The sequence below is a fragment of the Physcomitrium patens genome, chromosome 24 (genome assembly GCF_059467195.1).
Source record: "Physcomitrium patens ecotype Gransden chromosome 24, ASM5946719v1, whole genome shotgun sequence".
In the NCBI taxonomy this organism is placed as follows: domain Eukaryota; kingdom Viridiplantae; phylum Streptophyta; class Bryopsida; order Funariales; family Funariaceae; genus Physcomitrium; species Physcomitrium patens.
Window position 1 is genome coordinate 4365353 of NC_143433.1, and position 72089 is coordinate 4437441.

The 72089-nt window shown below is 32.9% G+C and overlaps 6 protein-coding genes and 1 non-coding gene across 15 annotated transcripts in view; 3 read left to right on the top strand and 4 right to left on the bottom strand.

Moving 5' to 3' along the window:
- Positions 1-2148: 2148 nt before the first annotated feature.
- On the top strand, positions 2149-5161 carry LOC112276347 (uncharacterized). 2 transcript variants are annotated; one of them, XM_024507587.2, is made up of 7 exons: positions 2149-2379; positions 2713-2966; positions 3237-3413; positions 3572-3904; positions 4169-4291; positions 4486-4681; positions 4852-5161. In XM_024507587.2, exons 1-7 carry the CDS (start codon positions 2289-2291, stop codon positions 5076-5078), a joined length of 1401 nt encoding a protein of 466 aa, XP_024363355.1. In that variant the 5' UTR covers positions 2149-2288; the 3' UTR covers positions 5079-5161. The 2 variants fall into 2 exon arrangements, with proteins under 2 accessions (XP_024363355.1, XP_024363356.1); XM_024507588.3 differs by having other exon boundaries at positions 4486-4963.
- A 2342-nt stretch (positions 5162-7503) lies between these two features.
- On the bottom strand, positions 7504-13212 carry LOC112276346 (mannosyl-oligosaccharide 1,2-alpha-mannosidase MNS1). 2 transcript variants are annotated; one of them, XR_016500708.1, is made up of 14 exons: positions 12188-13113; positions 11876-11923; positions 11335-11556; positions 11034-11146; positions 10808-10873; positions 10360-10531; positions 10133-10222; positions 9892-10016; positions 9654-9719; positions 9401-9515; positions 9097-9195; positions 8820-8897; positions 8444-8678; positions 7504-8163 (listed from the first exon to the last, which is right to left on the bottom strand). XR_016500708.1 is itself a non-coding variant. In XM_024507586.3 (14 exons), the coding sequence occupies exons 1-14, from the start codon at positions 12341-12343 to the stop codon at positions 7912-7914; spliced, it is 1773 nt and encodes a 590-aa protein (XP_024363354.1). In that variant the 5' UTR covers positions 12344-13212; the 3' UTR covers positions 7504-7911. The 2 variants fall into 2 exon arrangements, 1 of the variants encoding a protein (XP_024363354.1); XM_024507586.3 differs by having other exon boundaries at positions 8444-8614; positions 12188-13212.
- A 253-nt stretch (positions 13213-13465) lies between these two features.
- On the top strand, positions 13466-16043 carry LOC112276348 (uncharacterized). The gene is made up of 9 exons (XM_024507589.3): positions 13466-14058; positions 14178-14315; positions 14457-14587; positions 14758-14835; positions 14988-15032; positions 15149-15193; positions 15298-15349; positions 15460-15556; positions 15655-16043. The coding sequence occupies exons 1-9, from the start codon at positions 13860-13862 to the stop codon at positions 15821-15823; spliced, it is 954 nt and encodes a 317-aa protein (XP_024363357.1). The 5' UTR covers positions 13466-13859; the 3' UTR covers positions 15824-16043.
- Positions 15927-20804, bottom strand: LOC112276345 (ubiquitin C-terminal hydrolase 22). 2 transcript variants are annotated; one of them, XM_024507585.3, is made up of 13 exons: positions 20340-20804; positions 20037-20129; positions 19764-19832; positions 18873-19329; positions 18564-18707; positions 18300-18423; positions 17910-18074; positions 17642-17775; positions 17405-17506; positions 17239-17293; positions 16934-17111; positions 16375-16694; positions 15927-16260 (listed from the first exon to the last, which is right to left on the bottom strand). In XM_024507585.3, the coding sequence occupies exons 1-13, from the start codon at positions 20413-20415 to the stop codon at positions 16177-16179; spliced, it is 2001 nt and encodes a 666-aa protein (XP_024363353.1). In that variant the 5' UTR covers positions 20416-20804; the 3' UTR covers positions 15927-16176. The 2 variants fall into 2 exon arrangements, with proteins under 2 accessions (XP_024363353.1, XP_024363352.1); XM_024507584.3 differs by having other exon boundaries at positions 20037-20138; positions 20340-20799.
- Positions 20805-23079: 2275 nt separating this feature from the next.
- On the bottom strand, positions 23080-23153 carry TRNAR-UCG (transfer RNA arginine (anticodon UCG)). The gene has a single exon. It is a non-coding gene; the product is annotated as a tRNA-Arg (tRNA).
- A 3219-nt stretch (positions 23154-26372) lies between these two features.
- LOC112276990 (cytochrome c oxidase subunit 6b-1) lies at positions 26373-28648 on the bottom strand. Its single transcript, XM_024508878.3, has 7 exons — positions 28504-28648; positions 28269-28325; positions 27708-27740; positions 27439-27486; positions 27168-27259; positions 26965-27046; positions 26373-26794 (listed from the first exon to the last, which is right to left on the bottom strand). Exons 1-7 carry the CDS (start codon positions 28576-28578, stop codon positions 26741-26743), a joined length of 441 nt encoding a protein of 146 aa, XP_024364646.1. The 5' UTR covers positions 28579-28648; the 3' UTR covers positions 26373-26740.
- A 41966-nt stretch (positions 28649-70614) lies between these two features.
- LOC112276336 (protein NDL2) overlaps positions 70615-72089 on the top strand; it is a 4311-nt gene continuing 2836 nt past the window's right edge. Inside the window, exons 1-2 of one of the 6 annotated variants that reach the window (XM_090247018.1) lie at positions 70615-70736; positions 71869-72089. The exon at positions 71869-72089 is cut by the window's right edge and continues 76 nt beyond it. The gene's annotated coding sequence lies outside the window, so the exon portion shown is untranslated. The other 5 variants (XM_090247017.1, XM_090247015.1, XM_090247014.1 and 2 more) reach the window with 5 other exon arrangements.

Here is a 72089-nt window from a genome sequence, read left to right on the forward strand (position 1 = left end):
CTATGTAGTCTAATATCTCTTATTTAATAATCACACTCATTTTAATCACCTTTGTAAATATATCTCTTGCAAAACCTTTACTTTTCTTGTCTAATTGAAGAATTGTTTTAAAATCATAACCTTGCAAGTCTTACACCCTTGGAATGCACTTGAAATCCATTTTCTATCTCCACATTCCAATTTCTAAAATAAAATATTATTTATTGTAGGTTTTTTTTTTTTGTTTTTTTGTTTTTTTGTTTTTTTTTTCGTAGTAGTAGTAGTAGTAGTAGATGATTTGATTTCAAATTTGGTCTTCTCTCAAGTATTAATCTAAATGTGTTTATAATACATTTCGTAAGAACTTATTCTTAACTGTTTTTTAAAGTTAATTGCATTTTTTTTTTTAATTTATATTTTGATCCATTCATAGCCCTACAAAAAAGGATAGAAATATTTTTAAAATGAAAGAAAATAAAACATCAAATTTGTAACAATGTTCAATCAAATAGCTATGAATTTCTAAAAGTATATACTAATCTTTTACTTAAGTTCTTTCTATGCATTTTGGTCTTTATCCATATTTTCACCTAACAATTGTATTACATAGCACTATTATACAATCCATGAAAAATAAACCATTGATGTCAATAAATAGTACATGAAGTAATTTGTTTTAAAAATAAAATCTATAACAATACATTGTTATATTTAACAGATATATTATTTATTTTTACTATGGGATTTACATACTAGTAGAAATAAAGACAACAAATTTATTTTAACTAATTCAGTATTTAGATTAATTTTTTTTTAAAAATAAATTGAGATATATTTGAGTATTCTTACTAAATACCATAGTTATAAATTTGATATTATTTAAACTTGTGTTTAGTGGCAATTTGTTTTAGACTAGAAGAATTTATTCTTCTGTCAGATTTAAGAAATATATCATATTTCATAAGAAAAGTGTTAATTAACAACAAAAATAATGATGTCTTTTTAATTATAAAATTGATTCATTTATTATTATTATTATTATTATTATTTTATTGTTTATAACTTTTTGACTATTCTTGTGTATATGAAACATATTAAGCAAATACTTAATTCTCAAAGTCAATAATATGTTTTAGAAGAACATCCTTCAAAGATTTTAGTAAATTTTAATTTTTTTTAAATTATCAAATCATATTGAGTACAAAAATTTATAATTTAAAAAAATTAAAATTTAATGTTGCATAATTTTAATGAGTAATAACATGTTGAGTACAAACATTTATAATTTTTTAAAATGTAATAATAAGAATAAAAATCTTCACTCAACTTTATACTTAAATTCATTAGTCCTTCCCTCCATAGTCACGACTGCCACGTCACTACAAGCTCGTAATAACCCGTGTCAGTGCACAGAGTCACGGCTTCCCATTACCCCTAATTTGAAAGGCACTGGATGCACGGTAGAAGCCCTGACCATGCGACCCTAATTCCGCTCGCCGTTAAGCACAAGACTAGCCCCCGCGTCAAAGTTCTAACGCGACGTTCAACTGATTTTGACCACGTTCTCAACCGATGAGAACGCATCCCAGCGGCCCTCCACGCGTCCAGTCGTTGACAACACTTCAAATCGCACGAGGCTCGGCAATGGCGGCGATCGTGACGTCACACATATATCATCCATCATCCACATATGACAGAGCGAGTTTCATTCATCAATTTGGACGACGCCAGGTACCGCGCGCTGTTCCGTAGCCCTCCTCGTTTCCACTGTCGTTGCCAAAACCCTCACGCCCCGTTTTTGCAGCTGCACCTTTTTGTACATCAGTTTGTTGTTGAACTAATTGATCACCTCGCGGGGTGATAATTCCATGGTGGTCAGTGCGAAAGAGTGCAGTGCATTGTGAAGTGGCTTCTTATTATTTGTTTTTTCATTTTTAATTTTAATTTTTTTATCTTCTGAATAATTTGGAAACGTTCATCATCGGAGAGCTGTGTAGTGTTTGAGGTCAATCGAGCTTGGTTCGAAGGTTTGGAGATAGAAGGGAGAAGCTGATTGGGTCCAGTTGGTTTTGAGAAGACTGTGTCGAGCTGGGGTGTGCATTGTTGTTGTTGTTGTTGTTGTTGACGTTGGCGGTGACTGTTTGGTTTTGAAGAACAGACGAAGAAGGGGGTTCTGGAGAAAGAACTGTGCATTTTAGTTTCAGTTGCAGGTTTGAGAATTGGGTTAGGGGTTTTGGGTTGCATGAAAAGGAGAGGGAGGAGGTGAAGAGGCTTTTGATTGGGATTGATGCTGGGGCGAGACCTCGTGCATGAGCCCATTGAATTTGATGCTGTCCTTTGGATCTCTGCGGGGAGGGGCAAGCCCCGTATCAGTCAGCTTGCCCCATGCCAATGGTTCAGGTGATTTCATTTACCTTACTCTGTCCCAGTGTAGCTAAGTGGCCATGAGACAGATCATTGGTCATGAACATGGATCACTCCTGGGCAGTTTCTTATCGAATGGTAGCGCATGAAATTGTACAGAACCCATGTAGGTGATCCCCATGTATTTTTCATGCATCCACAATGTGTAGAGTAAACCCTTTCTATGGATTTGTTTTCATGTGTTTTATATTTCTAGTATGTGTAGCCCATGCAATAATTCCAGCCGCACTGTCCGAAAAAGGATGATTGTTATAGATTAAGTTGGTCCATCACAATCACAATCTGAAGTAGAAGTTGTGCATTGAACAGGTGAAGGTAAGAAATCACCCTTGCCCCCGGTGCTTCTAGAATGCGGTTACTATGATGTGGAGCAGGTGCATTATCTCACTCAAGCTCTGCTAGTCACTCTGGCCAAAGCATGTGTGGAAAAGACTGCTGGAGATCCTTTCAGCCAGCGGGCAGGTGTGTTGCCGGATATCAAGAAAGAGATGCTCGAGTACCTGCACCAGCAGAGTGAGGCTTATGCTTGTGGAAGTGGGATCTCGAGCCACGGCATGGGTCAGGTAAGATGCGAGTTTGATTGGCTGCTCTTCCATTGAAGATTCATAAGAAAATGAAGTGCTCACTGCAGATATCTTGATTTTCCTTTTCTTTTGACTTCCTTTCTGAATATACATTTTCAAAACTCTGAAGGATTCGAGGGCCTCAAGATGCTCCCGACTCTCTTCTAAGCGTGACATTACTGGGACCAGTGAAGAGAGTGTGAGAATTTCAGCAACCCGTGTTACGTGTCATTCAGAAATTAGTCTAACACATATTTACACATGCTTCAGGTCCTTCCGCCATCTAAAGTAGTGGACGATATTTTTGAGAGCTTCATCAAATCCAAGAAGAATCTCTTCTCTAGAGTCTCGAGTAAAATTATTGACAGCATTAAGAAGGAGGATAAGGTTGACGATTTTGTTAAGGAGTTAGACCGCACTGGGGTGTGGGTGGTCGGACGCAGAGAGGTTTCAACCCTCTCCAACACTATTTACTAGTTACCCTCTGAAAACGCATGATTGCTCTTCATTCGTAGGTTTTTTAATCTTGTTAGCTTCCTCAATGTTCGTCATCCTGTGACGTCTAATTGCTCATGCTTATGCTTATCAAAAGTTGGCATTGTTAGGCTCGTGCCAAGGCTTTACTGAAACGAGTTGACCGGAGCAAGACCTATCACTGTGAAATGAAGTTCGATACTGACAAAGAACTTGAAGATCATCGATCTACTTGCAATCTAAGGCCCTATAATTGTAAAAACAACGGATGTGGTGCTTTTTATTCAGCACATCATGCAGCTGCTCATGACACTTCCTGCCCTCACAAGCTCCTTTCATGTAAACTTGAATGCGGTTCCCTAATACCCCGTGGGGAGATGGAAGCGCATGTTGTTACTGTGTGTCCAATGAAGATAGTGAAGTGTCCTTATCATGCTGTTGGATGTTTGCACGCAATGGCGCAGGTTCAAACTCTGCTTCATTCTATTCCTACAGTTTTACAAATGTTGCATAAGAAATTTGTGCTGGATCAAATGTGTCAAGACTTGCGATTTTTCTCCTTGAGGATCTATATTTCTTGCCCTTGTTTTCTTTAACAATATAGTTAAATATTGTTGTAGAGATGTTGAAAGTTCTCGAAACGTTGAGTATCATTCTCAATGTTACTTGATGTGCACACAGTTGGGGAGCAAGTTGTAAATTCTTTTCTAAGCCTGTTGTGGATGCAGAAATTGTTGGAACAGCACTGTACAGAGCACATGGGACAGCATCTGTTGGAGACACTTCAATATGTACAGAACCATGAAGTTGCAATAGGTAGTCATGTTCATCGTATTGTTCTTTTGGAAAAGGTACACATCCTTTGCTTCAATCTGAGGCTTTACAACGTGCTGCACATCACATTATTGTCCCTTCTCTCTGACCAAATCTCACATACCGATCTCTCCAATCTTTGGTAAATGCTTGTATCTGTTTGAAATTTGTCATCTCTCACCTATCTGTGCTGTAAGAATATGATGACGAGTTTCGATCTTTTAAATTGCAGGCTCTTCAATTGACGCAAAGGTCTGAGGCAGTAGATATAGGGACGGTGCTCCTCACAGTGAAGGAGCATGAGAATAGAGTGAAGCAGCTGGAAGCAGAAGTTAAGAAGCTCCAGGCAGACCTCAAGGCTACAGATGCGTCAGCTGAGGTGTTGCAGCTGCGACGGGAGCTTCGGAACCTGCAAAAGCAGGTCGAAGGTAGCACATTACAAAGTTCTGCATACCCTCCACAGTAATTCAATAGACTCATTTTTGCAAGTCTTGCCTCTACATTACTAGGTTGATTTCGTGAGCTCGTGAAGCGGAACTTCAAATTTTATGCATTTAGACAGAGGCACACCTCATTGACTCAATTATTTCATTGACAAGTTGCTTTATTCTCTGTTGGACCTGGGCATCAGTTTATCAGAAAGGAACTCTATACGATGTACCATTTATATTAGTGAGATCAGGTGGTTTGATTTCTGTGCCTAGCACACATCATGGTGGCAGAACTGATGTGTTTCTACAAGAAAACATATGCAAAGTGGGCCCAAAGCTCAAACTATTATGTTTCAGTTTCAGTACTAATGAAAAGTCTTTAGAAAAGAGATGAAGTCTTTAACTTTTGAAATTGAGAAAACAAATCTAATCTGGAAAAAATAAAAGAAAAGAAAAGAAAGAAAGAAAGAACGAAAACCCAAAAGTTGCCACATGAGATTCTAAAATTTGATGAACTGCACTGTAGAAGGAATTTCAACAAATCTATTTGTTAAGAATGATTAAAAGAAAAGAAGAAAAAAAAGAAAAAAAAAAGGGGGGATTTTAATGTCTGTCCAACATTTGAAAAAGATCTCCATGTTGAAGTGAAATACTTTATGAGATGAGGGTGCGAGAATTTCAAGGCTGTGCAAATTACAATTATTTGATGATCTACGTTAAGCAACTCTAATTGGGTGTCACCTTTTTCATCTTCGTATAAATGCAGATATCTTAAAACCAATCTAAATTTAATCAATTATTATCAGTCTCTTTTTTCTAAGTTTTTAATAGTTTATCATTAGTCTTTCATGCGAAATGTAGAATTGTATAGAAGAATCACAAATGATCATGTGTACTTCTATTTTAATTTTAAGAAAAATTATAGCCCTAAAAGATTACACAATTTTAAACCAAATCATAGATACTACATATGAAATATTAACCAAATACAATATTTTTTTGTTATATTGAGGTAGAGGTTTATTGATAGAAAAATCATATAGTCTTTCATGTAATATTTGCAAAAAGCATTGTAAATAAAATCTTACCAACAATAAATTCAATCAACAACAAATTTGCATGAGGTCAAATATAACATGGACAATGGTATCAACAGAAGTAATATTTGAATTTTGATATTTCTTTATTGAGTGGGTTTTTGTTGATAACATTTGATCTTAACTTTTATCAAAACATTCATTCATTACTATTCTTTCAAATGCTGAAACGAAAAAATATTGAAAGAATAACTGTAAAACATTTCATAAAATAATGTGTGAACAATCAAAAGCAACAACGTATGGTCTTCACAACATTGCTACAAAACATGATGAAATATTGAAATATTGAATGCTGTGGAAGTGATGTACTAAACATAATAATAATAATAATCATGAGAATAAAAATTAAATCTAATCAAGATATAGGAACACATAAGTTCCAAATAGCAGATTGACTAAGAATCCTTAATTTTCTGTAATTTTTAAAAAAATTGTTCTTAAAAAAAAATTAAGTCAAATATAATAACACTGCTCAAATTAGTTTAGGAAAGCCTTTATGACAAACGATACTTTCGAGGAAGCTCACATGGTTCATGTTGCTTGTAAGGAAAACCTTGTGGATACAAGGTGCTTCTAAGGTGTTTTCATATATGTTCATATTTTATTTACATCAAATTGTATAGCCCATAATAACTTACAAAATGCTTAAAATATAACATGCAGATTTCTTTAGAAACCTCAACATGCGTGTGTGTGTGTGTATACATATATATACTGATAATTAGTTATTTACAATATAGACTTAGAAGCACATGAGTAACATATTGGATATTTAATGAGTTAAATTTAATTGTTGTAATCTATGAAAAGGTACTCAGAAAGGTTATGTAAATTATTAAGTATAAGCAAGGATTATAAAAAGTAATTAAGCATGAAAATATATTCAAGTTCACTAGACAGAGCATTATTTTTATCAATATTATGCTGCAATATATACATATTTCAAACTCATGTACAAATTATAAAACATAATATCATATTGCTATCAATATTATTAGCACTTGAATGTCTTTGATTTTATTATGAATTGGCTGCATGAAAGGGTGAATTAATTGGATTAATTAGGTTGTAAATATAAAAATTTCATCAGAATCAGTGATTATATTTCATGATTTAACTGATATTATTTCAAATTTTTGATCCTTTGAAAATTGGTTGAGAGGCATCAATAACAGAGAATTAGTTGAAAGAGAACCCTTTAAAGAATAAATGCGATCCGATTCTCTTCTAGTAGAATAGACCCCATTCACACTCCTTATTGACTCTTCATATTTGTCTAAAACAAGATCCAAAAGCAGTCAAAAAATGGCTCCCAATATAAATCTTCTAGAAAATTTACTTGCTCATCTTGTAACAAAATAACAGTTATCTTTGACTGTTTCACAGATGTCACGCTCACCTTTCGTAGCATTTCCCAAATTTTGATGCTCTGGTCCTTTTTTGTGACACTTCTTATCGAAAATGCTGTAAGGAAGAGTACACTCTACATATACACCAGCCAGTCACTAGTAGAGCTTCTCTACAGATGCAGTTATTGTAGCTCAAGTTCAATATCAATGCTAAGACAATCGGGAACACGATCTAAACAAATTCAACGAGAATGCCTCAATCAAACAATATTTTAACGAACTGTCAGTCTTTGGAATTTGGAACTGCACATTTCAGACGTTAATCTGTGTGTAGAGCATCCAGTGGTGATTTTAACGCAGTTCAGGAATATGGGGTGGAGCCACAAAATGTGCTTTGGTTAAGAAATGATCTATTGAATATGAGAGTTGAGTTTGACTTACTGAGTGAAGATCTTGCAGTCTAAAGATCCTACACCATGTCAAAATCGTGTTTAAGCAATCCTTGTAGGTTCTAGTACAAGTAGGTTCTAGGTTAGTTCTAACTAGAAATGCCCATTTGACAACCATAGAAATGGTCGTCACATCCCGCTACAAGACCTTGAAGCAACAGCTGGTAGCAATGGCAAACAATTGAAGGTGTCGCTCCAGTGGAAATAAAACTGCAACGGAGACACTGTTCAAGCTTAGGACAGCATAAGACATAACAATGAACCATGGCAGGTAATATTAGAGCTATGCCTAGTCTTGAGTCTAAGGTGTTGGTTATTTGTTAGTATGCTCATTTCCCTTTCCATCCTGGTCGTCGCTCGAGGGGTAAAAGAGCATTTGTTATCTTCGTCTTCTCGAGGTCGTCTTCCAAAGCAATGGGTTCGTTCATTCGGGTTTTGATGCGCACTGGGTGAGCTTCAGTGTTGAACACCCATTCGTCGAGTGGAACCACCGTGGAGGGAGAAAACAGGAGGTAAAGATACTTGAGCGTCTCTGCCAGAAAAAAACTCTGCATCATGTCGTCCTTTTCGCCTGTGTGGACCTGCACACGCACAAGTACAGATGAATGAAAACTTCAAAATCGAGATAACTCAAAACAAATCAATGCCAAAGCATCTTTTTGTCATGTTAAAAGACAATAATTCAGGACTGCCACACAGCTCTGTAAAATATCAAAGTTGATGCAAGGTAAGTGTGAAGTTTGGTGCTCTCACAAATGAGGAATGCATGGCCAGGTTCTAGACTATCATTATCTTGTTCATTTGTTTGCTATGTGCTGTTGCACCCAAAAATAGACAGCAGGGATATGAAGAGCTACTTACATTTCTTAAACCAACGTAGCCCGTAGATGTCCGCGATTGAGCTTCAAAGGCTTGGAATATGTTCCATCCCCAATCCCGGTACTTTTTATTACCAGTCTTGCGCCATAAATACATGAGGGACTCGATAGTTTCGGGTCTCAGAATGTTCCAAGAAACCCCAACTTCCATCCCCTATTCCCTCCCACATATCCATGTTAGTCTCTCTGCCATCACGTGTCCACGAAGCTGACGTCTTCTAAGAAGAACAAAACCGAAGAGCACATCACACTATTGTAAGAAAAACATACTGAAGGTGACAATAAATGAGACTGCACAACCTAATGAAACTCGTGACACTTTGAAAGAGCTAAGAAACACATCGAGGAAACAGGCTCACCCCATTGTTAAAGTTGTAACTTTCCCCAGCCAGCTTCGAATGTGTTGACATATACATGTTGTAACATGTATTAGCGAGCTGCAAAATAAAGCTAAAAGCCGTGAGAATAGGCCCTCAAGTGACCATACAAACATGAATATACAATATTGTCAGCTTAAACACGTTCAGGGATGACTTGAATACATGCATACATACATACATACATACAGACAGACAGACAGACAGACAGACAATTTTGATAAAATCGCCACAATGCCGACAAGATGTTGAGATTCACCTCTTCGGCAAGGTCCAAGTACTCCTTGGCTTTTTGAGGAGATGCACCGTCTGTGCCAAGTACCAGCATCCCTGGGGTGAAACACGCCAATTCGTCCATCTGCAGAACTCACATTCATCAAAGAAGCCATAAGTTAAAAAAACACTTTCACAGATTGAGAAAATACTCAGGTTTAACGATTGATACCTGTACTAAAAAAATAAAAAATGATGCGTGTTACAAGACAGGAACACTACCACAGAATAGATGAACGCCTACATTATTCAAGTCAAAGCATTCACTTTATCCAAACACAATAGACTACCTTGTGTATCAACTGATTGCCACTTCGTTCCGCAAGATATGTGTAAATAGGAGGATTTGAGGTTTTCTGAACCAGGCTCTTCATCATACCATCTATGGATTGGTCCCACATCTCCCTGCACAAGAAAAAATGATATTTTAGCACATGCTGCAGAAAAGAATTCACATCACTTAATATCTTATGTTCATTAATTTTAACACTTTTCATGTTATTAGAAAATATCAAAAAATAGTTCGAAGAGCATGCTACGTACCTGTAGTGCTTTACAACCTCCGTTTTATTTCCCAAAATCCAAACTTTCAAGAGATACTCGTAAAAGCTGGCACATCAAGCACAGCTGAACAACGTCAACACTTTGCCATCGACTTTGAGTTTAATTGCCTCCGAAACCAATAGGTAACTACTCTTGATTCTTATAAAGTGTCAGCATCAAATATTGATCCAATTCCAAACCCGGGTTTAAGTATACATGATGATGTAGATGCCGGTACCTGTCCCCCATGGCTCCAAACGTTACTTTGCCATATGAAGGTTGGCCGGAATCAGGATTGACATAATAGGATAAAAGACCGTCATTTGGGAACACCTTTCTCAGCTGCTTAATAACCTTCTCAGCCTGTAAACAGGATGTATGCAATGATGGTTTTACAATCAAGTCTTCACAAGGAGAGAACATGCCTACATTAAGAACTGTACATACGGTTAAGGCAACACAGTGCAAGAACTAAAAACCTTTTCTTTGTAATGTGGTACGCCAGTCCGTTGTGTCAATGCAATGAGCTCCACCTGCTCAGTCCCTAAATCGGCCAATATGCTTTGACCCTGAACAGAAGGTTGTTCATTTTATGAGACTCCTCACCAAATCAAACAACCACGAGGTACAGTGCTGAAATCACATCATAATTAGGAGATTTGGGTGTCATTAAGGAACTGGGTCAAGAAAGGTAGTTAGATCATACCCCGCTCCAACTCGGGTTACTGGCATGTCCGGTTGCCAAGTTGATAATGTTGTAAGGGATGCCTGAAGGGCTCTCCCATGCAGGCATCAACCGGTCTGCTATTTCTTGTGCTTTCCTTAGGAACATTGGTTCGCCAGATAAGTCGTACGCACTCAGCAACCCTCCCAAAACTCTGAGGAATACAGTACACATGATAAGTAGAATTGAATCAATATCTACAAAACAGAAAACACTCGCTCAAGTAGCTTGAGTACGTGTTTAGTAACCATTACTAATCCCACAGCCAAGAGCAACTCTTAGTTGAGTTCCATCATATCAATGAACAGCAATCTCAGTACCCAACAGCATTGGCACGAATTAATTTCAAAACTGGCCATATTTGTAATCTGGACGCAACAGTTTGCTGTAAGCTACCCAAATCAACCATCTCGCAAGTTCTCGTGAGTACCTGATGGTGGTCTCAAAAACACTAGTTTCCACGTGTTTGTTGAAATCTAGGTTTTCTGCAACCCAGCTAAAACATGATTCAACCAAATGATCAAATTTAGTGATAGAGCTAGGCAAAATTTGAGTACGGTTCTAGATCTAAAGTATTTAATATGTATAAATGACATCTTGATTGATTATCAAACAAAAGAAAACACGTTCCCCACGTACTGGTCTCGACGACTTACTCTCTAGCTTTTATGAATTGTTTCTGCAAGCCCATGATAAAGAGCGTATCTAAGGAATCTACAATGGTTGCTCCAAGTCCTGCAAACTGGTTCACTCCAGTCTTGGATTGTGGCTACACACATTCAATAATCAAACGAAATCAAGCTATCAGAAAGAAAAACAACAGTCAGATGTCCTATCGTTCTGATTGGTCAATACCCTAAATTACTTGAAAAGGAAGCTACATCCTAAACTGGAACATTCTAACACAACTTTCAGAGAATAGCAGATCAGTCATGAGTATGTGTCAGGAGTATAGACCTTGAGCTCATCAAAGCCCCATGCATATTTCTCATAACATGTCCATGCGTGTAGCATAGCATCCTTAATTTTATTACGCCTTTCAGCCGCAACTGGATCTTCATCAACACCAGCCAATCCCTCCTCACTGCTAATGGTGTCACTCATCTCCTGTTCCTGTGATATTAGCTCCTGGGGTAGAACTTCACCCTTCTCCTCCAGCATTTTTGTAAGATCCTTAAGCTGTAATACAGTTAAAACTAATGTTCAGTCGAGAGGGATGTGTCACGAGCATAACTTATTCATGCAGTAGACAATTCCAGACAAAGGTTCCGATGAAGCTCGTGATCTTGATCGGATCCAGAAGGAGTCAAAGATTAGGAAGAAAGCTCAATTGCAATGAGCCACTTTGGCACACTAAGTCAACTCAGCAATCTTGGAAGAAACCTTTTAGAATATTCTGATTTTCAACAGTACAATTATTTTGAAAGAAACAGCTCTTCAAATGCTCTGAAATCCGAGATATGAAATAATAAAATGGTCAAACGGTTTGACTCCGCACCGAATGCTGTAGTTTGTCATTCTCTCGAGCTAGCTTTCCAACAGTCTCCTGCATTAGTCACATTTACACAGGAATTAGATTGATGCATTCAACACACTTGTCTAGCTATTAGCAGCCTCAGGGATACACAATGCAACTTAATACATTCGAAACATTCAAACCCCTGAAGAAAAAAGATTCGTCATATTTTAGATAGCTTCCGAAGGATTCACATGCCTTCGAAATGGAGTACTCTAGACTCTGGAAATCTGTTAGGGCTACACACAATGGTGGTAGGAAACGATTAAGCCGAAGGTTTTCAGATTAGCGTACCTCGTGATGCAGGACAAGATTATGGCGATCCCATAGGAAGAACGTGGTGCACACGAAGAAGGCAAACAGGATCAGAAGCCGCCTCGGTCGCCGTAGGTAATAAGTTGGGTTCAAATACCGAGGCCACACCGAAGATCTTCGACTCTGAATTGCCATTTTCTACGGCTACACCGTCTGATTACGAAAAATAAGGTTACCAAGCATTCATAAAGATGCCGCAATCTTCATCTTAAATGATCTTTGAAGGCTGGAAGGGGTTGCAGTGAAGTCTTCAAGTGTACCCAAATTTTTCTAGAGAGTTTATAATAGAAGGATGCCAAGAGCCGTGAGCCAATCGCATGGGTAGGGCTCTTTTGACCTAATGCACAAACGAGAATATCAAACCGATGAGATCGAGATTGAATGTGCACGACTTCAATATGCTTCCGCAACACGTTACTACGAGCACCTGCTGCACCGATCAACAAGTCGTTTTTATGGCTTCCCCTTCTAAAAACTGTGGAGAACTCCGCGTGCGTCAAGCTAAGAGGTTTAACCCTCACAAACAAATATCAAAGAGATGAATATTCTTTGAAAGAAAAACAATAGAAATAGACAGATTCCTATCACAAACCCAACTCAGCTGAGAGCAGAGTCCAAATCCGCAAATCAGAGCTTTGATCATTCAAAAATAAAATAAAACAAAATAGATTGATCCCCTGAAGCTCTACCCTTATAATACTGGTGGGTCTGATCTGCATAAGCGAATCTAGAGCAGCACTTGATTGTTAACCCTACTTTAGCGCCACCTGACTAATGAACCAACACTCCCACCATTAAGAGAAACGAAAATACCGCCGGCTTGACCGACAGGCACTCGTGCGTGCAACCACATTCCTGCGATCACAAAAAATGACGCTGAAACGCTAATAGGACAGTTTTTGCCAATGGCCCAAAATGAAAACTTAATAATACAGGTCTCCGGGCTACCAACAGTGTGCTGAGAAGCAAAACCCAGCTCCAAAATCCCCCACAGAAAAATTCACAAACCTCAACCATTCTTCAACTCTCCAGGTTTTGGTCAACACAAGGAAAAGTCTGGCCATTGAGATAATTTACGTCTGATAGGCCCCGATGTTGGTTAAGTGAGTGTCTAATAAGGATTAAAACGTTTTTACTCCAGTATCAGACTTTATCGTAGCCCTGGATTCTAAATCGAGCTAAACTGATTTCGAGGAGTGTTGGAATTAACAAATTCTTAAGTATGGTACGTCACTGATGCATCATGAGGTGGGATGTTCAGAAGACTGCAGAATTTCGATTCATCATGGTAATTCATGAACGACGCAGTCTGGATAGTAATTCCGTGCTCAACTTACAGACGTTCGACGATTGATCGTTCTTCGGTTCCCACACTGGTCAGATCAGTCAGGTGGAAACTTCGGATCTCGGAAGACATATCGATATTTGTGATTATAGATATAGATAAATATATATTTATATTTTGAGAACGTTGTCAGCAAAAGGTCACCAGATTTGGAATCAGTTCATGATCTCGTTTAGAAAGCCGTAGTTGGAATGTGATGCTGATGATAAGAACCATTAGCCTCATTGAGATTTGGGGTGCAGTGTTTAGGGTTCGTAATACAGGGTTTGTGTGAATTCTGTGCAATATAATAGCCATTCTGTTCCCATGCATTCTGCTTGGAGCATTGCAACACTGGTGCCGAGCCATGGAGTATTTCAGCGACAGACAGAACGTCGTGGCATCACAGCCTTGGAGAAATCTTCGGCATCCCTCGTAGCTTGTGTTGAGAACCAGGCACAGAAGTCACGGCAGTGGTGTAGGGCACAGTGCATGAGCATGGGGTCTAACGTGGTTCCAAGCATTGGTCAGCGACTCGGCTCCTCCCTTACCCTACTGTCGCTCAGGCTCGTTTGATTGTAAAATTGTGGAGGATTAAAGAAATGGGTCATATGCTGATCGTGCCGAGAGCTGGAATCTGTGCAGGAGTGGAGGGGTTCGGCAACACCGTTCAAGAAGGTGCGGTAGAAGGGACACGAGAGCTGCGAAATGAAGCGGACTTTGCAAGTATCGCCAATACCGACGGGGAGATTTCAATCTGCGGGTTCGGATCGCTACTTTCAGGTCTGTGGAAGTCGGCCTTGATGTGGCGCTCCATCCCGGTGCCAATTACCATGTGACTAATCTCAACTTGCCATATGCGTGCCAGGGTCTGATGAATGATTGTGTCCATCTCACGGATTGGGTTTGTATTGTGGGAGGAAGAAAAAAGTGCACTCTACACGTTTCCCAACCTCCGGAACTTCAGAGTAGGTGTGCTGCACGGTTTTCGTCGGGTGTTTGCTCATGTCGCTCCAGTGTTTCTCGATCGAGGGATTGCCAACATTGAGACGAAGGTCAATCATAAGATCCCGTTACTCACAATTTCTAGTATCACAATTGCCTGAAATTTGCTCGGAATGTCTCCATATCATTCAAAGGTACCGTAAATTTTCCCAATTTTCAAACAAGACTATGTTAACATTCTGTTTTTGCAGTCTAAATTTGACGACGTGATGCTCTGCAGGAATTGTCGAGTCTAAGTGTTGAACCATGCGTGGGAGAGTCTATCGTAGTTACTGTCTTCGAAATATCAGTCTCTGAGGTAAGTTAGTCTTGGTTACTAGACTATCAGCATTCTAATTTTATGATGTTTAGAATCTCAACTTCGATAAGCGAATGGTGCAACTAGACTTCGATATCATACATGTTCCAAGGATGAAATAGTTTGTTCACCTTTTCGATGGCTATTTGCAGGTCCCTGCATTTATTGAAAGAGAACATGAGTTTCGGTTTCTTGCGGTGGGTAATGTTTTTCACAAATGTTTTCTATGCATTCAGCACAAGTCTGTAATGTTTCAAATTGAGCTCAAGGTTAAGGATTTAAGAATATGTTTAGCATCGACCTGATGTTGCAGGTTACCGTTGAGGATAAAGAAGGACAGCCCTTCTCTCAGCAAGCTGTGAGTGCTCACTCCAAATTTTCTGCACTACAATTGAGCGCAATCGTTGTGAACATTTTTAAGATGATGGTATTTTGATTTGGAACTGGACTGTATTGAATCAGGTCATCTGTGCAAGATACAGTGATGAAGAGTACCGTCGCATTCGATGTCAAGGTATGAAGTTTGATATTGAGTTCATCACATTCAAAGTTCTGATTATTTCGTGAGTGTCGTGCCTTTTACAGTAATTTATCATTCGCCGGCATGAATGATACTGTACCCAGGAAGTAGCGAGGAATATTACAGACGTTATGGACGACATAAGATTGAGCAAATATGGCGAGATGACATATTCCCTTGTCGTGTCTACCTTCGCCACTGGTATGCCTTCACTCCATGAGGGATTGATTGCTTCAACTTCACGACTTAGACCTTTTATTACACGCTTGTTAACTGGCGTGCATTCATTTGTTATGTAGTGTTCTAGCGGCTAAGAATCTGGGCGAGGACGCATACGAGAGCTTCTTGGATCATACGTACGTGGCTGATAGGCGCACAACAATTAGAACATACTTCAAACACGGTTTAGGGGTTGGCATAATGAACGAGAAGCCACCTGAAGCATTGCGTGAGAGATATGGCGGATAGTTCACTCTTTAACAATCGTAGTTGTGTCGAACAGTACATCATATCGGTGACAGAGTTGATGTAGTGCGTGTGACAACTGTCTTTCGGGAATAATAGTTAGCGATTTGTCATTTGTAACAATTCTATATCACTTTGTTTATTTCGTACAACTTGAAGTGTATCGTCCGTGCGTACACGGTACATCGAAGACATTTAATCTCATGAAAATGTTTTTACTCTCCGTTGGCTAATCTACCTGTAAACGCTTGCTTTACCTCCCTTTCTGTACAAAAAGAATGTATGTAGATAGTACATACTCTATAATGTTACAGCTACATCAGGCTCACAGAGTAGCCACATGACAAAACGCATCACTAGGAAATCGATGAGACAGGCTCATGCACATAAAAAAACATGTACGCCTCCCTCACGTTGGCCAGAACTGAGTCTTCTGATACCTATCGATGAGCAAACTCACAAGTCAGTAAACCTCCAGAAGTTCGTCGGCTTCCTCTATGCAGACAACAAAGAACTGAGCTAACGTATATACGAAGGTGGTTAGATGAACTTACGTCAGTGACAAATGAATCATCGCATCTGAGCCATCTGTCACCTTCGGGATCATAGGTATCAGCAAAGAAATGACCACCTGAAGCGGTGAACCCCAAATGGTTCACAACCCCATATAACCGGTAGTTGGTACCTACATCTGCATTTGTTCTCAACGGAGCATGCAACTCTTGGGATTCACAGTCGATATTTCCTTGACTGACAATACCGAGCCCATTCTGTGTAGAACAGGGGGATGCCACCGATTCTTTTCTTTCAAAGTTCTGGACATCGTCACTAACGGGACTCCAGAACTTCTGTTTGTCTGGAGCACACCATGGTCCTGTAGGTGGGGAGAAGAAAAACTTAAAAATACGAATATTTTCAACCGAGGTAAAACGGTAACTCCCAAGTCCACTAAGGGGTACATGTTCCCCACACAAACAGTGCCAAGCGGCAGTATTTGGGGGACATTAATTTCCTCGTACTTGTGTCGCGAAAATGGGAAGAATGGAGAAGGCACATTTTGTGGACAGAAGGAAATGCAAGCATGAATAACACGGGAGAAGAATGAGGTCGTACCAACATCAAGCCGAGGGGTGAACTTCACAGGGGCTGTAACTTTAGTGCATGGAACGTCACAGTCCATGTGTAAACGCTTCAATTGGAGCACCAACACATGAGGTAGTTTCAGGAATTGAGCCTTGGCCTTTGTAACCTCTACACCACAGTCTTCACACTTACGAGACATAGTGATCTCCTGCAATTAAATCATGTAGACATTAGACACATAAAGGAGTCGAATGAGTTAAAAACAGTAGAACAGCTTGTGATAGAGAAATGTCAATAGTTGAAGAGCTGACCTTGAGAGGACAAAGGAAACACACCTGAAAATATAGATTCAACAATGATTCCAGACTGCAATTCTTAGATGCATGGGTTCTGCAGACATTATCACACTGACACGAATTAATTCCTCAAATTTTCAAAACAAACGAAAAGGAGTGAAAACTTGAAGTTGGCACACAAATGCGCAAGAGGATGCAAGATTACCTCTCATCTTCTGGCAATGCCAGGCAGAAGTCTCGGTAAGTTTCCTCCAAGGATGATACTTTCCCACATCCAGTGCACGTCAAACTATTCCTTACTGAACAGCTGCAAAACCACAGGATCAACCGAGTAGGCGCATGATGCTTAGGAAATGAGCAAAATCGCAGACATACCACTGGAAGGAAAGCTTTACAAAAAGTCTAATTAAACCTCACGAAAGTTGCGGATACGAGAACTCACCTGAAGTTCTGTGTTGTTGGACACACGGTATCCAGCTTGGGCTGATTGGCATCTATTGGGAACTGTCTCTTGAGTTCAGAAGAAACTTCCTCTTGAACACGATCAATCAGGCTACAAAAGAATTCGTGCGCATCCTGGAGAACGACACAATCGAAAAAGATAAGTCAACAACCCAAGGTATCGTAATATAAGGCATTGACGGACATAATTTAAAAGCAATATCGCCGCTAGACATGCCAAAGCTGAGTTCCGTATAGAAAAGCAGAACCTGCTGAATGCAACCCCAGAAACTGGATTGGTGCTTCGCAAATGCATGCTTGACAACAGAGGGATTCACATATTCGTATCTTCCAGCTTGCTTCAAGTCTCGGAAGACTTTAAGCAAGGCAGCATGTACACTTTCGGCATCTTGGTAGGAGAAAGGTTCGGAGCCCTACAAAACATGCAGGAGTAGGTTACAACGATTAGGAGGAGCACAGGAGATAGAGCACTGGGTCCAAAGTAACATGAGCAAATTCTTAGCTATCGATGTGCCTAAACATCGGGCAAATGATAAGCTACAACGGCTTACAGCTAGAATCTACTGCCCATGAACAGTAGTCGGCAAGGATGAAAGATTGATTTAGACACGTTTGTTGATCAGACGAACAACACTTGCCTCTGAATGATTCTGCTTCACATGCAGACCAAAAAAACGCTCCATGCCATCCACAAAACTAGATGTGTTGTAAAGACATTGAATGATAACATTCATGTAGCAGGTGTTCCCAAGGTTCATCAGTCTGAAATACCAATAATAGAGGCAACGATCAGTGCGAACTGGAATGAAATTTTCGAGATACTTACAAATTCGAGGTGAAAAAAAAAAAAAAAAAAAAAAAAAACGGCAGATAACAATTCGAGGGTTAGAAGGGAGAGTCACCCGTGCATCCTCCTAGGGCTAGTCGGAATGAAAGAGAAAATTTGGTTTTCAAACCCAAGAACTTGAGTTTCCGAGTCCCCGAGCAGTGCGTAAGAGGTCACCACATCCATATTATTGGTAGTGGCAGAGGAGCCGTAAAGATCACTGCAACGTGCGATAAGCACATTGAGTGATACTTATGGAGATGAAGTGTTAAATAAAATGACAAAAACACTCTGCTCAAAGAAGAGATGTACGACTGTTCAACACCAGTTGCATAACAGGAAAGAGATCACAACGACTGGTATTAAAAACAGCTGCTAGGTTCACCTTTCCTCTCGTGCTTTCGGGGGTGACAGAAGTTGCCTTCTGACAGGTTGCAAGATGTCCATTACCGCAACTTGCTCACCGGTGGGCATCAATGCCTGCGATTCAGAATTATCCTTATCTCCCACTGAGAGACTCTTGGGTGCAAACGCTGGTGGGGGTAGGGGAGGCGGCGATGCCTCCTTGGTCACTTGCCGTCTACCAAACGACCTCAGAGAAGGTGTCGGCGGTGTTGTTCCAGTCTTTGACCTTTTCCTATACACATGTGTCCCCCCTTTAGATGTGGGTTTGGCTGGACTGGCAGTGGTCCAGTCGTTGTCTACTCCATCATGTTTAGAGGCATCGAGAACAGACAAAGGAGCTCTCGACTCATCCTCATCCAATTGTCTCTTTCGGATATCAAAGATAGAACGTTTGCCTCCTTCCAGTTCAGGCGTAACCACGGCAGGACGAGAAATTTCTGAAAACAAGATATACAAACATGATGTACAAGCACCGCTGGTGTAAAAAGGCAGAGGAAAAGCAGATGCAGTGCTAGTTCGGTGGAAGGAAAAACATTACAACGTGATAAATAACTACAAAACACCTGTAATGCAAGAAAACCATACATCAGGGACATAGAGAAATAAAAATGGCCCACAATAAACAACTGATACACAGCGATTTAGACTGTAATCGCAACTAGATCATCACACATACCATCAACTAGAATAATATCCGTCACCAGTGCCTACATTGAATGTGTTTTAGGATGCTGACATAACAAAAATATAGTTAACAAGACGATTCAGCAACTCACGACATCATTCAAGGGAAGGTTGAGGAAACTACTTGGGCAGTCCAAAACAGATGTGCGCATCGGACTTAATAAAATAGGGTAACAAGAATGCACACCTAGAGTTATTTTTTGCTGGGTCGGCTGCTTTTTCTGAAGTGCTGAGAGAACCATCTGTCCACCTCGCCCTGAAATTCAAGCGAAGAATGTAAATTATTAACACAAAATGTTGCATAGAAGCACCATTGCCTTAAGAAAATGTTAGGAAGAAAAGAACAAACACGTCTAGCTGCACACATAAAACGAGCAAGGAAAACGCTCTCAAAACCCACGATTCAGAAATACTCGAATCTAAATGCACTCATACAAAAAAACTGAGTTCTAACTCGTACCAGCCGTGTTCTTCGAATTATTAGGGTCGTCTTGAGAGGATTTTTCGAGGCTGATTTGCAGCCTTTTCGAAGTCCGCCGCTTCGCGGGAGATACTGAGAAGACTAAACAAAACCCATGTAAAAACCCCACGCCCAAATGACACAATTTCCTGGGCCATCGTCGCCTGCTTAACTCATTTCCTCCCACAACCCAGAAAACACGTAACAACACTATCCACTGAAATGACACTCTCGTCACCTTCAAACAGGCCTAAAAGCAACAAACCAAAACAAGGAACCCACAAAACACAACAAAGCACTTACCAATCGTGTTGGGATCCTGGTTCTGTCTCCCATCAGCGACCGTCCGCCGCTGTTGCATATTCACCACTAGACTCATTTTCTCTGGAACCCCTTCACACCAACAACCCCTTCAAAACTCGCAAAGGCAGTCTGTAGTGCCCCTCTGTGCTGCTTCCAGGCTCTAAAATCTCTCGAAACCTGTCACCATTCCCAAAATTACCAGGCCATCTCACCCTCAACCTCCTCTTCATCCACACCCCAAGCCCAAACAAATTCTCCTCCTCGCCTCTCCCCCACTGGCTTCACAGCGCTCTCTACGGCGGCCCACGAACTCGAGCGATACAGAGCTTCCCGGTGCCTCCGCAAACGCAAACCCGAGCACATTTGAAAAAAAAATAAAAATAAAAATGCACCCACAATCGAGAGGCGCTGCTCGCAACGATCACATGACAAGCGGAGTGAGCTTGCTCGATCGAAATGGAGCAGTCAGCTGCCACTACCGAAGCATTTCCGCCTCCGGAAGTCATAGTCGTCGCCGGTCCCGCCATATCCTCTTCCCGCGCTCCACGGCAGCCGGTCGCACCCATTATATACCCGGGTCTATACCCGGTATCGTCGTGGCCGGTTCCTGGGCCGATGTGGACAACGGCCTTCTGGGGACCTGCCATAGGCGGTCGCCCGTGCGGCGCAGGGTCCAAGGAATCCTGCGTGCCGGTGGTTGGTTTGAAAGCACCCTCTCGCCACGGTGGCCGGGTGAGGGCTCGCTAGAATGTTCCCCAAGAGGATCGCGTTCACACCGGACACGAGGATGACTTGGTGGGAGGGGAGCGAATTGAGGGTTAGTAAGTCCTTCGGAGCTCAATAAGTTTATAAGTAAATTCACATTCATGTTCTTTCAATACAACAGAAATGGGGACTTTTATTTTGGATAATAGAATAAAATAACTGAACTAAAACTTTTGTATTTTTGTAAAATTTGAATTAATATATGAACAATTATTGTACTTCTTTGCACTTAAATTTCATATTAGTGGGTTTTCATTAGGTCTAATTAGTGTTCTAAAATTCTAAATTTTATAAAATAAAAAATAATCAAAAAAATATAGAGCTAGCTTTTCAATGAGGTCTATTTGTAAACTTTGAAACGACCAATAATATATGCACAAATATGTGTTTTTAATATGTATCTCCTTTTCCATGAGATAAATCTAAATCCTACTTTAATAATGTATTATCTTGTGAGATTGGATAATTGCACGATCACTCGCTTGTAGTTTGGACACACAATGTTTTTTGTATAATAGGTTATCAAGAAGATGTAAAAGAATGGGTGCAGTTTAAATTTTTGGCGGTGGTTTTTACTCAATAAAAAATAAATACCATTAATTATTTATGATGACCTATATATTAATTTGCCATTGGTATTTTCTAATATTGTGAAGGTCTTTGTGCAGAAAAGTACTGTATTCCTCATTTGGTACTGTAAATTACATTTTTCTACAAAGGCCACTTTTTCGTTGATTTTCAGTTGTCAATCTCAAAATTAACGAAAATAGTATCATTGAAATGGTTTTAAGTTAAACTTGCAACCAATAATGTTTTCTATCTTTATTTTTATGTTTTTTCCTTGTTAATTTATTTCACATGGGAATGGTTAGCCAAGTAGAAAAACATCTCAAAATTAATCATCACATGGTTTGGATATCTTGAATAAGTAATAAACCACACCCCAATGTATTACTTATTCAAGATTTCCAAATGCACTTAATGAATTAATTTTTTTTTGACAAAAATAAAATTTTATTATTTTCTGTAAATTGACTTGAAATTTCTTAAACATATTGGTTTGTTAAATCCATGGATTGTAATTTTTCTGGCTTATTTTGTAATTGATACTTCTGCCTTCTCAGGTCTTACATCATCTAATTCTTCGATATTAGTGTTATGTCTCGACTCATACAGCTATAATTTGATATTTTCTAGACTACAAATTTTTTTTCTTGACCCTATTTATGTTTAACTTGCACAGAAATACTTTGAAGGAACTTGAAAATATATTTCCACCATTTATTATGTCAAGATCCTTTGGAGATTAACATTGAACATCAACCTTTGCATGCAGCACTCACGTAGCATTTCCTTTCAATCAACTCATGATTTCCTTTTATTCAACAAATGTCTTAATTTTCTATTTTGAAGCATTTCAAAATATTTTGGTAAAAAATAAAAGTGTACTGTTACAGTTTTCAAATGACTCATGTTAAGACCAATTGATTGCAAAATCAATTCTACTTTGATGTGCCTTCATATTAAGACATGTAGTTTTATATGACTTTCTAAAAAGTCACATCAATATTTTCAAAAAGCCATAATATTTTAAATTTATGTTATTAATCCCAAAAAATTAACTAATTTAAAAGAACTCTTTTGGTCCCAATAAATCTAAAATGATTCTCAACATGGCATGTACATTCTCAAACAAGACAGGGATTTACTTTTCGAACTCGATTATCAATCTCGGTTAGGGCTGTATTTGATGGCAAGAATCATAAGTAGGATTTAGAGTATCTTGGCAAGTTATTTCCAAAATAAAAATAACACAACATTCCCCAGTTCAAAGCATGACACTAAGTACAGTATTTCATGCATACAAGAATGAGACACAACATTCCACTGCCAGTGAGGGACATAACTGTCGGTAGCCTTTAGATGCTGATGTATCGCAGACACTCGAACAGCAACTCGTGTGCAAGATTAGATCCGACCACGATGGGATTCGAACCCACGACCTTCAGATCCGAAGTCTGACGCGCTAATCCACTGCGCTACGCGGCCAACTGTACAACACACACGTGGATAATTAACCAAGCTACAAATTTACGTAAATTCTCAAGGTGAACATTAGTTCTCGAATGCTTGTGACACAGACGAATTCATCATGCTCCAGACGGGTGGTAACAAATGTATCTGACGCTCGAAAACTTGGAAAGTGGCAATAGGGAATCGAAGAAGTTGCCGTTTTTCACCTGAATATTACCTGATCTTGAGGCTAGTTATGCTGATTTCCTGTTTTGACTTGAAGAAAAAAGAAACGGCGGAAGAGGCTTACCTGAAACGCAATACGTCTGCAGAATATGAAATGAAAAGAATACCGTTACATGTAAGACATGAAGGACAATTCACTCATAATGGAGATAAATGTCGAGAACTGTAGAAGCGGAATCAGGAAATGGCAAAAACACGCCATTTTAAGACTGAACCCATCACGACAGGATCTTCCACCGTCTCAAGGTTATGAATAACCTGCACAATGAAGATCCTTATTGGAGTCAAAAGATGGTTGTATCTTCAACGAAGTACTTCAATTCCGTGCTTGTATCCCTCGATTACGACTGATGCTCAAAAACCTGATAAACTGTCATTAGGTCAATCAGCTGCACTTTTAATTTAGTACTTGTCAGGTAGGCTTCTGAAAAGCATATCCTTGGGTAGAGGCTCTTACAAGGAACAATCGTCTTGCCTCGTATATGTGAATAACCAATATCAAACTTCAACCGTAATTATAAAATGCAATCCACCTGAATATTCCTAAAATTATGTGACGAACTAAATGGACACCTGAACTTCGTGGAAGTTCTCTCAGAAAAATACGCCTAAATCATGTAGATACCCATCTTTATCAGTTTCTTAAGACAAACAGCTCATCTCCTCAAGTAATGTACAAGCTTACCCCGAGATGTTCTACACTGTCAATCAAACAAAACTGAAATGTTGACAGTTTCCATGATCACACCAACCCATTGCAAAACTGCACCACAACAGCAACCGTAGCTTATACTAAAAACATCCACCATGAAGGTCGACTTCTCCACCTTCACCAGTCAGTTGGTTTTCAGATACTGCTACGAATACTAATGGGGAAGGCAAAGACATCGTGACACATGTATTGAACTAGTGTTAAATACTGCTAGCACTAGAGGAACATATAATGTACAAGCTTCTGAAGCTTACTAGATTACGATCATCTGCAAAACTTCAATTCCATCCTCAATTATACTTCAGGTGGTGGAGCGCATCCGATATTTAAAATTTTAGGATTAATATAACATTCTGTAGAGCAATGAAGATTCAAGATCTGTCAAATGCTTGCCCTCGTTATAAATCCCCAATCTGACCCAAGCAATCCTCTTCAACCTAACCGTGAGACAAAACATTATGTCACCAATCAACTCTATTAATCAAAATTGCATCAATTCAAAGCATTTACCTGACCAAAAACAGATGTTATACAGGCGCCCGTCTGCACCAACGGACCTTTCTTGTTCAAAGCCAACCCTTCGCCAATGGAATGTAAACTACCCAGTATCTGCTCGACATACATACAGAAATAATTGTAGGGAGCTTGTTTTTCGACTTAATAATCAACCAAAAAATCACTCATTTTTCATCATCAAAGAAGCCATCTAGGTAGTTGGTTACGGGTTCTTGTATCAACGTGAAAGACCATTCAGCAACAAGGCCCTCATTACAAAAACACTGGACATGAAACAAAACATTCACATGGTTCATTCATCGTCACATCAAAATATGATGTCTAATTGTCACCTGCCCTTCACCCTCAATTATAACTCCGGAACATCGATACCGTCAGGTTATCCTCATTCCACAAGTATCACTAATAACACCACTCTTTCTCGCATCGCTCAATTCTAACCCGACTTAGCTACAACTCATTATTAAAAACAGAGATTGGAAAAGATCACCGTGTACAACTCTGAACAACCAGAGCATGGCAAGTGCACTAGCACAGAACTAAATCATCAACGAACATGATCTACTCATTATGCCACATTTCCCACGACTTCGTGATCCAAACTCTCCATACCTGGATCCCAATAGCTCAACAAGAGTTCATCTTTACTATTGTGGGCTCCGGTTAGAGGAATTATAACCACATGGGCCCTCCGCCATTGACTCCTAGCATCGCTCCTCAACCATTCAGCTTCACCTTAGCCAAATAGAATCCGTTTTCCTGTAATCCAAGTCTTAAGGCAACTAAGAAAAAATTGGCCTCACTTTGTTCTGAAACCCGCAGGACTTGTAAGCAACGTGTAATAGCAACGCATACAGTTCCAAATCCCGATATCCATTTTCCAATCTAAACTGGCGATGAAATGATGACAAATGCTGGCGTGTCGAAGCAGGTTCTTGCAATGCCCAAGCACCCGCTCTGGCCAGGCATGGTAAAATCCCTAATCCCTTGAACCCATTAATGAACCCATCCCACTCTAGTAATGAAACGCTGTTAATAGAAATTTCAGGGTGCAGATACGGTAGCCGCCCATCTTAAGTGTCAGTAACAGTTCTTATGAATAGTTAAACGACTGTTCCTAAGAAGCTGAAGCCCCTAAGATTATTGTCCATGTCAACGGAGAACCAGATTCTTCAAAACCTTTTCTAAAATCCTCTGTTCACACCCGCATCCCATCGCATCTCTCGTAGCATGATTGAAGCTAAACACTGATCACCAAGGCCGTCTTTGTTACAATTTCAACCCCTACTTGATAAATCCCATCGGACACAATCATGAACCATCAAGACTACAATAATTGCTAGCACCGCTCAAACAAGCTGCCCTTTTCTTTTATCCCTCCTACACGTTCATCCCTCTTCGCCACGGAAATGAATACTCGTGGAACCCAGCGAGTACAAGATAGAAGAGAGAGGATATGAGACACAACACTAAAGTATCCAAGATCTGCCGATATGGAAGGGGAGGAATGTGAAATGAGGAGTTCAAGAGGGTATTCAGAGGAAACCAAGACGAAAGTCCATGAAAGATCTGATTTCCATAGAAGCGGTAGAGACTGATCATAATTCATCGCGGTAGTGTACAATCCACAGTTTGCCGTCGAAAAAATTACTGGTTGCTCATCCTTCATGAAAACCGACGACTGTAAAATTGTTGGGAAAACTTGTTCCAAGCTAATTGCAAAGCTAATGTCAAAGACCAAAGTGAAGCCAATAAACAAGAAGACGACGTCCATGTCCATGTTCAAGTAAGCATTGGAAACACCAAGTATTCCAACGATTATTATTCCTCCACTGCTCCAGCAGATGCGAGACTCTACAAATGTAGTTAATAAGTAAGAGCAATGGCTTTCGCTGCAGGAGACAGTTGATGCTTCTCCACATGTCTCAGCTAGTTACAAAATAGTCTTTGCAAGGCTAAAACTAAAAAAAAAAACACGACGCTCATAGCGCTTGTATACCTAAATCGACCAGGTCAAGACTACTTCATTCATCTTTGAAGTGCTGTGGGCTCACACAGTTGACAAGGGGCAGATGCCATGAGCTAGCACACTTACACAACCCTCATCAACTTAACCCACAGAAGATTGTGATTGCGGTCTACTCCCCCCTTAATAACGACCAGCGTAGGTACCGTTCTCCCTCTCTTCGTTCCACTTGTCAATCTGCAGTATATCTCAGATTAAAACTTGTTTTACCTGACAGAGTTCGAACACAGCATACCGACTTGGTATGTCACTCTACCTAAAAACGCAAGAATTTTGACCGAAATAATGGAACACGGGTCAATAATCTAGTGAATAGCTAGGTGGTGTTGACAGAATAGTGTACATACCCATTCACCAGGGCACAATGAGCGATAGTATCTGGCATACTTTTGGCACTCTTTCGCATCTTCACCCTTCTCAGCAGCACACCTGCAAAAATAAATTTCAAACAGTTAGCTTACACTGAGTGATTCTCTTAAGAGTTGAACAACCACTAAGTTGATAAAAACAAATTCATAACTCAAGAAATGCTACAATACGCATGACTCACTTATGGAACTCGTTGTATCGAGTAAAGCAATGTTTAGCTTGATTCGTCGTAGGGAATCGGAAATCCATCGGGGCTGTCTTTATGTCGTCCACCTAAGAACAATACCACATTGTTTCTGACTAAATTTAATAGGAACGCATGAAATTTCTAGTTCATGTTAATTTTGGTCGAAAAGAGAACTAGAAATGAAGGTGAGAATTCCTTAAAGTAAGCATTTCACATCTAGTTATGTAATGCTTGAAGAAAAGGCATCAAGAATAATGGCACTTACGGTGATCTTGGGCTTCTCTTCCTCCTCAGCAGCCTCTTCCGTTTCCTCCTGTAAACGCAAAACAAGGCGTCTCACCAACCCGACGTTGTTGAGAATCTCAACTAGTGTTCAAAAATATCTATCATGCAACTATGGAGGGTCCAACGCACGTATACTCGCTTAGACAATAATGGACTGACGAGGGTAATACAGGGCAGTCAACGACTCCATAAATCACTTTAAAATTCAAGAAAGACGAGATATTGTCAAGAAGTGCAAAAGAATTTTACAGTTGCAGCTTCTGCTTCCTCTTCGCCTTTTTCCTGCAAATATCAACAAACGCTAGTAATCAGAATCAATACATGTATTGAATTCTTCTCAACTTTCTGGCATTCAATGACTCCTGAACAGAGAAGATCTAGTGGATTTCAAAATCATAGAACAAAATCTGCAAGAAGTTCTTCGAGACTTGAACTCGAAATAACAATTTTGCAGACGACTTTCACCATGATCTGTCAAATATAATACATAATACTTGTAACAAAAATATGGCATTTTGAGGAATGGTCTTAAGAGCTACCCAAATCTACACTCCACAAACAACCTACCACGTCAAAGCAGCCAACAACCCTCATGCACGACGAACGGGGTTCACACATTCCCGACAATATCAAGAGTTTAAGCCCAGAAAACGTTCCAATCCCTCTCTGAATGTGGTCCACCACTGATCATTCACAGAAGCTAAACCTAAACCAAAACCAAACGACCTGCTAAGAAGACTACTCACAAGAAGATTTAAAAAAAGGCAAACAAAAAAATGAAAACCCAAAAAATGACATAACAAAACTTACATTCGAAGAAGTCTCCGTCTCCGTCTCTTCTTCCTTCTCAACCTGCTCCTCTTCGACCTGTTACCCCAATCAACGCCACGTAAAAATCCAACAAACAGCAAATAAAAATGAAACACAAACTCAACGAAAAGAACTAAAACCCGAGAATGAAGAAAATCCGGTCCAGTAACCCTAAATCCCGGAACCCGCACCGGGGACAACAAATACCCTGGAATGACAGATCAGGGAGTCCCACCTGGTGCTCCTTCACCTGGTCGGGCGTCTCCTCGTAGACCTGGACGGACTCCATCACGGCGACGTTGTTGCCCATGGTGAGCTCCTCGCAGTCTCGGGGTGTGTCTTCGCTGGGGCTGCGCACTGTGGGGTCCGAGAGAGCTTGAGAGACAAAGGCAATGACGGAAGGGCGAGGGGGGGGTTCAAAGCCAGCGAGCGAGCGGGCGAGGCTCTGTGATCCACGAGGCTCTGTGATCCACGAGGCTCCCGCGATCTCAAAGAGCCGCACAAGTGCTGGTGCTTCGGTACCGAGCCACCTTGCCTCGGCTATGGAAGGTGCTATTCCTGAACCCTAGCTCGGTCCACCGTGGCCTGTTGTGGAGAGCAGTTTCCTTGACTGTTATGGGGTCCACTAATGTGTCCTTTCCCACCGCGCTGCCTTCTTTTCCGTTAAAAACGTTGATAAAAGATTATGTATCTGCATGCATGTATGTATGTAAATATATATATATATATGAACACACTAGCTGAACCCATGCAGTTGTCACATTCTCCTTTGCATTTCTATTGTTCACTTTGCTCAACAACCACATACCTTTGCACAAATGACCAACAAAAAATTCTCAATTAGACGGGTATTGGATAAACTGTTGCATCAGGATTCATACAAGAAAATAATAATAATAATAATTTCAAAAAAAATAAAATAATAAATGACCAGTTGTCTTTTGTTGAGTGCTATGCCTACACCAGACATAAAATAAAAATCAAGACAATGGTATCATCCAATTCAAGTAGCACAATGCTTGTATTTTGATGCTTTTCTTTTGACAAATCCTTAAGCTCATAATTCTTAAGAACCAAAGCTATTATTCAATGCTATTAGGCTATATTGCCCCATGGTCTATGGAAAATAAACATCACAATCAACCAAAGTTTGGGACTAATCTTTCACGCTCATTACCAAATCGGTCTCATCTATCCTTTCAAATTTAGTATATAATTTGTACATCAGATATTCAGCTCATAAAAAAATTATATAAAGCAATTCAAAATTTGAACAAAGCAGTTCAAAATTTAAGTGGTTTTTCCTTACTACAACTTTTCTACTTAGCTTGAGTTAAGAATATATATATATATATATATATATATATATATAAGACACACATAGTAGATTTAGGTTTAGCTTGGATTAAAATCACAAGAAGTATGAATGTTCTATATCTCCTTTTCAAGCTTAATGCTACACATGTAAGAGATGCATCAATCTAAATAAGATTATAAGTAGGGAATCACCATTGAAGAAACCTTTTGAAAGGTTTCCTCTTGAAAACAACATATTCAAATCCTATAGAGGACAATGCTTTTATTTTTTATCATATTTTTGCCTAAGTAGATATCTGAAGTATTATCATGCCAATTCTTTTTTTACATTATGTATTATAAGAGACTTGAAAAATTTGCTAAATACAGCCATGCTTCTTTAGTTGCGACCAAATTTGATTGTTGTGACTTGTAAATATGAACTCTCAATGGTGATTACTTCAAGGTGTTCTCAAATAAGTTCCAAACTTGCTCCCAACAATAAACAAAGACAACTACTATGCATGCACCTCAACACGTGTAATATTTAAGTGTTGAAATAAAATCATGGAGTTGTTTCCATTTTATAAACATCCAAAAATCAATAAAAGAACACATTAAGATAGAGATCAATTGTTATTTTACTTGCAATCACAACCACTCAAGCAGTGTCGTATGGTACGATTTGCTATCTGAAAATATATTAGGTATCTAACTATAGAGAGTGTAGCTTAAACCTTTATATGAATCTTGTCTTAGCTTCCAAAAACTCCTTTATTTGCATAAAACTCAAAATATAACAAAATCCCTTCAAAACATATTTTTCCCGCAAAGTATTTTCTTGTCTCGAACTTTAGAAATTCACAACTCTTGATTTAACTATTCAATTTGTCTCAAATTTATAAGATAGATAGAATTCACCTTTAAATTTTATCAAAAAAACAACCAACTACAAATTCACTTCCGATCTTCTGATATCTAAGAAATCCTAGCAAATGCTCTAAACCTTAATTTACAAGTACCTGAGCACTATTTTCCTAATATCTCAAGAATCCAATACTCAAATATTATAAAACTTATGTATAAAGTTTATTAACATAAAATTACACATTCTCTGAAATTTTGAGCCAAAACCTTGTCAAATTGCTCAAGATATAGCTCAAGACATAACCACTAGTAAATCGAGTCACTTACTACCCTTAGATTGCATGCACTGACTTCAAAATTCAATAACTCCTTCACTTCAACTTGGAATCTAGCAAGCAGTATGTAAAAAGTGTAGCCAGAAAAGTGCTCTTTTCAATCACGGTCGCCGATCCTCAATTGCTGTCAGTATGTTGTCGTGTTGTAATATGACTATATGGTGAAAATATAAATGAAAAAGATATTATTAATATTTAGTCATTTTGGATGTTAGAAACAATGTCCAATTCTAGTGCCAATATTGAGGGTCAATTAATATCATCCAACCAGTGTAATCAAACCAAGTACCTTCTATACCAATGGGACGACCAGGATCATTTTTCAATCCTACATGGAACAAGCCTAGTAGGTATATATCGGTGGAGACACCCAATATGCATGATGGAGGTATAGGAAGACCACTTCGTCATTTCCGTTGCAAATAGGTTGGTCATTATGCTAGTGAAAGCTAGTGATGATTACGCACTAGTGTAAAGGAATTGCAAGCAGTCAAGGCATACTTATCAACAATGTAATGCTCCATCCAATTTCAATAAACGGGATCAATAAGTCCAAAGCAAAAGAAAAATTGAAGAGATAAATCAAGGTCTTCAAGATTCTCCGGTAAATCAGGTGGAATGAGTCCGAACTGTTCTTACCAGGAGTCGACAAAAGGAGAAAGGACCAATTCAATATTTGGGTGAATTTGATGTGAAGGGCCAATTTGATGTAATTACAAGGACATCCAATCCAGGTCTTGATATGGGCCTCTTACCTAGTATGAGACCTGACTTGGTTGGGCAACCCAATGAGGTCTCGAATATAGAGGCTTCAGTTCCATTTCAAGCTATTCCATTCTTTATGCCGTTTTGGGAGAAATATCCTTTCCGTAGAAAGATCCTCTTAGTAACAGGAATTCCGACAAAGCATCATTGATTGTTCCAATTTGGAGTCCAAGGCAGGAGAAAAAGAGACCACACGGAGTTAAAAGGGAGGAGAGGATAAGAAAAGGGGCATTTGGAGATCGGTTTTTTGGGGTCGGAGAGCTAGCTTCAAGCTCCTTTGAAAGGTGTAGAATTGGGTTTCATAGGATTTGAGAGAACTTTGACAATCATTGCTAAAAGTTAGTGTTTGTATTGGTGAATTGGATTTTTTGCAATAAAGTAACGGTTGGTACTCTTAACTGTTTTATGAAATTGGAAAAACTTCTATAGTTGAAATTTAGAGGTATCTAGAAGGTTGAATATGCCGAGTGCATGCAAAATTTTGTTTTAATCTGACGGAACAGATAGAGGATATTTGACCATTAGTGTAAAGAGGTATCAAAAGTTAGTAGATTGGGGTTGTTTAGGGTTTTTATAATATCTAGAGATCTATTGGCTGGAATAAGGTGACTTTTGGCATAGTAAGTTGAAGACTTCTAGGCGATGGTGAAGATACATTAATGTAGATTAGCGGCATTTTCTTGCAACTTGTAAGTTAGATTGGATTGAAACTTCTTGAACATTTAAAAGGCTTGCAAAGACACTAGTGGTAGAAATTTATAACAATTGGATGGTCAGATTGAGAATTATAGCTTGCTGAAGCTTGCTGTCTAGAGTTAGGGTTAAAAATAAAATAAAATAAAATAATAATAATAATAATAATATTAATAATAATAAAATAAAATAAAATAAAAAAATAAAAAATAAAAAATAAATACTAACAAATAACAAAAAAATTTGTGCTTATAATATCTTGAAGTTATTAAAAATAGTGTTTCTAAGCACTTTATATTGGAATTAAGTTTTTACATTGAAATCCGAAATAGTTTGTATTTACATGGTTGAAATCCACTAGCCTACTTGGATACTTACAAAACATTATTTTATCTTCTACAGCTACACGTCCAGTGCATTCTCAAGCAAGGTAGCACATAATACTACAATGCATGCGTCATGCCAAAAAGAATGACAGTAGCTCCCAAATCAATACTTTAACTTCGAGCGCCTACATCTCCTTCATATAAACTCCAAACCATACAAAACTTGTACCAAAACCATAGCCAAAAACCTAAACTTGTTGATTCTAGCCTTCAAAGCTCGAATGGCCACGAGAAACTTATCCTAATCCCTAATATGACCTCAGGCAACCTCCTCAAAGCCCATTGGTCATGATTTTTGACCAATAAGATTGGAGATTTTCATCATTCATCTCTATTCATCTATGTTGGTGTCCTAATTACTCCCTTTACTACCAAAACCCTTCTTCAATCCTTTTTCTTATAAGATTTATATAATTTATACTCTAAACACCAAATAAAAGAACCAAAATAAGTTTTCAAAGGTCAATACAAATATTTAGAAGTTACTATCAACCAAAACCAATCTTAAAAGCCACTATCAAAAGGAAATTAAAGTTATACAAATTCTATAGTAATCTTTTTAAACAACCTCTTTTCAAGGTAATAATCAAATTATATTCTACAACCAACTAAAATCTACTAACATGGCTCTCACCATATTACTTAATAAATTATATATTAAGTACATAATTACATTATTTTCATATGGTAGCCGAACCACAACACAACATCTATCTCCTCTAAACTTGTGCATCCTCCAGTATGCACCAAGAAGAAACATAGTTGTGATCGACGCCATATCACCTGTCCAATATGGTCTTTTTTTGATCCATGTCTTCCACTTCTTCATTTGTAAAGAAATATATGTCTTTTCTAATACCTTCATGAATTCCTTGTTGCCTTATTCAATGTAGCATATCAATTTTGTCCTTGTATTTTGAGCTTATTTCTTCCAAAAATCTTTCAAACATGTCTCTATATATATACTTACTATTATAACATCTTTATCAAGCATATCTACTCTTTTTAAGTCTTTTTTAGATTTTTACATACCTCTTTGCTTCCATTTTTGTAAGTTATTAAGTTGTGTATGTACAACAAATCTATTCCTAGATAATTTTACAACACATGTATGAAAGATATTATTTTTTCCATGCAAGAATACTTACTTTGTTGTACTACTATATTTCTGCTCTATAGTGGTACCATGCAAAAATCTTTAAATTCCTCAGTAATCCTCAGTAATGAACCACTTTGTAGATAATCTTGATTGCGCTTATGATTAGCAGATACTGTTAGAAATTGCACTGTCCTTTTTCCATCTTGACTTCTAATACGAGCACATGCTGATCCATCATCCAAAACCTTGGTTTCCATCTTTACAACTATAATATATAGTTGACCAAGAATCATTGGATATGAAGTAGTGTCTTGAAAAAAAAAAAATTATTTTGTGGTCACATCTTCAACTTTTATCTTCACATTGAAGTAAGCACCATAAAGATCTCCTTGTGTATTATTTGTTGCCCGAATCACCCATCCATGGTTAATATCAATGGGCCACCTTCCATGTTTATAGACTTCTTTTGACATAATATTAATTTCAAATCTATAGTTAATGAGAGCAATTACTGGTTCTACCAAGTCTTCCATTTTTATTAAAGTCTCTATGGTCGCTCTTGCCCAATGTCCCTTGGTATAGTATCCAGGGCCCTTGTCATCATCCTTATATTCATCCAAATCAAATTGCCCCTTTTTATTGATACAACATTTTGCCAATTCATGTTCCTCTTCTTCAATCAAGATTGTATGCAAAGTATTAGATACAACAGATTTTCCTGTCAACTGCCTCTTTCGCTTAATGGTGTCGATGATGACTTCATGAAACTCTCTCTTTGCAATGCCTAAAATTTCTCGTAGGATAAATTCAATTTTGGCATTCAATATTCTTTCTTCCAAGACTCCTTTCAAATCTGTTGCTGCCTCAATATCTGATTGTAGCTTATAAGTAACATGCTTACTCTTTCCTTTGTCTTTATCTACTTCCATCCTTTCTTCCCATTTTTCTTTTGGCAATGGTGCTTTTCCAGGGTGCAATGTCAATGGCTCAGCCTTGGATGGTCTATTAGCCTGTGGTATAGGTATTTTTTTATTTTGTATTGTTTGTGCATGCCTTTGGGATTTCTTCTTATTGGTTGGCTCTTCAAAATTTTCTTCTATTTCATTTCTTCCCTTTTTTACTTCCATTAGAGCTTCATGTTTGGACTTTGCCAAATAAGTATGTTCAGACATAGTATCTACAGGATCATTCCATCATATGACATTTCTGAATTATTGTGGATGTATTAAGTAATTTCTATCTTGTTATTTTTTTTATTCATACTAATAATAATAAGATTCCATAAATCCTTTGTATTTATATGCTTGTCAAAACCATCCTCCTTCTCCGTTATAACCTCAATGCCATAAGTAATAGCCTCTCTTGATGCCATAGCTTGTTGAGATAAATGCTTTTCTAAAACCTTCTTCATCCCTCCTTTTCTAAAATTGGTTTTGAAAAACTCACCTATATCTCGCAATGCAATTTTTCCATCTTTCCATAAAATTACTCCCTATCGCAGAATATCAGCAAAATCTCCACTTTTCCTTCAAGGATGCTCCATACTATCACACCAAATACATCTTTGTATATATCCTAGCTTTGATATAGATTTGCTCTCAGGTAATTCCTCTTTCTCTTCTAGCTTTGGCAGTTTGATTTGTAAGTCTTTCATTCCTTTTACCAACTCATCAATTGCATCTTTCTGCAATGCAACTATAGACATAGGAATTGTAATAGTATTTAATCGTATAGCAGGTTCTGACAATTGCCTATGAGGTATTGTAGTTAGTAGAGGTCTAGTTTCTTGCCTTACTACCACCTTACCCCTTTGGTACTCTCTTTTAGCAAGTATGCCCACTACTTCAGACACTTTCTTCTAATCAGTAGTAAGTCCATTGTCCTCTATATTATCCTCCAATAATAATTTCAACTCTTTTTGTAAATCATTGCCAACTGATTGAAGAAATAATTCCACCTAATCATTTTCAAGTGTAAGCTTTTCCACTCGAGACAATTGAAGAAACTGTCTTTCAAATTTTTGGAATAACTCTATTGTAACCAACCTCTTGTTGGATTTATTGACCCATTCCATAAACGATTTTCTTATTACTCTTTTTGCATCTTCCAAAGAATACTCTTCTTTTAGCTGAAGGATAAAATCCTCCCATTTCTCTCCATGAGTTTTAATAATTCCCTTTATATGCTCTCAAAGCTCTAATACAACTACAAGCTCAAACGTTAAGATTATATATTTCTCGAGCACTTTATTGAGCTCCATCTCTTCAAAATAATACTTAAGATACTTAGAAATATTTCTTCCATCAAATTGATCCAATAAACCAACAATAGATTACAAGGCCTTAGAAGCCATTGCTTCTTTGCGTTCCACTGCTTGCTGTTGTTGCATAAAAAGTGCAAATGCTTAAAACATTTGAGTTGTAACAAGATCAAGTTGTAATGGATATTTCCTAGTATAATTCCTACTACCACTTACTTTCTCCCCTTCTATAATAAAAAGCCAAAAGTATTTCTACAAAACTCTCTATTTCAAAAAATTTCACGTCGGGTTCACCAAGTTTGTCATATGGTACGATTTGCTATCTAGGAATACATTGGGTATCTAGCTGTAGAGAGTGTAGCTTAAACCTTTATATGAATCTTGTCTTAGCTTCCAAAAACTCCTTTATTTGCATAAAACTCAAAATATAACAAAATCCCTTCAAAACATATTTTTCCCGCAAAGGGTTTTCTTGTCTCAAACTTTAGAAATTCATAACTCTTGATCTAGCTATTCAATTTGTCTCAAATTTGTAAGATAGATATAATTCACCCTTAAATTTTATTAAAAAAAATAACCAACTACAAATTTACTCCTGATCTTTTCATATCTAAGAAACCCTAGCAAATACTCTAAACCCTAATTTACAAGTATTTGAGTACTATTTTCCTAATATCTCAAGAATCCAATACTCAAATATCATAAAACTTATGTATAAAGTTTATTAACATAAAATTACACATTCCCTGAAATTTTGAACCAAAACCTTGTCAAATTGCTCAAGATATAGCTTAAGACATAACCATTAGTAAATCGAGTCACTTACTACCCTTAGATTATATGTGCTGACTTCAAAATTCAATAACTCCTTCACTTCAACTTGGAATTTAGCAAGCAGTATATAAAAAGTATAGCTGCAAAAGTGCTCTTTCCAGTCGCGGTCACCGATCCTCAATTGCTATCCGTACGCGTGCGTTATGCCAAAAAGAGTGACAGTAGCTCCTAAATCAATACTTTAACTTTGAGTACCTACATCTCCTTCATATAAACTCCAAACCATACAAAACTTATACCAAAACCATAGCCAAAAATCCAAAATTGCTGATCTTAGCCTTCAAAGCTCGAATGGCCATGAGAAACTAACCCTAATCCCTAATATGGCCTCAGTCAGCCTCCTCAAAGTCCATTGGTCATGATTTTTGACCAATAAGAATGGAGATTTTCATCATTCATCTCTATTCATCTATGTTGGTGTCTTAATTACTCCTTTTGCTACCAAAACCCTTCTTCAATCCTTTTTCTTATAAGATTTATATAATTTATACTCTAAACACCAAATAAAAGAACCAAAATAAGTTTTCAAAGATCAACACAAATATTTAGAAGTTACTATCAACCAAAACCAATCTTAAAAGCCACTATCAAAAGGAAATTAAAGTTATACAAATTCTATAGTAATCTTTTTAAACAACCTCTTTTCAAGGTAATAATCAAATTATATTCTACAACCAACTAAAATCTATTAACATGGCTCTCACCATATTACTTAATAAATTATATATTAAGTAAATAATTACATTATTTTCATATGGTAGCCGAACCACAATATGATAGTGGCAACCACCCACAATTTGTAAGAAGATGGGAGTAATTAGAAGGTGAAAAGAGTCTCAAAGCACGATGGGTGAAAGACAAAAGAAGGCCAAAATATAATTTTTTTTTTTTTTTTTTTTTTTTTTTTTTGTGCAATATAAGATGCTTAATTTTATCAATTCAATTCTATAAAATAATTCTTCTTGAATCTAATTGCTTGAAGCCTTATCATCCACTTTGAACTTGAAGCTTTATTGCTCATGAAGATCTAGAAAATAATTCATACAAAAATAATAGTCTTTTTATTAAGATTTTTTTTTATCTATTTTATACTAATCTTAATGAACATAATATTTATATAAAATATACATATGGATTTATGTATATATGTGTATATATATATATATATATATATATATATATTGAAAGTCTTTGTTTTGCTTTAAGAGTAATGTGTTTGTTAAAATAAGTCATTAAAGTGCAATTAAGATGATATACATAAGTTTTAGCATTCAAAAATTTAATGATAAATAATATTTATAACATATTTATAAATATCTATCATTCAATAATAAATTTAGGTTTTATAAGATTTAGATTGTAATAAAAAATATATAATTTTCCATAAGAAAATATTAATTTTAGCAAATATAATTTCAAGATGTGAATTGTCTATTTTTGAGATTTATTGATTGTTACGATAAATAAAAAATTAATAGAAATTATCTTTTTGATAGTTAATTTTTTTTGAATTCAAAGGTTTTAAATTGGTTTATTAATTTAAAACATTATTTTTCAAATTTTAATTATAACTATTAGAAGAATCATGTATGGCACAAAAACTTTAGAATATAGCATAATCTATTACCTCAAGTAAATTATATAATTTATAACATATAATAATATTATAAGAATTTTAAGTTTTACTTTTAGATAATGAAGTAGAAATTTATTAATAGAATTATTTTAAAAATTAATTAAATAAGTTAGAAATAATTTTTTATTAATAAAGATGTATATCAAAATGCAAGGGTATGTAATTATTATCAAAAAATCTTTGCAATTAAACTTAATAGTTACAATTACTACTATTGCAAAGTATCACAATGTTAATTAATAGATTTATATCATATTGCCATTATGATAGCTTTTTAAAAGAAATTTTCTTATTCATATTAATATTTTATCTAGATATCAAAGTTATTCAAATAAGTAATAAAAATTATTTTTTCTTATTTTAAGTTGGCCAAACCATGCTTTTATTTTTATGATAATATATAAAAGCTATAAAATATTAAAGATTCTTTTATACTGAAAATATTTTTTTATAAAATATATTAATATTAGATATTAATTTCAATTATTTTTATGAAGTAATTAATATTTTTATAATCTATCCTTATTTTTTTTTAATAATTTGATTAATCTGACCATAATTGTCACAATGATACCTACAATTGGAGCAACAATTTATTTGATATTTGATACAAAAACCTTAAAATAAATTGAAAAGTTTTTTTTCATTATCCTTTAATAATTTAATAAGTGATTTAAAATATTCTATAACATGATTGAAGAAGCTATAATTTCTAATTTTAATGGATTTTAAAAATAAAATTATAAATTAATTGATCTTTATAAATCATTGAAATATCTCACTTTTAGTTTTAGTACAAGAGAATGTACTTATAATGCAAAAAACTATATTTTAAAGTAATTTAGTGTAGTATTCTATGATTAATAGAAAAATTAGTGTTAGAAATAGGGTTGTGACTCTTTGTGAAAATTTTTCAGCTACACTTTTTACATACTGCTTGCTAGATTCCAAGTTGAAGTGAAGGAGTTATTGGATTTTGAAGTCAGTGCATGCAATCTAAGGGTAGAAAGTAACTCGATTTACTAGTGGTTATGTCTTGAACTATATCTTGAGCAATTTGACAAGGTTTTGGCTCAAAATTTTAGAGAATGTCTAATTTTATGTCAATTCACATCTTGAAATTATATTTTCTAGAATTAATATTGATGTACAATTATATTTGGATTATATCACTTTATGTCAATTACATGAATTTCAAAGAAAGAGAATCCTCAATATACTCTTCTATCACTGAAGAGAACTAGAAAGTCACTCAAAAAGTGATGTAATATTAACTAGAATGGCTATTACCAAAAATAAAAAGACTAAAAAGTTTTGAAACAAGACTAAAATTAGAAAGGCATTGACAAGAGTGAAGAAGGCTTCATTCTTGCCTCCATATATACTATCTAACTAAGAGCTACGTGGCGATGTCATATAGGACCTCGAACATGTATTCACTTTGCTAGCCACATGTCTTATCTTGTAAGACAAGTTATCTATGTATGCACCATGTAGTTGGCTTGTTCCACAAGCTATTATATGAAAATAACTTGTTCCACAAGCTACCAATATATGGTTAGCTTTTTGGCCAATTTTTTAACCTACAAACACATCTAAAGTCAAAACCACGTTTATGAAACTTCTATGAAGCATTTCTAGAAGACTTTATGAAATTATTCTATATTTACCTACTTCTACTTAATCATATAAATAACTATTGAAATAAATATATATGTCTGTTGTCGTGTTGTAACATGACTATATGGTGAAAATATAAATGAAAAAGATATTATTAATATTTAGTCATCTTGGATGTTAGAAATAATGTCCAATTCTAGTGCCAATATTCAGGGTCAATTAATATCACCCCACTGGTGTGATCGAACCAAGTACCCTCCGTACCAATGAGACGACCAATATCATTTTTCAATCCTATATGGAACAAGCCTAGTAGGTATATACCGATGGAGACACCTAATATGCATGATGGAGGTACACGAAGACCACTTCATTATTTCCGTTGCAAACAGGTTGGTCATTATGCCACTGAATGTTCCAATCTCAAAGCCAGTGATGATTACGCACTAGTGTGAAGGAATTGCAAGCAATCGAGGCATACTTATCAGTAATAAAATGCTCCATCCAATTTCAATAAACGGGATCAATAGGTCTAAAGCCAAGGAAAAATTGAGGAGATAAATCAAGATCTTCAAGATTCTCCGATAAATCAGGTGGAATGAGTCCGAGCTGTTCTTACCAGGAGTCGACAAAAGGGAAAAGGACCAATTCAATATTCGGATGAGTTTGATGTGAAGGGCCAATTTGATGCAATTGTGGGGACATCCAATCTAGGTCTTGGTATGGGCCTCTTACCTAGTATGAGACCTGACTTGGTTGGGCAACCCAATGAGGTCTCGAATACGGAGGCTTCAGTTCCATTTTAAGCTGTTCCGTTCTTTATGCCGTTTTGGGAGAAATGTCCTTTCTGTGGAAAGATCCTCTTAGAAACAGGAATTCCGACAAAGCGCTATTGACTGTTCCAATTCGGAGTCCAAGGCGGGAGAAAAAGAGACCACACGGAGTTAAAAAGGAGGAGAGGATAAGAAAAGGGACATTTGGAGATCGGTTTTTTGGGATCAGAGAGCTAGCTTCAAGCTCCTTTGAAAGGTATAGAATTGGATTTCATAGGGTTTGGGAGAAATTTGACAATCGTTGCTGAAAGTCAGTGTTTATATTGGTGAATTGGATTTTTTTGCAATAAAGTAATGGCTGGTCCTGTTGACTATTTTATGAAATTGGAAAAACTTTTGTAGTTGAAATTTAGAGGTGTCTAGAAGATTGAGTATGTTGAGTGCATGCAAAATTTTGTGTTAATGTGACGGAATAGATAGAGGATATTTGACCATTAGTATAAAGAGGTATCGAAAGTTAGTAGATTGGGGTTGTTCAGGATTTGTATAATATCTGGAGATCTATCGGCTAGAATAAGGTGACTTTTGGCATGGTAAGTTGAGGACTTCTAGGCGGCGGTGAAGATACATCAATGTAGATTAATGGCATTTTCTTGGAACTTGTAAGTTAGATTGGATTGAAACTTCTTGAGCATTTAGAAGGCTCGTAAAGACATTAGTGGTAGAAATTTACAGCAATCGGACGGTCAGATTGAGAATTACAACTTGCTGAAGCTTGCTGTCTAGAGTTAGGATTAAAAATAAAATAAAATAAAATAAAAAATAATAAAAAATAAAAAATAAAAAATAACAAATAACAAAAGACTTTGTTCTTATAATATCTTGAAGTTATTAAAAATAGTATTTCTAAGCACTTTGTATTGGGATTAAGCTTTTACATTGAAATCCAAAATAATTTGTGTTTAGATGGTTGAAATCTACTAGCCTACCTGGATATTTACAAAACATTGTTTTATCTTCCACAGCCAGACGCCCGGTGCATTCTCAAGCAAGATAGCACGTAATACGACACAATGACATTATCCCTCCTTTTAGGAACGAGTTCTATGAGGAACAATCTTCATATGTTGAAGAAGTCCAAAATATGGCGAATTATATTTTGCTACATACTCCGATCTTTGCTCTCTTCGAAGATAGTTGATAGGTCCTCTCAACCATCTATAGTGTCCCATATCAGGGTAAAAAGACCACCCTGTTATTTGGTCATTGTTGAGGCCTTCATAACATCCTTCAAATAAAATATTTGAAACACCGTCAGGAGTTGTTCCTACCTCTAATAAAATTATTACACATCAAGAGTCTCTTCTAAGATCGTAATACCAAATACATTATATCTCGCCATCTATTTAAGGAATGACATGTCGTTCTTGAGGATCTTCATCTCGATTTTGTCATCTTAAAGGTTGTGACAATTGTAATGTCTCGTCTTGTAAGTCCGCAAATGAAAGCTCTTGAGTTGAATCTACTAGTTGTTGGTACTTCATCTCATCACAAATACATAGAAGCTACAATGAAAGATAGAAAGTAGAATATTATTTTCCTTTGATCTTCTTTCTTTTATAGCAAATGTTTGTTATTCTTCATCTTGGTTTTGATGGATGTTATTGATGAAAGACTTCAACTTTCTTTGCTGTATTTCCAAGATTCTTTGATGGCTCCCATGTGCGTTCACTAATATCATATCCTTGCCAATGAACAAGATATTCCAACCTATTTCTGTACCACCTTGAGTCTAAGAAATCTTCCACTTCAAACTCTTGATTATTATCTACTTCTATAGGAGGAGGTGGCATTTGTCTTCTTTCCAAGATATTCACTGTCTTATACGGCTCCAGAAGAGACACGTGAAATACACGAAGGATCTTCATAGACTTTGATAGATATAATCGATAGGCAACATGATTGATTTTTCATAAATAGGAAAAGATTCGAGCCTATGATAATCTAATTTATCACAAAGAAAAGTAGTCTTGATATTATGACAAAGTAACCATACCTTATCATCCATATTATATTATCGTTGCTCCTTGCAATAGTCATCTGTGTGGAACTTTTGTCGTTCTTGAGCTTCCTTTTTTATTGTATCTTCATTGTTGTATGTAGCTTTGACAAGCGATTTGCTAAATCTTTTGCCACAAGATTATCAACTTTTGAAAAGTTAAAAGTATCAAGACATGGATGATAACCATAATTGGCAAAGAAAGATATTTATTAAGTGGAAGAATGTACCAAATTATTATATGCAAACTCTGCCAATGGTAAAAGAGTTGTCCAATCATCTTAATGATAGTTGATGGTACATCTCAAATATTGCTCTAAAGCTTGATTAACCATTTCTATTTATTCATCAGTTTGAAGATGAAAAGTTGAAGAAAGGTTTATATCCACCTATAGAATCTTGAATAGGATTCTCCAAAATCTTGTTACAAATTGAGTCATCCTATCCGATATAATATCCTTTGGTAATCCATGAAAGTGATAGATATTATTAATGAAAAGCCTAGCTGTTTCTTTACCTTTGATAGATTTTGTACATGGTACAAAATATATCATCTTGGTAAAACGATCTACTATCACGAATATAGAGTCATAAGAACCTGAGATTGAAAGATCCGTGATAAAATCCATAGTAATTAAAGACCATGGTTGTTCTGGAATAGGTAACTGCTGAAGAAGTCTGTAAGGTCGATGACGAGTTTTTTTTATCTTGAGCAAATATCACAAGATTGTACAAAATCTTTGATTGCTTTCCACATTTGCGGCCACCAAAAATCCTTAGATATTAATTCCAAAGTTTTATTGTACCAAAAAAGTCCTGCTGTTGGAAAGACATGACGAGCTTGAAGAACACATAATCGAGCTTCACCTTCTGGAACGTATAGGCGCCCTTCAAAATATAATAGATTATTCTTGAATTCAAACTTGGAAGTATCATGAGACTTAGAGGAAGTATCCTTAATATCGTAAACAAAAGGATCAGAGGACATACTTGATTGAATTTCTTCACAAATATTGAATCAATAGTCAATGTTGATTTTATAACTTGAAGATGACAATACTCGAGCTTTAAAAAAATTGATCTTTGTTGATCAAAAGATACATGTCCTTCTTTTGGTGTAAGATAAGAATATCTAGAAAGAGCGTCCAATAGACCTTGTTGTTTTTTGGGTCGATAAGTGATCTTGAAATCGAATCTAGATAAAAACATGCTCTAATAGACTTGACGACGATTCAAGACACGTCCTGACATGAAGTACTTAAGGTTCTTATGGTTTATATACACGATAACTAGACTTGAGATGCCTTCTAAATAATAATGCCATTCTTGAAATGAATCCACAATTGCAAAGAGCTCTTTGTCATGGATCTCATAAGTAATCTCGGCTACTGAAAATTTCCTTGAATGGAAAGCTATTGGATGGAATTTGACATCTGTTTCCATTTGTAATAATATAGAACCTATAACAAAATCTGACGTATCTATTTCCATAAAAAATAACTTGGAAAAGTCAACGCAATATAAGATTGGTGCAGAAATAAATTCCTTCTTGAAAGCATCAAATAATACTTTTGCTTCTTTATTCCACTAATTTTTTTTTTTTATAAGTCAAACATGTAAATGGACTTGTAACTTAAAAAAGATTCTTGATGAAGATTTTATAGTAATTGGCAAAGTCCAAAAAGCATTGCACATCTCATATTGTTCTTAGAATCTTCCAATCTATGATAGTTTGAACCTTCTTGGGATCCATCATAAGGCCTTTGTTGGAAATGATATACCCTAAAAAGTCAACTTGAGTAGTGTGGAATACACACTTTTCTAACTTGGCATATAATCTTGCATCTTTAAGTTTTTGTAACACGTAATGAACATGAAGCTCATGTTTTTATATGTTCTTATAGTAGATTAGAATGTTGCCTAAATAGCAAACAACAAAATCATCTAAAAACTCACAAAAAACATCATTCATAACATGTTGAAAAGCGGTTGGTGCATTTGTGAGTCCAAAAGACATGATATTATATTCAAAATTTCCATACCTAGTTCGAAAAGCAGTCTTCTATTCATCTTTTTTTTTTTAAACGAATTAAGTTGTATGCTCTTTATAGATCTATTTTGGTATAGATCTTTTCTTGATTGAATTGGTCAAGAAGTCTCAAAATCAAAGGTAAAGGATACCTATTTTTGATGGTGATCTTATTGAGTCCTTGATAATCCACAAACATTCACAGAGATCCATCTTTCTTCTTCACAAATAAGATAGGAGCCTCGGCTAGAGATTTAGAATGGCATATGAAATTCTTTGCCAAATTTTTATCAATGTACTCCTTTAATGCAGCCAATTCATTCTGCGATAAGCTATAGATTGGTCTGAATGGTGGTTGAGCTCCTTCTTGTAGATCAATTGAACAATCATAAGGTCGATGTACGGGAAGAATATCTACATTTTTCTTTTCAAAAACGTCTTGGAATTCTTGATATTGCTTAGGAATACCACTCGACATTGTTTCACCATTGTAAAGTGATGTAGCATATATAATAAAAGATGATCTTTCTTTTGCAACATACATGAAAGCTTTTACACCTACTAGTAAACGTTTGGACGTACTGGACTTATGTACTTTTACTTTGCTAATGCGATTTTGGATTATACTATCAAAAAAGTTAAGATTACAAGAAATCCAATCTATTTGAGGGTTATATTTCTCTAGCCATAATAATCCTAAAATAACCAGATTAGAGGGAGATTTTATTACATTAAATACTACTATACTGTTATGATCTTTAATTGCTATATCTAAAAGAATAGTTTCATGGGTAATATTTCTAGAAGACAACGAACAACCATCTATGACTTCTATATGTACGGATTTAATTTTCTTCACTAAAGGTATTTTTTGATTTTTGGCAAAATCTTCATCTATAAAACATGCTGAGGCTCTTGAATCTAATAAGGCAAAGACTTTGTCATTATTAGGTCCTAAATATACTTCTATTATAAAACAAGGTGAGAGATCTGAGGAAAGGATAAGACCTTTACTAGGTGTTGCACATGATTCCATCCGCACGGTCCCTACTATAGCTAGAGAAACTTATTTTCCGACATATTATCTTCTTTGGTAATTGTTTTTCTCATTTTGTAATTGTGTTGCTTCTTTGGATAATATTGAGCAATGTGCTCAACTTCTCCATAATATAAACATAATCCTTCTTGGCGACGTTGAGACTTTTTCTCCTTTGTGAGAGGTTTAAAACGTATCATATCAATTTGCATTGGTTCTGGCTTTGATAAATACGTTTAAGAAAACTTGGGAGTTGTGGCCATTACTTAACTTGTTCCTCTTCAACCAAATCTTTGTTCTTGATGCGTTTCAAATAAACGATTGTCTCATGCAATGGCTTGAGTAATAAATTGTTTCAAAGATTCTACTTTTGGTATTGTTAATAACAAATCTTTGATGGTATCCTTCAATCTATATCAAAAAAAATTGATAAGTGCTTTGTCGTTCTAGTCCACATAGCAAGCAAGATTTTGGAATTCGGTAGCGTATGTAGTGGCTTATTGTGATCTTTGCCATAAGGATAAAAGCTTGGTCTCTGCTACTTGTTCTCGATCACTTCCTCCAAATGTGGCCATAAATGCTTCTAGGAATGAATTCAAATCATAAAGGAGTCGTGAATCTTTTTCCATTAAAGGTGCAAAGCAAGAAAGAGCACTTCCTGATAGTAGTGCGCCTATAAATCTGACTTGGATAAATCCATCAAGATATTGGAAAGGGTGCAACCTTAGATAGAGCTTGACTTCTTGCAAAAATCCTCGAAATTTTGATCTTGTTCCATCAAACTTCTCAGGGATACTAATCCTTGTCCATATCATACTTGTAGAAGCAAAACTCCTTGGATTTGGTTGTGACGTTGATCTACTTACTTCTTTCAACTACACAACTTCTTGCCGCAGACTCTGAACTTCTTTCATAGACATGGGCATAGTACTTCCATGATTCACATTGAAAATACATGAGATTTCTACTCTTAGAGTATTGAGAAGCTCATAAAGATCTGCCATAGTTGCAAATCTATTCTCACTTCCGTTGAAAGAAACATCAATAATCTTTTCTTCTATAGACAACTCAAATGAATTCAAAAGTTAAATGAGAGGAAGGTAATCCGCAACCTCTAAATACAAATTCTACAAAGAGAGGTAATCCACTCTCTTTAAATAAAAATTCAGTATTAGTAAATAAGATTTTTTGTTTATAGGTAGATAGTCCGCAACCTTCAAAACACAACAATAGAAGTGACGTAATCCACTCACTTCTAAAATAAGACAAAAATAATATGTTAGCACTCTTGTCAAACTGTCAAGGACATGAATCTCAAAGAAAGAAAATCCTCAATACACTCTCCTATCACTAAAGAGAACTAAAAAGTCACTCAAAAGATGATGTAATATTAACTAGAATGGCTATTGCCAAAAACAAGAAGACTAGAAAGTCTTGAAACAAGACTAAGACTAGAAAGGCATTGACAAGAGTGAAAAAGGTTCACTCTTGCCTCCATATATACTATCTAACTAAGAGCTACATAGCGATGTCCTATAGGACCTCCAACATATATTGACTATGCTAGCTACATGTCTTAACTTACAAGGTAAGTTATCTATGTATGTGCCACGTAGTTGCCTTGTTTTACAAGGTACTACATGGAAATAACTTGTTCCACAAGCTACCAATACATGATTAGCTTTTTGGCTAAGTTTCTAACCTACAAACACATCTAAAGTCAAAACCGTGTCTAAGAAGCTTCTTGAAAGCTTCTCTAGAAGACTTTATGAAATTATTCTATAATTACCTACTTCTACTTAATCATATAAGTAACTATTGAGGTAAATATATATATCCGTGATATATTATCCATAATTTAATATTTTTAACATCTTAAAAGTTGATAATCTGACAATAAAAGATTTAAAAAATCATTTATTGGAGCTACATGCAATGATAAAGGCTCAATCAAAAGAAGTTCAAGAAAAATAAAAGATCAATGTAAATATTTATTGCAATAAATAAATAAATAAAAATCACTTATACATTAGTAATAAAGGTGTAATTATTCTATTGTAATATAAAAACATTCCGCCTTTGTTATAAGTAGGATAACATTAGACTTGGTCCATTTATTATTTGTGAAGAAATCAATCAAGTTACATATTGACTATTGAAATCTATGAAGATCCATTTAGTATTCTACATATCTTTTTTTGAGTCATACAAGACATTGAATATACCAAAGAGAAGATTGATGTCACCTCCTCCTATAGATGTGCCTAACAATTAAGAATTTGATGTAAGAAAGGTCTTAAATTTAAGGCATTTTAAAAATAGGTTGAAATATCTTATATAATGGTGTAGATATGATATCAATAAATATACATGGAATTCAACTAAGAATCTTGAAATTGCAGCAAAAATATTGAATGATTTTCATTAGCAACTTCTATCAAAATGAAGTTAAAGAATCAAATAATATTTTGCTATAAATAATTTATTTTTTTAGTAAAGATTACATTCCATATTCTATCCTTGTTTGTGGTTTCTTTATATTTGTGGTACTAAAGAGATGAATAATCAATAATTAATATATTCATCTTTAGAGCTATTATTTATTGAAATTTGGATGAAAAATTAAAATTTTCACAGCCTTTAAGGCGATATAATAGAAATGAAGATCGTCAAAAAATTTATATTTTTCTTCAAATACATGGCAAAATACATCATGTTCAGTATTTCAATCTTAAAAGAAACTCTTGAAGTTTGAAATATTATTAGATGTAAGAACAATTTATAATAGTATTCAAAATATTTTACTTGAATGAAATTATTATATTAAGTTGAGACTATTAATAATGATTAAATAATAGGCTTTAACAATGATCAAATAATAGGATGTTCTTTTTTCTCTAATATGGAATACTATTAATAGCTAAAAGATCTATAAACTATCTTCAAAGGAAATATAGATCAAAATATGTGTCAAATATAATTTTTCACATCTAGAACTTTATCAATATATGATTATAAGTCCTTATAAATCTTGTCTCTAAAAGAGGAAATAATATCACAAGCATAATGAATAATAAAGAATTATATAGAGAAAAAGAGTAAGATAGAAGTAAATAAAAAATTCTACAATTATTTGCAAAGAAGCTTCTTTTTGCCAAAGATTAAAAAATGACTCTTAAAAAACTTCCAACATTCTAAATTTAAGAAGTCAAATGCTCAATTATACAACCATATAAAATTTAATGAGGTAATAGTGTTAAGAATTTAAAATAGAAGAAGTTATGTATAGATAAAACTCAATTGAATGAACTTTCAACAAAGGATGAAATTTAAGTATAGATTTAATATTACATAATAAATGATATATAAGTGAATTTTATTATTTCTTATTTTAGATAAATTAAATTATGGAAGTTTTAAAAAATAATTTAGATGGATTTTAGGTTACAAACATAAGTAGTTAATTACACACATAAATTATATGAATTCTTATATGACATAAGTGAACCATCAATTAAAGAAGGTTTATTTCAATACACAAATTGCATACTTGTTGTTGATTTTTGGCACACTATCTATTGTGTATAACAATCTATATTTACTTCACAAGATTAGTTTTCTAAGCCTAAAAATTGCAAGTACTGAACATACTATTAATTTTTAGATTTCTTTGAAGATCATCTATTTTTATTTATTGCATATCATGTCTTTTTAAAACTCTTTTATGTTTTAAATAAGAAAAATAAATAAAAAACTAATATACATAAGTTATAATAAAAATCTAATTTATTTTTGAATAAATATTAAGAAAATAAAAAATAAAAATTCAATATACCATTGAAGAATATAAATATTATTAGTGTAAAATTTAAAAAATAATAATTATTTAATTTATTAATAAATTTAAAATTATGTTCTTAATTGAATTTTTATAATAATATATTTATTTTTATTTTCATAAATTATGGTAACTTAAATTCTTTTATGTCTTTTTTACAAAGATATTTTAGAAAAAATGTTCAAGATAATTGTGTGTAAAAGATTTTTGGAAATTAACAATAGTAACATATTATGATTGAATTAAATATATATTTAGTATTATAAAATCTACATATAAACTATATTTATAAATTAATAATATTTATTGCTTATGCAAATGAATTACCAAATAAGTTTTCTACAATCTACTTTTATTCTTGTGGTTTGGCTATTTCATTTGTAATACTTAGTATATTATGCACTAAGTATTCTAAATAATACTCTATTATATTCTTCAAGCTACTATGATCACAAACATGTTTAGTTGGTATGTTGAATTACATACCAAAACACATAATAAGGTCTTTTTATCATACAATTAGGATCAATATCATCAACAATAAAAGTAAGTTATATATAAAATTCTAAGCAAAAAATTAAAATTCAAAATTTAAAAAATAAAACTTAATACAAAACCAAGAATTAATACCAATGTCTAATTATATGCATATTAAAATTAAATAATAATAAAACATTTCAGTTATACTGTTGGAAATGACTTTATTAAATATAATTGATTTATCACAATAAATTTTTATTTAAAAAAGAAAAAAAACTATTATGCTATTTCAATAATCCTAAATTCTAATTTAAGATTAATATTTTATAATTAAAAATAGATTATTATACTTGTGTGTTAATATATGGAATTGTCTGATCTTACTACATCTATAAACTTTTAAGTACTTTATTGCACCATGTAATAATATTTTTACAATTATATGTAATTTTTGGCTAATCAATTTTGATGATTAATTGCTTTATACCTATAATCACACATAATGATGATGTATATTATTATTACAACGATTTTATTTTATTTATAAAAAATCTAATAACTATCTTTTACAAATAATATTGGATTAACTTTCTTTTACAAATATGATGTAAACACCAAAATTCTTTAAGAAAATCCATATAATAACTAGTTTAGATCATATTAATAAAAAAATTAAATAATATCTTTAATTATATTAAAATACTAAAAAAATATAAAATGGTTTTTTAATACAATAGATTTATTTGACCTTCACAAATATGGTGCAAAATAATACCAATAGATATTAAAACTATTCTAAAAAGAAATAAGTAAGTGTATTATTGAACATTCTTTATACTTTTGTGTTTATTGCAAAGAAACATAAAAACATTTGTGATGTATATCTATATCTTGTTCTCAAGATATCCATGGATATTAATATATAGCTAATATTTAATTTTTGGCCTATGAATAGAAGGTATTTTGCACTTCTAAATACATCCATGTATATAATAGATAGGTCCATTCCTAAGATATTGAATTTAAGTATTGTTGAATTTTCTTATCTATAGATATATGAATATTAATGATATTTTCTAATATTGCTTGATAATATTGGTTGATAATATTTAATTTAAAATATCATTTATAATTTATAATTTTTCAACCATATTATTTATTATGTGAAAATCAACTTAAAAATGCACTAGATACTTAGATTTGATTTTACTTCGAAGTTGGATTTACAATTAAAAATAATACATAAGATATTTAAAAATATATTTTTAGTAATTTAAAGTAAGTTCAATAAATTTCACGTTATTTAAAGTAAAAATTCTAGATATATCTTATTTCATTCTAATGAAATCTAAATAAACCTAAAATAATCTATAAAAACCATAATTAAGTCCTAAAGAAATTCCAACCAACCTAAAAAATTTATAAAGAAATTTTTGTTGATTTCCAAAATATCTTAAAAAAATCTTAATGAAATCCTTAATATATTCTATTATAGATTCTGAATCTCAATACTTATTAAATTAGATATTTATCTTAATTCAAATATTAAAAACTTCTTAATTTTTTACTTGATAAAAAAAACATGCAAAATACAAAGAATGTCAAAAATACCAATTGGAAAAAATAAATACATAATTCATATGGATGTTGGCCGTCTTTCTTCTCCAATATTGATATCAATCTTTTAATATCAATAGTTTGTTTTTGCATTGCTTACTTAATCTTAAAATTCTCAAAATATTAGAAATTTCATCAATTTTTTACTAAAAAAATCTATTTTATTTTACACAAAAACTTGCTCAAAATCATCAAAATCCGTATTGATTGTCAAAATCCAATTTTCAAGATCCTAATCTATTTAAATTTTAGTAACCATTTAATTAAGCTCAAATTTCCAACACACATCTATCATAACTATATTCACAAACTTCCAAATTTTTATTTGTGAATGTGCTCTGAAAATTATAAAGTATTTTAATTTATATAAATATTTTTTTATTCTCCAAAAATACAAAGTCATCCAAAAAAAATCCTAGCTTTGCATAACTTCTACAAGGTTATTATTCACTCAAATCATCAAATACCAATATTTAAATATACCTTATTAAATTTTAATGTTAGAGAGATTTCTAAGTTGGATATTCTCAATGTCTTTAAATACTACAATATATGGATAAGATTTTCTATTCATGTATTTTTTAATTAGAATTTTTTTAAGAAATAAGTGAAATATTTTAAAAGAACTAAGACCTAGAATTTCTTGTTGTACAAGGATGCTATCAAGTATCTTAATTTATAGGATTTTTTAAAATAGACTAAAAGTTTTTTATTTCTAATATCTTTCCATGTAGCTCAAATTTATTTTTGGAGTAAGGCTTTGTAAAGATATCAGCAACTTCAATATTTGTTGAAATATAATCTATTATAATATCTCCATTTAAAATTCTTTTATTTACAAAATAAATTTAATAATTCACTTCTATATGATTTTTTTATATAAAATATTAGATTCTTTTTTAATTTGATTTCAAATTGATTATTGCAATAAATCAAGAAAGTATTTGGTATGATGTTAGATTTTATGTCAAGACTTATATGACTGATAGAAAAGACTAACTTTGAAGATGAATATATATCAATTTTTAAAATTTCTATAACCTCATGGCTTTTGCGCTACCATCCAAGAAGCAAATGTATTTAGATCTTGTAGAACTTTTAAAGACACTAAGTTGCTTCTTATTTTATTATGTAATTGTTGAAGTTCCAATCAAAAAAATATATTCTCTTCTAAGTCTATGTATCTTAAATCAAGCTATTCAATCTATATTGGTTTAACCTCAAGTAGCCTTATTTTTATTTTTTATAAAATAATCTAAAGTATCTTATTTTTTTTTACTTAAGATAGAATGTACTTTACTACTTCTAAGTAAGCTATTTAGATTTTAACTTAAACTTGAAAACTAAATGTATAGAATATGCTAAGCCTAGTTGAGTTGTAATCACAATACTCAATTTGCAAACTAAATGTTTTTTTTTTCTAATAGTTGAATTGTGTAGACTGTATGAATAAATTTCTTATAAAGAAAATTGATTTTAACATCAATATGATGAATATTTTGTCTTTTTATACAACTCTTATAGCTAGTATTTTAACTATGGACTATTTTACAACATGTATAAATAACTTATCAAAATCAATTTATTGACAATGTTTAAAATTTCTTGTCACAATTGAGATATTAGTTGAGGTGGCTGATAATTTTATACTTGATTTGTCTTAAAGACAAACTTGGCTCTAATGGTTCTTTTTTCAAGAGATGGTGGCTAAGTCCCAAGGTTAATTTTTATTAATTGAATTGAGTTCTTTAAATATTGTACTTGTTTAGATATGATATTGTAATGCTTGTTTAAATAAGATATTATTGCTGTCCAACTAGAGAGGGTCTTTGATTAAATAGATAATAAAGTCATATGATATAAATATCAAAATATAATTTTATAGTTTGATACTTAGTTTTCCGAACTTATTTCATTGTTTGCGTAGAAAAAGTAGTATTTTAATAATTGGTGCATGGATTAATTCTAGTAGTAATGCAATATGTGAATTATTTTGTAATTTAGAAGAGATATATAGAATATTGAATGGGATTTTATGTGTAGCTATGAATGACTTAAGTTGCTGATGTTTATAACCAAATAAATAACAAGTAGGTATTTTGGTGTTTTTTCACAATTAATAAGTTGGATTAGATTGAATATTTTCAAACATATAGAGATCTTATATTGAAAATAATTTGAAATTTGAAATAATTTGTACCGATTGGATAGTTAAATTAGAAGTTAGAGCTTACTAAAGCTTGTTGATTAGGATAAGAATTGTAAGAAATTTATGAAGTTACAAAAATGATGAAAGTAAGAAGGAAATTAAAGTATGTATATGGTAGAGATTATTAAAAAATAAATTAACACAATATAAAAATTCAATAATTTAAGATTGAAATTAAATTAAATTATTTAATATTAGTCAAAAACCTATTAATTTTTTCAACTAATTTTAGAATACAACTTAATCTATAGTCAAGTGCTTAGTATATTGTTAAACAAGACAACATGCAATATGACACTACTGTAGTGTAATATGAAAATCAGCCTAAGAATGCATTAGGCATCTGATTATGGAAGGATTTGATGTTATTTAGAAGTTGGATTTACAATACAAAAGAAAATAATTTATAAGGTGATTACAAAACAACTTCTTAGCAATCTTAAACAATCTAAAATTATAATATAATACTCTAATCAACTTAAGATATCCTTAAATAATTATAATTTTTGAAATTAAAATTTAAATAAATAATAAAAATTTGTAAAGAAAGTATTAATTTTTTTTATTCGATCCTAATTTAAATATAATAAAATATTAATTAGATATAAATTAAATTATATTATAATATTAATCAAATCTTAATTGAATCTTAATTAAATCTTAAATAAATTCTAAGAATAATTTTAATCAAATCTTAAGAAATATTTAAAAATTCCACTAAAAACTCAAATATATTCTATAGAAAATTGTAGATCATAATGATTTTAAATTTAATTTTTGAGCTTAATTTAAAATTTTGATACTTCTAAATTTATTAGTTTATAATAAAAAAATAAAATATTAAAAAATTTAAATATATAGATTGCAAGAATAGGCTAATCATCTACTTGGATATTTGATGTCTTTCTTTTTTAATGTCGGGGTTGACCTTTGAGCATAAATAGCTTTGATTAAAATTATATGCCTCATCTTAAAATGTTTATAAATTTTAAAAATTAAATCAACTATTAATATACAAAAAAATATTTTAATCCAACCAAAGATTGTTCATATTCTTAGAAACCTTCATTGCCATTTAACATCACATTTTAAAAATCCTAAGTCACTTTAATCTCAATTTTTTTTTAACTAACCTTCTAATTAAGTCCAAATTACAAAATACATCCAATATAATTACTTTTAAAATTAAAAATTATTTTATATATATATTTTTCTATAAAATTCATCTAATTTATCAAAATATAATTTATTTTTATTTCATAAAAATACAGATATTTTAAAAAATCTTCACTTTGGAAAACTCTTATAGAGTCATTATATACTCAAAACTCTTAAAACCAATGTTTAAAAGTACATTGTCAAGTCTATTCTCAAATCTTCCTGTCTACTCAATAAAATAATTCTACACGTATTATAGATGTGCAATTTTGTGCTTCAAGTTCTAATTTTAATATTGATTAATAAGTTCTTTTTAAATATCAACCTAAAGAATTTCTTAGATATTTTTTTATCACAACGTCTTTTTACATTCACCTCAAGATGTCTATGGTATTATTTTTGCTAAACTTCTTTATTATCCCTCATTTATTTCCCTACAAATTAAATAAAAGCCTAATTCTATCAAAAGATAAGATTAGTACTAAATCAATAAACAATCTATTTAACTTTTATCTATATTTTAACAATACGATCTTATATATATATATATATATATATATATAAGAATCTTATATCAATAAAAAAAACTTAAAAATATGGGGATATTGATGCTAAATGATCTGAATTGATATTAGGTGTTTCTTAAAACAATGTCACAAAAACTTGTTCATATAGAATAGAACACAAGATCATAGTCTCTCTAAGTTTGATACATCTCTACTTAAAAAACTATATTCTTATATACAAAAAAATATTAGTAATTTTTATATATGAATAAGTGGATAAGGCAAAACTATGACATAAATGAATTACATATCTTAACTATTAATCATTATATAATCCATCATAAAAAAAATATGATTGATAGATTGTCTCTCTTATCAAAAGTCAAAGTCATATATAATGATGTATGTATTTTTTTTAAAAAATACTTTTATTCAATCTCAAAAGAGAATTTTATTACAATCATTAGACTATTTGATTTAATAAATTTAGATTTATGCCAACTTTTTTTGTGTACATCTATAGCAAGATCTAAATTCATATTTATAAAAAACTTTTTAAAAATAACAATGGATTTTTTATCTATAAAAATAATATTTTATCTATTAATAATAATTTATTTAGAATATTCAAATATTTTGGTACAAAAAAATAAAAAAATATTCAAAGCCATTATGTTTATTTATTAATTAAAGTTAAGAATATCTTTTCATCAAATCTAATTATTATTCCAAATTTTAAAGTATATATTTTCAATATTTTCATCTTGATATTCTACAAAAAAAATTAAAGTCAAAAGGAAATCATTATTTTTGTGAAACCATGCATAATTTATTTTTTTAAGCCAAACAACCATCTTTTTTTTGTAGAAAATATAATTTTAATAGATAATTATATTTTTATTGAAATGCCATATTAAGCCTTGCATTTCATTATAGGTTAAATTTATTGAATTAGTAGAGTTTCTAATTATTTTTAGTTTTTTTAATTAAATATATTTTTAGTAAAATAATAAAAAAAATTAGACACATCTTGAATCTTATAAATTGTGAATGGATACTATCATAGACATTAGAAAGATAACCTTTACTATTGTTATTGTATACCATGATGTCTTTCGTAAAAATACACTAGATACTCAGTTATAGAATATAGATTAGAAATTGCAACAAACAAAGGCCTTAGCAACTTTAATAGAATCATAGATAAAGCCTAATTATACCTTAATAATCTTAATTATACCTTAAGAAATTGTAAATGTTTTTAAAAAAAATTCTAAAAGAATCACAAAAACAATTCCAATAAAGTATCAGAAAAATTATAAATAAAAATTAAAAAAACTTAAATAAATACTAAAAAAATTCCTTAAAAAATCATTAAAAATATCATTAAAATATTATAAAAAATAATTATTAAATCCTAAGTAAATCATAATCAAATATTATTTAATTTTAATTAAATCCTAAATAAATTTCAACCATATTCTATTAAAAATCTAAACAAATTTTTTAAAAATTCTAATTGGATCCTAAGTAAATTTTAATAAAAATCCAAATTTATCCTAAAATATCTTATTCAAATTCCAACCAAATCTCTATTGTGATCTTAAAACCTCAATAACTATTAGTCAAACCATTGAGCTTGACTTAAACTTTTATATACATTTTAATCTTTAAACAAACAACAAGCATATCAATTTTGAAAAAATTCACCATTTAGAAAAAAAATAAAATTTTTTTTTTTCAAGTGTCCACCATTTTTCTTCTCCAACTTTGATGTTGATCTTCTAAAAATAATTATTACTTGTTGAAATAATCAATTCTTATCAAGAATATGAATCTTAAAGAATCAAAGGATTAATTTCTCTTGTGTTATTCAAAAGGAGTAAATAATCATTCAAAGATTATATAATACTAAATTAAAATAGATATTACTAAAAAAAAAAAAATTAAAGTATATCAAAATAAGACTAAGAATATAAATAGCATTGATAAGAGTAAGAAAAGCTTTATTCTTATTTTCATATATATTATCTGACTTGGACCTATATGAAAATATTATATAAAACCTTTGACAATTGTCTAACTTATAAAAAAAATTTCTTACATATATGCTACAAGGTTAGCTTGTATTATAAGCTATTAAGACTTATGACTTGTCAATAACTTATTGGCCAAATTTCTAATCTATCAATCAACTACAAACATATTTAAAGTCAAATTTATAACTATAAAGCTTCTAAAAAGCCCTCCTTTAAGATATAAATCCACGAAATTTTACTTATCTATTTGCTATAATATTCACAAATTTCTTAGAACTATAATTTATTTATTTATTCATTTATTTATAAATCCAAAATCAATGAGAACATTGGTGACTTTGAAAAGCTCTTAGAAACTCGAAAGTCATTTAAATTACTAGAAAATAATACTAAAATAAATCTTATAAAGTATTTTTTCAAACCTTACTTTTGAATCAACAAAAAAATACTAAAATTATTGTATGTGTGTAGTTTTATACTTTGGAATTTGATTTTGATCTTGCTTCATAATTAATCCTCTTCAAGTATTAATTCTTAATTTTTTAAGATAAAGTTTTCTACAAAGTATTCTTAATTCACTTCTAAAGATGTTTATATAATTTATTTTTTTAATCTAATTTATTTTATTTTATTTTATTTATAGCCATACAAAATAAATAGAATTTTTTTTCTTACAAAAAGTATAAGTCATCAAATCAACTCATTAGTTGTTTTAAAATAAAAAGATGCTTTTAGAATTCTTAGAACCATAATACATCGTGAATAGCATAGGAATCTATAGACAAAAAGAAAATTAGAATGTTAGTTATAGAATTGGAGTCTTAGTAAGTCTTAGAGGCAATTATCTTAGTTGGTTTAGTATTTTTTACTTATTGTTGAATATTAAGGGATATTTACTTGGTCAATATTTATATTGGCCTTCTATTTATACATATTACTTATAAAAATAACTATAAATATTAGTTAGTAGTTAGAAGAAGTATCAAAAAGAATCTCATGTTTTTTTAGATATTATAAAAAATAAGATATATAGTAGATTTAAATTGATTTTATCATTATAATAAATTATCAAGGTAGGAAATTATAACTTCAAATTAATTTTAATATTATAGAAATATTATAGAAATTTTTAGAAATTATTAGAGTAATTTTCATGAAACATGATTAGACTATATCAAAAATCCAAGATCTTTCTAATCCACAGCAATATAAAGCCTCATCATAAAATAGAAAAAATTAAAAAAGAACAATATTGAATGGAACTAAATAGAAAAGAATATAAAAAACAAAACTGAGCAAACAAAAATAAAATAAAATAAATTTGAATAGAAAGATGTAGAACCAAACTTTACTAAAAAAAATGGTCTAAAGCCATACCTGACCAAATGTCCCAAAAGGCCTTGGCTATTTATATCTTTTCCTATTTATATCTTATCCTATTACCTTGGATTTTCTAAAATGTTTCTGGATAGTGGGCCTCATCTAGATAACCGCCTTAAATTCCTTTTCTAGAAGGTTCCATAGTAGGCCTTACTTAAATAACCACCTTAAATTCTTTTTAGAATGTTCTACAATGGATCCTACTTGGTCCAACAACCTAACTTTAATTCTAAAAACTTCTATGGTTTTAATTATCTATATTATTATCTTATCTATACCTTGTTATACTTAATCTCCCTCCATTAATGCAGAACGTCCTTGTTTTGCTCTTGATGGTATCTCTGAATTGTCTCTTAGCAATGGATGAGATTTTGTGTAGGTTCCTACGTTGCATCATGAATTGAACAACCTTTCCAAAGAACTTTGTACTTAAGTTGCGGATGCCCATTGCCAAGACGAATGAAGCGATGCTCCAAAATGTTGTCTACAACTGGTGGTGGTGGTGGTTGGTGTTGATTTAGAAAGTACTTTGGCTTGGTATAAAATTCCTTTAGTTATAAAACATGGAAGATTGGATAGACCCGAATATGTAGTAGAAGCTCAAGGTAGTATACGGTATCAAAAAACATTGCAGAAATGTGAAAAGATCCAAGCCATTGAGGTATTAGTTTACGAATTTGAGTTGATGTAGCTAGTAAGTTGGCATTATAAAGTGACACTTAATCACCTTCTAAAGAGATCTTGTGTTGGCAATGGTTATTTGCATACTACTTTTGTTAATTTTGTGTAGTAAAGAAGTGATGTCATGTCTCTTGTAAGGCGATTATAAGGCATTGTATAAATTCCTCCGTTGTCAAGTTATTGATATCGATGGGACAATAGAGATTTGTTGGCATAATTAGATGCTACCCAATATTAAGAAAAAATGGTAAATGATTAGTTTTTGCTTGAATAATATGATTATAAGCAAATTCTAAAGGCGTCAAGTATTTATTCTAATTATTATGATGAATTGCCACAAATACCAGCAACATATCTTCTAGGGTCCAATTTGTATGCTCTGTTTGTCTATCTATTTGGAAGTAGAAGATTGTAGATATGGCAAGTCGTGTGCCTAGTAGCTTGAACAAGGCTTGCCAAAAACTTCCCATGAAGCATAGATCTTAATCTGAAATGATGACATGAGGTAATCTATGGTGACAAAATATGGTATCAAAAAAGACTTGTGTAAGGGTTGGGGCATGAATATCCAAGCGCACCGCAACCAAGTGAAGTTGCTTCGAGAGTCAATCCACAAAGACAACAACCTTGGTGTGATTATGAGGCATTTGTAGTAAATATGTAATGAGATCCATAGTCACATACTTCCAACGTGCTATAGATAGCGGAATTGGCTACATTAATTCAAGAGATGTTGTGTTACATGCTTTGTTACATTGACATGACTCACAAGAGCATACAAAGGTTCAAACATCATGATCCACGCATGCCATTGAAAGACACCACATGCCCCAAAATAATGACTTCCAACTTCCAAAGTTTTTATTTTAATTTCTTGCAATAGAAGCAACTATCTTATAGTCAACATAGCACTTTTCATAAGTATTTTTCATGCTCTTCAAAGATTTTACTATATACAAGGATATCATTAATGAAGATAATTACCTAATTGTCCAAAAGATCTCGAAACAATCTATTTATCTGACCCACAAAAGAGGTTGGAGCATTGGTGAGGCTAAAGAATAAAACTAGCCATTCAAAACGTCCATAGTGCATATAAAATGATGTCTTTTCTACATCCTCTCTTGTAATAGGTATTTGCCAATATCTGCTCTAAAGATCCTATTTACTAAAGATGATTACATCTCAAAGTTGGTTAAGAAGATCATCTATATATGAAAGTAAATATGCATTTTTAATAATCTGCTTATAGAGACCTCAATAGTCAATACAAAAGTAAAATCCACCATCTTTTTTGGATACAAAGAATACATGTGCTCTCCAAAGTGATGTGCTTTCTTGAATGAGGCCTTTTTCCAAGTATTTGTCAGATGTCTTTTACAACTCTTCAAGTTCTTTTGATGTTAGGTAATAAATTGATCAATTTGTTAATTTGGCTCCAAGAGATAGTTCTATTTGAAAAGAGCACCTCAATCAAGAGGTATACTACTAGATATGTCGTTTAGAAAGACATCTTAATATTCATGTTTAAGTTACTTTGCCTATTCTATTCTTTTAGTTGTCTTTCCTACCATTGACGTGAGATTTGGAACTACCATATATACCAGTTGCTCATGTTGTAGTTGCTTCTTCATAAAAGTCGTTCCTATAAGTAAGTCTTTGGTTGTAGACTATCTTTCTTCTTCACTTAATGAGGAGGTCTAAAGAGTCACCTTGCATCTTCTATCTTTAAAAGAGATTGTCCTTGCTATCCAATCAATTTGCTTATTTCCTATCTCTAGCCATAGCATATCAAGGATAACATCATATTTTAGCTTTATTACCTTGAATCTCTCTCTTAAGACATAGGTGTCTATCAATCTCAAGGTTTCTTCTTCACATGTCTCACTCAACATGTTTTTTCAATCAACTACAAGGTATATACTTCTTCTCTTGATTTCTTTAGTTTTAATTCTAAGCCGATTTGTAATTTCACTTGAGATGTAATTTTTTGTAGTATTACAATCTACAAGCACTTGACATAATTGTCATATTAGTAGTCTCATTAGATGCACCAATAGAGTCTTTTTATAATTATCCAAAGCCATGTCATTTTTCTTTTAGAGACAATAGCTATTCCCAGTACTGGCTCTCGATACCTTTATTAAGGATCCATGTTTTTCTTGCTCTGATTCATTATTGACTTTGTGAATTTTAAGATTGTGAACTTACCTTGTCTTGTTGATATTTGAATTTTGACATTTTGAACAACCTATGATCTGATGGCCTAGCTCCCAACAATAGAAACACAATCCTTTTTATACTAATATTTGTTGTATTTATAATATCAAGGATCTTTATAGGGCATCAATCTCTATTGGTATTGGTTGTTGTGCCGTAATATTAGATAGTGGCATAAAACTTCATGCCATAGATCGTGGTCTATGATTTCTAAAATCTATAGCATTGACCTTCTCTGCAATCCAAATCGCCTCTTTGAATGTTTATAGATCCCTTAGTTCTACCTCTTGCTCGATTCCAGATTTCAAACCTCATAAGAATTGATCCATCATTGATCCTTCGCCTCCAAAATATTATCAATTTGGAGACATAGGAACTTAAAACAAAAGATGTAAACTTACACTAACTTAACTTGTGTAAGATTTGTCAACTGATTGCATCTTATCCTCTCTACATTGATGGATCAAAATTGATTCCTAAACTCAGTCTCAAATTCCTCCCAATCACATAATCCACCTTGAGCTCTATAGCTTTGAACTCAATGTTGCCATCAAATAGCTACCACATCTCTCAAATAGCTCACTGCATATATAATTCTTTCTGTGGTATTTGCTCTAGATAGTTGGAAGTATTGTCACTTGTTGAATAGCCATTGATATACATCTTCTTGTCTTGAAGTCCCAGAGTATGTACTAGGCTTATTTAATTTCAACCTTGTAGTTGTCGATTCTCTTCTCTCGAGGCTTTTATTTGCCCTTGCAAAGTAGCTATCTAGTTTAAGATAGGTTGTATTTGAGCCTCCATCTGGGATTGCTTTGCCATATCTCCCATACTATAATTTCTTTGGTAGATTCTACTATTGTAATCCCTTCTCACATCTTGATTGACTTTTTAAGATTAGCTTATGATAGCCTTAACATAGTCCTCAATATGACCACAATAACTAATCTTGGACTAAATGATGACTATTAATATGCTATCAAAAATAAACAATCTAATATTGACTCTGATACTAATGAAACAAAACTACACTATCTCTAAAATCTAAAATCCTTTTAGACCACAACAACATAAAGCCTCATCACAAAATAAGATAAAACATATCAGAACAAAACTGAATAAAATTAAATAGAATAAGATATGAAAATAAAATAAAAATAAAAATAAAATAAAAATTGAGTAAACAAAATAAAATAAAACAGATTTGAATAGAAAGATGCAGAACCAAACTTTACTAAGAAAAAAGGTCCGAAGCCATATTTGACCAAATGCTCCAAAAGGCCTTGGTCAGTTTTATTTATACCTTGTCCTACCACCTTAGACTTTCTAGAATATTCTTGGATAGTGAGCTCCACTTAAATAATTATCCTAAATTCTTTTTAGAATGTTCTATGATGGATCATACTTGGTCCATTAATCTAACTCTAATTTTAGAAACTTCCATGGTTCTAACTATATATATAATTACCTTATCTATATCCTATTATATTTTAAGACTTTGACAAAAATGAGTTTTACCACTTCGGAAGCCATTATGAAGAAATAGAATAAGATTTGAAGGCCACACATGATTCTCAAGCTAATTCGGTGTTTTTAAATACCATGATGAAGTCAAAAATGTAAAATTATTAGTTTTATTAGTAGAAAATAGGAAGGCAAGCAGTTAGTGTAGTCCTTATAAGAAGAGAGGTACACAAAATCCATATGGATTTTAGCACCTTGAAGGTAATTAAGACAATAAGACTAAGGCTTTGTGGCCTTTCTTAGAGATCCATATATACTACTTGTGAGCCTTGGTGAAGCTCGAACTCTTCATCTATTAAGTAAATTATTCTTGAGATAAAAATTATTTACTTAATATTTTATTTATTTACTTATTATTTTTAAACCTTTATAACTTACTCATAGTAGCTTGGATTTACATGTTTATTATATCATTGAATAGATAGAAAAATTATCTTTCAAAAAATATATTTTTTACTTTTATTTTTTATTTTATACTAGATGAAAATTCAATGATCAAACTATGACTAGTTTTATAAAGTACAATTACTTGTTGCACTTCTTTCACTTGTTTTTATATTTTGCTTCTTTATTTCTTATTCTTTCTACTTTCACTTCATACCACCAATTATAAACAACTCTTAATAATGGCCATCTTGTAATTGGACTGATGAGTAAATTTTACACTCACATAAGATAATATAAATACTATTTTTTTTAATTAACTATCTATCTTCAATTTATGTTTTTTTATATTTTTTTCAATTAGAATCTTCTATAATAGAATCTATATTTTTATCTTTTACCATATAATTGTGTTAGAATACAAAACCTCATTAACCAAAATCTAAATTATCTCATATATCTTTACTGCTCTAGAAAGAAATTAAAGCATTATTTTAATCATTTTATTGATAGTAATATCTTCTTGTTATCTTTAAATGAACTTTTTTGTATTTTAATTATTAAATTAAGATCTAATTTCTAAAACTCTTTCAATTCTTTTATCTGCAATACTTAAAAATTAACACAAATATTGGCTAAGTGCAAATCTCTCAAATTGCAAAGTCCTTCTTTAAGCATTTTAATTTTTTCTTTTAGTAGCAATATTCTTCTTAGTATTTTGATGGCTTTAGATATTATTTTGAAAAATTGAATCAAATCCTTTAAATTGCCAATTAATCATACCATCTTAATAATTATATATAAAAAATAGTCTTGCATGTAATTTATGGCATTTTGGATTGCATTAAATGATTCTAATAACATCACAATAACTTATGAAAATTGGATTGGATTTTATTTTTGAGTATCAATATTCAAATTAGGCTTGATTTATATCCACTTTAGTAAAAATATGGATGCTCTAGTGGTATTTGGTCCGTTTACTAATTTTTTTTAATTTTTTTTGTGAATTATAAGAAAACTACATATTAAAAAGTAATTTTTTTTAAATTAACTTTTTATCATCTTAATTTAGTAAGAACTCAAGATATTTAAAAAATTCTTATTTTAAAAGCCTAATAGTTTAATTTTTTATTTAAATAAATAATTCAATAAATTTGATTAGAAAGTTTCTTAGAATGGCCATATATTATTAAAAATAAAAATATTTAGATAAATAATTAATATAATTAGCTCTAAATTAAAATTAAGGGTACAATTAAACCATAATTATTTTAAGATGGATTGAATTGATACTTAAAAGATGAATATTTGTGAATTAAATCAATATTATAATTATAAAATATTATAGGAGTTTATGAAATTTTTATTAAAATATATTTTAAAAAATTTAGAACAATTTTAAAACTTTAGTAATAATAATTTTTACCACTTTGGAAAGCTGTTATAAAGAATTGGAATAAGACATGAAGGTCTTATAAAGATTTTAGGTTAATGGAGTGTTTTTAAATACCTTGGTGAAATCATAAATGAAAAATAAGTGGTTTTATTAATAAAAAATATAACGACTATTACATAATATAATCATTGTAAAAACGGAGGCATGTATGTCCTACATGGATTGTGGCATCTTAGATGTAAATAGGAAGATAAGACTAAGGCCTTATGGCTTTTCTAAAATCCTTATACATTATTTGTAAGCATGGATGTGGCTTGAATTCTTAATCTCTTAAATAAGTTATTATTGAACTAAAATATATTTTATTAATTTTTTTATTATTTAATTTCTATCTTTAAATCTTAATAATTTATTTATAATAAATTATATTTTTATGTTTTTTATTCCATTAAAGATACTTATTATAAAATATATTTTTATTATTATTATTTATTGAAAAAAATCATTAATATACTTTAACTAGTTTTGTATTATGTAATTACTTACTTTGTAATTCTTTCACTTGTTTTGTATTATTCTTCTTTATTTGTTAATTTTTTTTTCTAATTTTCATCACCAATTATTAAAAAATAAAAAAATAAAAAAAATAAAAAATGATTGAAGCTATCTTAAGTACCAAAAGTAAATAATTTGAAGTTGATTAGAATTTTTTTAAATATTTGGAGATCTATTAGTTACAAAAAGATAAAGTGAGGCATATTTTTTAATATTTGAGAAAAAATTAATGGTTTAAAAAGGATAAATATATGTTGAAACTTCTTCATTGACTTTGAAGTTAGTAGCAAAGTGGTATCAATAGAGCTTTTTAGCATTTTTTCATTATTTTTAAATAAGATTGAATGAAATATTTTTCAGCATATAAAAAACTTATAGTAGCATTAGGATACAAAATATTTTACTATTTTTACAATTAAATTAAGAGTTATACCTTGTTAAAGATTGCTAATTAAGATTAAGATCTATAGGAAAAAAATTGAAGTTACAAAAGAATAAAAGTAACAAAGAAATTAAAGCTTATGCATCCTTTAGATTATTAAGAAGAATATTTTTTAGTATTTTTTATTAGTATTAAAATATTTTAAAATTAAAATTAGATTATATTATTCTTAAATAATCAAAATTTATTAAGATTTCTTGGTTAGTTGCAAAATATAATTTTATCTTTTAAAGTTAAGTGTCCACAATATTTTCTATTAAGACATGTAATAGAAAATTATTCTCTTTTTTAAACAACAAGTCATTCTTTTCTTTATCTAAAAGCTTAATTTTTTGAAGTTGCCATGATATCACTTATTTAATCTATTCTTTATTTTTTTTCAAGAGTAAACAACATCCTTGCTTTATACAAGAGATATAAGAATAAATAAATAAATAAAAGTAGTTTTTATTTGTGATAGTAGCCAGTCTCTATATAATATCTAATACTAATTTGGCACAATTTTATGTATTTGTGATTGTTATTTGTTTGGCCAACATTATGGTTTAAATTTTATTTATACAATTGGAGTGATTAGCATAGAAAATAAACATTAGAAATTCAAAACTCTTCCAATTTCTTAATTTGTGCATATTACTTAATTATATTCTTTTTTTTTCTATTATACAAATTGCATGAAAAAATTGCTATCATCTTGGTAGTTAACATCTCCCTTAAATGATAAATTATTGTCTTTCTTTTTTAAATAATAGATTTGCATCACCAAATGCATGTTCAATTTATTTGGTCAACATCAAATTGTATTCTTGATACTTATAGGAACTATCTAATTTAACAATTCCTAAACCATTAATTCATCCTTAAACCACTAAAGCAACTTTAGAAGGTACCTAAACCTTATGGTAATTAGATCTTTTTTGCAATTTCAGGCTCAATACCTCATCATGATGACTAAGAGGATAAAGCTTGCTATGCTTGGTCTTGATTATTGGCCTCTTTGCACTTTAGACCATGATTATTCTTTTGTTAATTCTTTTTTCATCCTTTAATTATTCTTCACCTATAAACACTCACTCCACGTAGTCACCTTCACTTATTAATTTTTCACTCTTTAATTGAAACTGAATATTCTATTATACAATTACTACTCAATCATTATTTTAATGCTTATAATGATGTCTATAATCATCAAGACCTTCCTCACTCTTTTATTTCCAACTCAATAGTGCTACTTTATCCATCATTGTTGATTAAAAAACATGTGTTTGAATTTGATAAGGACTACTTCAACCTTTCTTCAGAAGAAACAAATCATGCACAAGTTATAGTTTCTTTGGTTAATTTGGTCATTTATCACTCAAATTGCACTTCAATTCTTTTGATCTAGATTTAAATCCTCTAATTTTAATCAGTTAGTTTCTCATACAAAATTCGATTTCTTTTGGATTGGAAAAGAAATCTTCAAACTAATCCTATTTTGCAAGTTTTGGATGCCCAAGGTCATGACTTTAGCTTTGCATGATCTTTCTTTTATTTTTACTAAATATAATAAATACTTTAGAGTTATCTAATATTTTTTATAAAAACATTAAAAGTTATATTGTTGTAGTAACCTAATATTAACAGATAAGTATATTATTATTATTTCTATTTTTCCTACTATAACTTATCTAAAAAATACAAATTATAAAATTGGTATCTAATAACATTTTTTATAAATTAAAAATAGTTGGTTTTTAATTTTGATCAATTGTAGATGATCGAAGTTAATTGTTGATAAAAAACATATATATGTTTTTTTAAACATATTAAGTTACTTGTAAACATCAATTTAAAAAAAAGAGCTTTTTGATCAAAGAACAATAAAACATTAAATTTAAAGAATTTTAATACACTATTAATATAAAAAATGAAAATATTAATAAATTATATTTTAATTTATATGTTAATTAGATCATAATATTTTTATAAAAATTTCTAAATTTTTTTTTTAGGTAACTTATAGTACACTCACAAAAAAATAAATTGAAAAATGTACATTCAAATATACATATTTAAAAAGAATATTAAAAAGATTGATTGTGCTTAATGTTGAATAAGTTGGTTTAGAATTTTTTTTTCTTACAAAAGATCTATAATGTAGATGAATTTAAAATATAAATTAAAAACATCATGTAATTTAAAAATACAAATTTACATAGTCTAATAGCACTGTTTTTTTCTTTTCTTTTCTTTTCTTACATTGAGTAATGCAAGCACAAAGCTAGAAAGATCAACAAATGTCATTTGTATTTTCTTGGATACACCACAATCTAATTGACATTGTTAAAAGACAACACTACAATGCATCAAATTTTACTAATAAATTACTAAAATTTAACATGTAAATAAAAATATAAAGCAATATATAAATTATAAAGCAGAAAAAACAAAATAAATAATAATAATGTGTTCTTCTCCATTGCTACACATTATTTGTTTATGGTTATAAATTTAAAAGATTTTTCCACTTATTACTTCCTATTTTATCAATATATATATATATATATATATATATATATTCCAACTTCAAGTTTATTTACATAGTTTAGAATTTCAAGTTCTTGTTCTCAAAAGCCATGTATCAATATATCATCTCTGGTTATATTTCTCACAACTCATTATTTTATTTTAAAATCTTTTTTTGTTACTCTCTTTCTTTATTTATTTGTATTCTATTTATTATATGTTTGAATATAAGTTAGAAATTCATTAAAAATATTGATTTTCTGGAATCTTTTTATGTAGAGTCCTGTATTTGAAGATGTTGTATAATATAGGATGAGTGATAATCCTTTTCACATGAAAAATTTCATAAATCCACACATCTGTAAAGATTAATTACCTACAAGCTCTTATATCATCTCTAGAATATAAATTTAGTATTTTACTTACTGTTAGACAATGCCACTTATCGGCAACAAATTTTTGTACTTCACCCTCACACATTTGCATAAATAGAATTTTTTTCATATATTTGTTTAGAAATCTTTATGTTTCTTTATATTTTATAAATAGGATATATCTCATTTAGTAGATGAATGGTGACATATGTTTTACAACACTTATAATAATAATAATAATAATAATAACAACAACAAACATTATAATGTTGCCACAATTGGACTCATTCATAAAATCAAAAGAAATCCATGTAAACCACACCCACAATTATGCACACAAGATATTACTATCATCCTCCTTTTTCAAATAAGAATTGAACCATTGTGCTGTCACTTAATTATCTAAATTTGAGCTTTATTTTATTTTATTTTAATACTTATATTCACAATTATTCTGGTAAAAAATACTTCTAACATTTATAAATTACAATAAAATTAAGTGCACTTATAGAATCATAACTATGAGTGTTAGAATGCCGAGGAGAAGTGCACATCATTAGGATGTAGCACTAACAATTGCAAAGATTTCTAAAGTCTGTGCTACACTATATGTTCTAAGAGCTTGTTTTATTTGATATACATGGTGTGGCATATTCTAAGATGATTAAATATAATATTATAACTTTAATAGAAAATATTTGTAATGGAATCTAAAGAAGAAGAGAAAAAATATTATCAAGAAATTCAACCAAACTTTAAACTTTTCAACTAATTAATATTTATATATATATATTTATTGGTAAAGAAAGTGTATTTTAAAAGTTTTATTCCATATTACACAAACACTGTTTCTGATTGAAAGTGACTTTAAATTCCTCCAGAATATGGAAAACAATGAACTGGAGCAAGTCAGTCCACATGTACCGATACCATTACCATCATAACAAACAATAAACAAATCAGTCAATCAATCAATCTTGCCCTAAGACTGCAAATTAGTTTCCTTATTGACTTATTTATTTTTTCTCAGTTGGAAACCAACCTTAACTATACGAATTGACTTTGGGGGTCAATTCTCCGTTCTCAAGTCCAATCATTCATTGGGTTAAGGATAAAACCCACCCTCCTGTTTGACCCCAACTCTTCAAACAGAAGGAAATTGTCAGTGACGTCCCATTTGGAACCCCATTAGGCTGACTTGGACAAGACTTGCACCCACGACCCTTAGGGGGCTGACATGGCATCTGGGTGACGTGGAGAAGGTGAGCTGGCAATCGGGGGTGGGGACTGGCGTGAGGGGGAGCGACCTTGGGTCAGGTGCGGGAAAGAGAGCCAGTTGGAAAAGGCAAAGCAAGGCAGCCGCAGCGTCGGCGGGACCGAGGGCGGGGGGTGGGTCTTCCGCGCGCGTGGGTTGAGTGAAGGCAGGTCTTCAAGGCTTGGCGTGATTCCACCATAACTCCGTCGAGGTCAGTCAGCCTGTCTCCGATCCGCCTTCTCGGCTTGCAGCTCCGTCCCGGATGCGTGGTGCCGGTTAGCGTTCCCTTCGGCACCATTGTAGGCGATGAATCGTATTTGAGTTTCACTTCAATCCCACTTCACTAGCACCTCCACTGGGTTTTGGGTTCTGGGTTTGACGACAAATTGAATTTAACGGGCAGAATTCTCTTTAGGTTTCAATTCTGAACCAACTGTCTCTGCGCCTCCATCTCTTTCTCCGCTTGCGTCTGCTTCTCACGCGGAGGCCTAGATCGCATCCCCCCCAACTCCTCTGACGCTTCCGCTGCTGCATGCTCCCCTTTCGATCGCTATTCCAAATCCAAACTATTACTATTTTGGGGTTTTCATGTTCCGGCTGTCGCGCTCTCTCGCTCTCTTCCCTGAGTCCTGAGTCCTGAGTCCCCGAGTTCGCATTTTCCGTGCTACTCCGCACAGAGCAACGCTGCATTCTTTTTGCTCTGTGGCGTGTGTAGTGTGCGGTAATGGTGTGGAAGTTGTGTGCTGCACCGCTGACTCGTAGCCTTGACTCGTCCGGACTTGCCTCCAGCTCCAAATTGCAGAATAAATTTGCTATTCTTCGTGTGGATAGGAGGTGCCTTTTATAAGTGCCCGACATTGATTTATGCTCCCCGTACGTGCTGAGCTTAAATCCTATGCGCGTGTATCTTATTGTTACTTGGGTTATGGGTATGGTATTGGATTTGTGTCTTTAGATTGTGTGGCGAAATGGAGGGAGATTGGTGGGGTGGACGATCGGTTTCAGTGCAGACGTGGGTTGAGGCTTGGTATTTCGTATTCGAGGCGGAAACTTACCGTGGAGGTTGTGATTCGAGGGTTTTAGTTACCTCTGAGCCTGGTTTCAGAATTCACTGTGTGAGGGGTGTGTCATGGAGTTGCTCGCAAGGGATTGTCGCTGGGAGTTTGAAATTCTGGTCCTCGTTAGTTCGAGTAATCCTGTGCGTTGCTCCCTCCAACATTCACATACTGCCATGCAATGCTTGGGAGTGTGTCATGAGATGCTTGGGAGTGTGTCATGACAACTGTCATTCAACCCTCGACACTAAGTTCTCCTTTTACTGCATGGTATGTGGATGAAAGCAGGGTAGGTGAATTCTGCTTTTGAAGATTACTGAGAAGCGACACCGCCCTGCATGGTACGACGAGGGTTATGATGAGCGGGAGCTTCTGAGCGTTGCGGCTTGTCTATGTGACTGTCACTGGGAAAATGTAGCGGTTGATGTTCATGAAGTGCTGGTGTCGTGGTGGCCTGGAGACCTTTGATTCTGGTGGAGATTTAGGAGCTAATCTAGTTATTTGAGGAA

Excerpts from the sequence above, each read along its gene's own strand:
- LOC112276990 (XM_024508878.3), bottom strand. The coding sequence starts at position 28,578 with ATGGGCAACAACGTCGCCGTGATGGAGTCCGTCCAGGTCTACGAGGAG. Across the intron at positions 27,487-27,707 it reads AGGAAGCAGAAGCTGCAACT|GAGGAAACGGAAGAGGCTGC; the intron begins GTAAAATTCTTT and ends TTGCGTTTACAG. Across the intron at positions 27,260-27,438 it reads AAGAGAAGCCCAAGATCACC|GTGGACGACATAAAGACAGC; the intron begins GTAAGTGCCATT and ends TATTGTTCTTAG.
- LOC112276345 (XM_024507584.3), bottom strand. The coding sequence starts at position 20,415 with ATGAGTCTAGTGGTGAATATGCAACAGCGGCGGACGGTCGCTGATGGG. Across the intron at positions 18,075-18,299 it reads TGAAGCAGAATCATTCAGAG|GGCTCCGAACCTTTCTCCTA; the intron begins GCAAGTGTTGTT and ends CATGTTTTGTAG. Across the intron at positions 16,261-16,374 it reads ATGATTCATTTGTCACTGAC|GTATCAGAAGACTCAGTTCT; the intron begins GTAAGTTCATCT and ends GCTCATCGATAG.
- LOC112276348 (XM_024507589.3), top strand. The coding sequence starts at position 13,860 with ATGCATTCTGCTTGGAGCATTGCAACACTGGTGCCGAGCCATGGAGTA. Across the intron at positions 14,588-14,757 it reads TTGCCAACATTGAGACGAAG|GAATTGTCGAGTCTAAGTGT; the intron begins GTCAATCATAAG and ends GATGCTCTGCAG. Across the intron at positions 14,836-14,987 it reads TCGAAATATCAGTCTCTGAG|GTCCCTGCATTTATTGAAAG; the intron begins GTAAGTTAGTCT and ends GGCTATTTGCAG.
- LOC112276347 (XM_024507587.2), top strand. The coding sequence starts at position 2,289 with ATGAGCCCATTGAATTTGATGCTGTCCTTTGGATCTCTGCGGGGAGGG. Across the intron at positions 2,380-2,712 it reads GCCCCATGCCAATGGTTCAG|GTGAAGGTAAGAAATCACCC; the intron begins GTGATTTCATTT and ends TGCATTGAACAG. Across the intron at positions 4,292-4,485 it reads GTATTGTTCTTTTGGAAAAG|GCTCTTCAATTGACGCAAAG; the intron begins GTACACATCCTT and ends TTTAAATTGCAG.
- LOC112276346 (XM_024507586.3), bottom strand. The coding sequence starts at position 12,343 with ATGGCAATTCAGAGTCGAAGATCTTCGGTGTGGCCTCGGTATTTGAAC. Across the intron at positions 8,615-8,819 it reads GTTACAACTTTAACAATGGG|GGGATGGAAGTTGGGGTTTC; the intron begins GTGAGCCTGTTT and ends GGGAGGGAATAG. Across the intron at positions 8,164-8,443 it reads GCTACGTTGGTTTAAGAAAT|GTCCACACAGGCGAAAAGGA; the intron begins GTAAGTAGCTCT and ends GTGCGTGTGCAG.